Source organism: Dermacentor variabilis, chromosome 9 (assembly GCF_050947875.1).
Source record: "Dermacentor variabilis isolate Ectoservices chromosome 9, ASM5094787v1, whole genome shotgun sequence".
Lineage (NCBI taxonomy): Eukaryota > Metazoa > Arthropoda > Arachnida > Ixodida > Ixodidae > Dermacentor > Dermacentor variabilis.
In genome coordinates this window covers 92442116-92514204 of record NC_134576.1, presented here as the reverse complement: position 1 = coordinate 92514204, position 72089 = coordinate 92442116, and the positions used below count along the sequence as shown (strand labels likewise).

The following is a 72089-nucleotide window of genomic DNA, read 5'->3' as shown; positions in this document are numbered from 1 at the left end:
ACGCAAGTGAGGGCGATATGGAGAACAGGTTTCTAGGGGCGGTGGAGGCAATCGAAAATCATCTGGATGGCACTGGACTAGAATGCTCGCCGGAGAAATCGGAACTGCTGCTCGACCGCCCCAGGAGGCTCGGCAAACCGTCCAGAGCCGTAGCGGAACTACACAAAAGGGGAACCAGATTAACCACGAGAAAAGGCACGGAGATACCCATGGTCCAAAAGACGAGAGTGCTGGGTCTCTGGATCGAAGCCAGGGGAACAAACACGGAAACTATAACACGCCTGGAAAAGAAAGTCACGACGACCATTCGGCTAATATAGTCTCCAACAACAGGAGGGGCATTAAAGAAAAAAACGTCATACGGCTTGTTCAGGCCTTCGCGATCAGGCACCTCGCGTACGTGGCGGCGTTCGTCCACTGGAACAAGGCTGAAAAGGACAACATCGACGCGCTCATTAGAAAAGCGTACAGAACAGCACTGGGTCTCCCACAATACACAAGAAACGAAAAGTTACTACAACTCGGGGTACATAACACGCTGGAGGAAATTGCGGAAGCACAGAGGATAGCGCAACTCGAAAGACTTTCCGGAACCAAGGCGGGAAGGGAAATCATGGAAAAGATCGGCATGAACTACCACGGAATGAACGACCCCAAGACGCAGATTCACACAGACGTCCGAGCCGCAATAAACACAGAAAATATCCCGAGCAACATGCACCCCGTGCACAATGTCGAGAGCAGAAAATGCCGCACGAAAACGATTCTCAAAAACCACGGCGCACGGAAGGGGGTGCTCTTCGTAGACGCCGCCCAGTACCCCCGAAACCGGGACGACAATGGGGGTGTCGGCGCTGACAAAGGTAACTCCCTCTTCGCAATGGCGGTCGTATGCACGAAAGGAAAGACTGTGACTGCGGGCTTCGTAAGGACCCGATCGTCGGAGGCATAGGAAGAAACGGCAATCGCATTGGCTGTAATCAACGGTCGGCAACAATACAGAACAATAATCAGCGACTCCGAGATGGCTATTAGGAACTCCACAAAGGGCTGGGTTTCCACTGAGGCGGCCAAAATCCGGAACCGCAGGGCAGAAGACTTTAAGAACGGCAAAATTACACCCAAATACCTCAAATGGATCCCGGCACATATGGGAGATGTAACCATAAATGCACCTCCCAATCTCAACGAGAAGGCCCACCGAGCCGCACGAAAACTAACCCACCGCGGCATGGACAGTGACAGTGACGGACCAACACCCCACAACCCCCAGAGAAGGGGGAAGGACTGTGGCAGAGGCGATGGAGAATATGGAGGAGGCGACGACGACAAAGAAGCGATAAAAGACGACAGGGACAGACTGGTCACGTACCACGACATATTGACACACTACACGAAACACAGATAAGCATACCCACAACCCCACAAACAACTCGACAGGTCTCAAGAAACAGAGTAGAGAATGAATAAATTCAACACAATACCCAGACGCGAGCTGCAAGCTCTGCAAACACGAGCACGCAGACATGGCACACATCTTATGGAAGTGCACACAGATCAGATCAGTATATGTAGAAGACAAGATAGAACCGGACCTTCTCGCGGAGCGATGGCTAAGCGCTCTGACTAGCTCGGAACTACGCGACAAATTATGGGCTATCCAGCGGGTCCATGCAGCGGTGGAAAGGCTATGCCTCACCACACATAATGCCCTGGTGGCCTGAGCCCGGGCTGGTAACCTCGCAGGTCCCTTTCCCATTAAAGTTTTTTCCGTCCATCCGAGGAGGAGATAAACTTTATTAAAGAATAGGTCTTAGGCGGGGGTTGGGGTGACGTTCCACCCCCCCCCCCCCCCCGCGGTGGGCTCCTCTTCTAGGCCGGACGCCGGGTGACCGACCGACGATGTCGTTCGGCGACCTCTTCGGCCCGCTCCGTGACTGGGAGTCGAACCTCCAGGTCCAATCTGAGCAGCGCGGCCTCCCACTGCGATTGGGTAGAGAGCTGCAGAATGTTCGACGGCTTGTCTTGATTACATGAGTATAGGATGTGTGGTGTGTCTGCCTTATGGTGCCCACAGAGAAAACAGGCGGGGCTGAACTGCTCTGGGAACCATATGGAGTATATGTCCGGGTTAAAGAAAGTGTCTGTTTGGAGCTGCCGCCAACTGTGTTGTTGTGTTTTACTTAGAGATCTATGTGGTTCTGGGATGATTTGTCTTTTTTTCTTGAAGTGGGTAGTAATTTCTTTGTAGGTCGTCATTCGCTCCTTGGCCGACCTGAGCTCGAGGTAACGCACCTCCCGGTTAACTATGAATCCTCGGGCAAATTGGTGCTCCGCCTCAATTCCAGGATGACCTGAATGGGCGGGGACCCAGATCAATGTGATCTGGCTGGTATTGGAGATTTTTTGTAATATTTTGATGGCTGCTGAGTGGGCCTTTCCTTTGCAAAAATTTCGAATTGCGGTTTTAGAGTCGCTGATGTATTTGGCAGTGGTGGAGGTAATGGCTAAAGCTATGGTAGCTTCTTCGGCCTCCTCCGGAAATTTTGCTTTATCGATTGTCGCTGATGCGAGGGGAGAACCTCGATGATCGACAACTGCCAGAGAAAAGGCGTCTCTGTCCACATGTTCTGCCACGTCCACATGCGCCATGTCTTTCTGAACTGAAAATCTTTCGTGAAGTTTTCGTGCCCTGGCCATTCTTCTGTCTGTATCGTAGTGTGGATGCATGTTTTTGGGCAGAGGATGGACTATTAAGTGTTCGTGCACGGGTCTTGGAATTGGCAAGGTGTGTGCCCGAATCACTTCATATTGTATTCCTGCCTTCTTTAGGATGAAACGTCCCGTTTCAGTGCCTGATAGTCTTTAGTATTGTGCGGCGAGGTGTGCTTCCATCATTTCCGCTAAGGTGTTATGAATTCCTAACTGTAGTAGTTTTTCATTTGGGGTATGACGAGGGAGGTTTAGCGCAATATTGTAGGATCGTCGAATTAGAGAATCCACGTCGTGCCTTTCTCTGACTGTGAGGGTGACGTATGGTGTAGAGTAGATGACTCTGCTAAGAACGAAGGCCTGGATTAGTTTCCTGGTCTCGGCTTCTTTAACTCCTCGTCGCCTATTCGCGATGCGTCTGATGAGGAAGGAGATTTTGTTGACGGTGTTTCTCAGCTTCTTAATTAGTGTCGTTTTTTTTTGTTTGACTATATCAGCATTTCCAAGATTCTTACCCCCGTATTCTTAAACACGCCTTCACTTGAAGCTTCTCCTCGACTCAGCCAAGTCGAGGCGATGAGGCTTCCTTCACTCAAGGCGCCGTTGTGTTTCATGAACGCTACTTCACCTTTCCTCCGCCAAGGAACGCCTTGAAAATGTGCCCTCGACTTAAGTGAAGTGTGTCGACCGAGAAAAGCGTCTGATATCTAGACTATTCTTCAATGTGCTTATTAAATGTCCCATTATTTAAGGCAAATATGTGTTTCAGTTCATTCGTCTTCCTAATCAAACAATTTACACGGCGCAATGCACAACTTTATCTCGGCAACGCTGCCACTGTGAGCGCTCGACTGATAGAGCAAGCGGGAGCTGTGTTTGAGGTCTGGCAACAATTGCATCCCAACAGCTGAGAGCATGGCGCATGGCTGAGAACCAAGATAATTTGCGCCGGCATTTGTCCGCTGCTGTTTGTTTCCTAGAGTTTCGTTGGTGACTGACGTTGCGGTTGTTAAACGCGGTTATGGTGGCCGATTCTGTCCTTCTGCGTATAGTGACCGAGCCTGAATGACTTCTGAGGCCACAGATGGAACGGCCGATGGGCAGCTTTGTTTACCTTCAAGACCGAGTGGTGCTGCGAATTTGCTGAACGCAACAACAGGACAGAAAATATACGTGAGTGAGCCATTTTTTCATGGAAGCACAGTATGTCAATGAGGTTTTCTTGGACTTGCCGCGGCGCTGTCGATAAGCCGTTTCCGATGTGCACAAGCATGATTGACTCCAGTTGCTTATGCTGCGAGCATTAATTAGTACCTGAAACATAGTCGAGTCAGCATGAGCTTGTGCAAAACATATATATATATATATATATATATATATATATATATATATATATATATATATATATATATATATATATATTTGCTAATGGGAACTTGTGGCAGATTCGGCAAGACAATCTGTCGTTGCTTTCGCTTTTTTAACCGAAAATGTAGAAGGTACGGATGGGCGCCTGCATCCAACGATCATTCCAGTACCGCGTATGAAATCTTTCGGTAGAGGAGAAGCAGTTCTAGTATACATGTGGCAGAATGCGTATATGGTTGAGTGCGTCGCTCCGGCAGGTTAGGAGAAAAGAGCGTCTTTTGAGTCCTGTACTTTGTTTTAGAAGACGTGGTGGTCAGTCGGCTGGCTCAACTTGTAGCACATATGGTCAACGAACCAGCACTGGTGCCTGCATTTCCTGTGCTTCCTCACTTCACATATGCGCTACGCAATGTTTTAATCTTCCAAAAATTCATTTGTCAATACTTCATCACCGCCATTTGTTTTTTTCCTCTTAACTTCTTCAGTGTGCTATGTGGTAGCAGCTGATGCGCGTTCCATAAACTATGCTTTCAAGTTCACGCAATTTTGACATATTTTTAGTTGTGCTACGTCTTTTCATTTCCGTTGCTTAGGTATATTGAATTTGCTTAGCGCGCGAGCGCCCTGTCTACATGAGTTTTTTGGCATTCTGGTGCAGTATGTGGGCTTTTGAAGGACCAGCTCATGAAAAAATCAACGCCTCCTCTCCACAGTAAGGCTTCTGGCAGACCTGACAGCATCGATAGATATGGTGCCTGCCTGTTGAAATTGCAGCAGCTCGCTTCCCTGAAAGCTAGGCGCTGAAGAAACACTTGACTAACCTACCTGGTAATTAGTCTGTGCTTATTTTCATAAACTTCGTAAAGATATTCATGTTACGTGTCCCCACATTCACAATATGGCGAAATGGACACCGTGTTATCCAGAACCACAAAAATGAAACAGCCATGTCATAATGAAATCAAATTAATTTTTTATTCCCCTTCAGCTGTCATATAATTTTTGTTTTAAATAGCATGAATATGATGGGCGAAGTCATCAGTTGCCCGTGGTGCGTTGCAGCTGCGACAGAAGCTTTTTTCTGCCCACAATTTGTGATGCAACACTTTCGTAGCATTTGTAGCCAGCACTTCAGTATTTAGTGGGATGCTGAAGCTACTTTAGCATGAGCAAGTGTAGATTAAAAATATGCCATAGTTTTGATGGTTGATCTCAGCTTTTCTGAAATAACGGTAGTAATGCGCTCTATACTGTATTTTTCAGCATTGTCATTGTGACAGTCTGCATCACCACTTGGCCTATTTTGGGATCCCACAAGACACGCTGCTACCCTGGGTGTTGTACCTCGGCCAATAGCTGAAGTTCTGCAAGCCCCACTGAAGCCTGCAAGCCCCATTGAAGCCAACTGTCATCCGCATCCAATGGAAGAAACTCATTGTTCGGGCCGTCATAATTTATCTTAAGCTGAAGCTAGAAGCAGGGTAGAAACAGCATATATTCTACAAGAATTTACCACTGCATGCCGTCGGGTGGCTACACCCAACAGGCTACTGTCTTGAACAGAGATGGTGTTTTATCCTAGAATATCTTTGTCAGCAGTACTACTCCTTCTGTTTATATCCTTGGAAACAAACAAGCGAAGACTCCAAAGACAACATAGGAGAAATTACTTGTACTTACTAATTGCATTAAAGAAATGACAAATTAATGGCAATGAAAGTGGATGACAAAGCAACTTGCCATAGGCGTGCGATGCTATAACCAATTGAGCTACCGCGGCGCCGTTTTCTCATCCACTTTTTGTGTATTTATATTTTACTACTAGAACGAACTACTACTACTAGAACTAGATCATTCCCCACCTGCAGCAAGTTGTTTTTTCATCCACTTTCAATGCTATTAATTTATAATTTCTTTAATTAAATTAGTAAGTGTAAGTAATTTTCCCTATGTTGTCTATGGTGACTTTGCTTGTTGGCTTCTCATGATATGATTATTAAAAATCGCGCCCCTCGGTTAACCCCCTTTCTTAATTCTCCTTCATTACTGCTTCTGTTTGTAGGATAAGCGTTCACGCTTTATTGCATACTATCAAAGCAGAAAAAGCCGAGAATAATGTTAATTTATTGTTCTAGAAAAAAAAATTGGTGCTTGAATTGACCAGAAATTAATAAGGGGTACATACTGTTTTAATAAATATGACTGAAGAAAGGACATCTGGATGAAAAATACAATGACTTCAGCTACAACGTGCCTATGAAGGCAAATCCATGCAGTCAAACTGCTTTTAGTGGTGATGTTTGAGCTGGGCGGGGTGGGGGTAGGATGTCAGAAAACTGATAGATGTCTTAAGCAGAATATTTTGACGGTTATTATAGTGCTGCAGGACATTAACTGGACCTCTCCTCCACTTGCACACCAATGCAAGCGCAGTATACACAGCACAGTTGGAAGTGCAGTTGCTCTTCGTGCGTGTGTTGGCAACCGGGCTTCTGCATAAAAGAAAAGGTTGGTAATAAACATACAATGACTTTAAAAAAGGTCCATGAAAACTAGCTTAGGTATTGTATTCGTTGTGTTTAGTTTACATTTCGTAATAATACATTCGTTTAGGAATTTTGTGTTCTAGAGCGCGATTTTCTTTTTACATAAATAGCTCATACTGTTTTTATTTATTTTTATTTGCAAAGAAACATTCTTCAGCTGGTCTACCGCTTGCTCAGCAAGACCGACAACAGCGGTCTAACACTTACATAATTAACCCTATATAGAGCTGGGATGTTCGCAATAAAGGTGTGCGATATATATCTGTTACCACTTGCTAGCACTGTCTGTATTAGGAGCTGTGACTACAATGCTACACCTTTATTTATCGAAATAAAAAATAATGTGATGTACAAAAACTCTACTCTGTTGTATTGTTATTCTGTCGCTTTTATTCGAACAAAACATTACAATAACCTGTGTGTACGTGCAGGTATAATTCTGAATGCCATTTCATAGTTGGTGACTTCCTTGTTGAGCTCGGATCTTCAAAGGGATGAAAAGTAAACTAAACTGAATGGTTTGAAGCAAGGATTACGTAATTATTGCTTATGAATTTAAACTGCACCAACTGCACACGGCCAGCGCGAAATTACAGTACATTTCTTATGTTCCCTAGCGCAACTAGTCGCATCAGATTACAGAAAATTGCAAAAATTAAAGGGAGCGCACCTGCTTGTTTACAGACACGCTCGCTTTGCTGCGGTGTGCTTCGCCGTCCTTGGATTAGCGTAGGCAGTGATGATCTTCCCGAGTAAAAACAGCGCCGACGGGGCGACTGCCGGCGCTCGCGCAAGCAACACACGCACACAGGCAATACACTTACTAATAACGGGAATCTTCGTAGCTGTTTTCTTTTTACAAGTTCGAAGTCCGCCGCAGTTATGTATCGCGCCGTGCTTGAACTGATGTGGCTTTCTACGATGAGTCGCGAGAAACACGTGAATGCACTGACACCGATAGTAGTTTCGGAGCACTGGCAGTAAGAATACCCGTGCGCAGGTCATCAACTGGCTCTTGCACGGAGTAAGACGACAGTCACTGAACAAGCTCGCAGTCTTCTTGACAGGACGACCGATCTGTCTCGGCGCCGCAGTGGAACGATTTCGTTGCCGATGCGCTCAAGACGACTGCACCAGTTCCTAAAACGTAGCCCTTGAGAACGCGCAGCACGGTTAACCCAAGAAAAGCTACGGAGGCAACTGGCGTCCATCGGAAAAAGCTGACGAGGCGAGCGACAGATCGCAAGGCAGCCATGTTTACGCACTAACTTCACTCGAGGAGCGATTCAAGGTAGCTGCGAGGCTACCTTGAGATTCTGGAGTAAACCGCTCGAGCTTTGCTTCACTCAAGGCGCGTTTCAAGTGGAGGGCGATTTGTGAAATGAAAAACCGCCCTCAAGGAGCATTTCGAGTGGAGGGTCAAGTCGAGGTGCGTTTGTGAATACGGGGGTTAGTGTTTCCACTTCTGGGATGGCTGCCCCTTCCGCGTATATTTTGATCTCAGGCGCTTTATTTTTTCTTTGACGCTTTGGGTGGCGGAGCGTCACCACGTTCCCGTCCCGACTTGGGCGTCGCCTACCGTTTCGGCCCAAGGAGCTCCCCGCGTGCAATCTCCAACGGCTTACACCCCCTCAGGACCTCAATAAAGTTCTTGACTGACTGACGCTTTGGGTGTAGGATGAGGAGTTCAGATTTTGGGGGGAACACGCAAGTCCCGCGGCTTGTGCCTCCTCTACTACTACATCTGCCACTTGTTGTAGCGTATCTTGTATCGTGCCGATACTCCCCTTGGTTGTCCAAAGGGTGATATCGTCCGCGTACAAAGAGTGTTCTAGGTCTGGGATTTTGGCGAGTTTGTGTGCCATTTTGATGAGGGTTATGTTGAATAAGAAGGGGGAGAGAACCGATCCTTAAAAAAAATTATGGGATTTTACGTGCCAAAACCACTTTCTGATTATGAGGCACGCCGTAGTGGAGGACTCCGGAAATTTCGACCACCTGGGGTTCTTTAACGTGCACCTAAATCTAAGCACACGGGTGTTTTCGCATTTCGCCCCCATCGAAATGCGGCCGCCGTGGCCGGGATTTGATCCCGCGACCTCGTGCTCAGCAGCCTAACACCATAGCCACTGAGCAACCACGGCGGGTCGAGAACCGATCCTTGCGGCGTTGCTCTGTCTCCTAAAGTGAAGGTGTCGGATTTGATTGTGCCAATTTGAATTTTAGCCGTTCTATCGGAGAGAAAGTCCTTGATGTAGTTAAACGTTCTTTCGCCTACATTCAACGGTGAAAGAGAATCTAGGATTGCTTTGTGTTTGACGTTATCAAATGCTTTGGTTAAATCTAGAGCTAGGATTGCCCTTGTGCTCCTTTCTTGCTTCTGAGAAAAGACCTCGTTTGCTAGTCTGAGCATCGTATCCTGTGTTGATAAATGTGGTCTAAAGCCGACCATAGTGTTTGGATAAAAATTCTCTTTGTGCATGTGGGACTGCAGTCTGTCTAGTATGATGTGTTCTATCAGTTTTCCTATGCAAGAAGTAAGCGAAATAGGTATGAGGTTTTCCAGCGCGAGCTTTTTGCCCGGTTTTGGGATCAATTTAACGATGGCATGTTTACAAGACGCTGGGAGTTTTCCTTCCCTCCAACACCCGTTCGCAAAGTCCGTGAGGGCTGTGATGGAAGCGTCGTCTAGGTTTCTGAGTGTCTTATTGTTAATGCAGTCCTCTCCCGGAGCGGATGTCGTGCGTATCTTAAGGAGGGCTGCTCTTATTTCCGCCATTGTTATGTGAGCGTCCAGTATGGGGTTAGGTTGTCCTTTATAATCGGGTAGGGACTTCGTCTCTCGAGTTGTGCAGAAGTATTTCTGCTGTAGCGTGTTTATAATATCTTGATCCATGCCTGGGTCTATGTTTAAAATTTTGGTGATTTCTTTTTCAGTCGTAGCTTTGTTCGATTCCGGATCAAGGAGATGCCGCAGAAGATTCCACGTCTCTCTCGTGCCTAGATTGCCATTTAGATTTTCGCAGGTATGGTTCCACTGCTGTCTTGCGAGTTCTGCGGAGTGGTGTTGAATTGCTTCCGTGAGTGTGACTATCCTGTTTCTAAGCTTTTTGTTGTATTTTTGTTTAAGCCATATTTTTTCTAGGCTTTGCCTTGCCTTCCACATGTGTGTGAGGCGGCTGTCAATCGTATTTACGCCTAGGTCATGTACTACGTCTTTATAGGCCTTTCCCACATCTGATAGGAGGGTTTCTGTCCACTGTTCTATGTCTGCGATCGGTTCCTGATTTTGGTCGCGGATCGTCCTAAATTTGTCCCAGTCGGTGATTCTGTTTTTTCTGGGTTGGGGTTTGTGATTGCCAATGACGATTTTAGACGTTATGATATAATGGTCACTTCCCAGATTTTGTCTGGTGTTGCTCCAGCTTAAGTCTGGGAGATTTTTGCCTATCGTGAGGTCCGGGCACGTGTTCACGCTGTTGTCTATCCTGGTAGGTTGTATGGGGTCCGTGTATTGGGTTAGCCCTCTTTGCTGGATAAAATCCATTAGGGCCGTGCCTTTCCTGGATATTGTTGCGTGTCCCCATTGCACGTGTTGAGCGTTTAAGTCGCCCACAATTAGGATTGGATTTTGGCCTGCGATTTCTAAGGCTTTGAGTATAGCGGCTTTCGCTGGTCCAGCCTGTGCCCTAGGGTGGCTGTACGCGTTAAGTATGAACAGAGAAGAGGAGTTTCTTTCGCTAGGTAGAATTTCGATTAATATACAATCGAGCTCTACGCCTTCAATCTCGTGGTTACCCACGGTAGGGTTTCTATGTACCATCGTAGTGGTTAATGGATGTTCTGCGATGTGACAAGGCAGAACTGCCCGATACCCTGGCAGTTTTAGTCGAGACATTCTGGGTTCCTGGATCGCAATTACGTCAGGTTTTTCGGAATACGATTGAATGTGCAACTGCAGATGTGCTTTTTTGTTGCGCGTAGACCTGCAGTTCCACTGCCAAATTGTTATGGCTTTAGCATTAGCGATTTTGCTGGGATTGATCGATTGGCGCCCCTTGAGCTGACGTGGGAAGCCGATGTAAAATTTTCTGTAAAATGTATCCAGTACTCCGAACTTGTGATTTACATCTTGTATGTGTTGTTCGAGGCTTTGTGTTAGATTGTCAACTCGTTGTGTTAGGTTATGGAGTTTCTGGCTGTGCTCTTCCACTTTTTGTTTGAGTTTTGGGACTCTATTTTCCAGTGAGGGATTTCTTACGTCAGTTATTGCTCGTTTTTTGCGAGGTGTTTCTTCCTTGCTTACTACGCTTACTGGTTTTTTGACTGATGCGGCCACAGTATCTATTTCTGTGACCTCAGGCATTGGGAGTGGTTGTGGAAGAGGGTCCTTAAATTTGCCACAAGCCTGCCAAGACTGCCAGCCATTCCAAATAATTTTCAATCTGGTATTGTAAAATGTATTTGCCATTACTTTTCAAGATGCAGCTGTGATTTGCATTGCATTAAGGACGTAGCTTTAGTCTTGCAAGCAGTCAGTTGGTGCATGAGGCCAACTTTTTCTCAACCCTCCGATGTTACAATGTACCACCTCCTTTCTTTCATCTTCATTGAATATTTGCATACCAGCCATGAAGAACTGCTTGTTCGAAGAGAAATGCAGGCTGGTAGCTGCATTCGTAGCTAGCCTGTTCTTAACAATGCTCATGTGCCATTATCAATAGGATCTTTAAATTTACAAAGCGCATTTCCAAAAAGTATAATTAAGATGACGGGTGAGTGGGCATGTTGATAATAATCCATAACGAAGGTGGCAGCGCACGGTTGAAACACACAAGGACGAGATGGGACGAAGCGCTTCGTCCGTTTCGTTCTTCCCCTGTGTTTGAGCAGTGCACTGGCAACTTCATAGTAAAATAGAAGCAAAGCTTGGAATGCCCCCTCATAATTTCACATTGAATGTCTAGTCAGCATATGTTTTCAACAAGTGTGAACAGGGTATTTACCTTGCATATATACCGAAACTTTGCTAGTTGCCCCTCTGGCATTTATTCACTTACCAGAAATGTTTATCATGGAGTATAGCATGAATATAATTGTGACATTCATGCAATTGTAGCAGATTGCTGCAAAGGAAATTCATCCTGCAACACTGAACTGCGGAATTGTAACTTTGAAGTTCAGTATAAATACTGGAGATCTTGTAAATTTGTTTTATATAGGAGTATACTGCGCTCCACGGCCAGTGCATGGCTGTGATTAATGCTAATAGGAATCATTATATAATGGACTACATGTGTTGCTTTCCAGGAATAACCTCGAATGAAGCAACAAGTCTGCCCACATTTGGCCAGGGAGACAAAGGCACACCAGGTATTCTCACACATATACAGCTGCCTCATTACAAAATTAAGATTTACGTGCATATTTATTATTTTTTGTGTGTAACAAATTTAACTTTCTGTGATTCTAACCTATAGGTTAGAACCACAGATAACTGTAAAGCTTCTTAAGAGCCATGCATAGATGAATTCTCAAGCATTGTAGAAGTAAGATGAAGCAAAATATGTTAACCTCCATAATTCAATTTTATAATTGAACTGGTAAACCTTTGCTATTGGTAATTTTCTTTGCTCTGCTAGGCTCTTTGTCACTATCTGTTGCATATAAGATTTTTCAACTAGTGGAGCGGCTCTTGCGGCTCACTGCTCTCTTCTTTCACGCTGCAGGGACCCAGTTGTCAGAGACAAACTCGCCACAAGGCATGTCTGATAACCACTGTGTTGATGCAGGTATGTGCCAGATAAGGAAGGTCAAAGTTAAATAAATCATTAACCATTTACCACAAACTACTAATGAATTGAAATTGTGCTTTTCAGGTGAACAGATAGAGCAAGAACGGCCACAAAACACACCTCATCATTGTTGTGTAGAGAAGAGTACGCACCTTTTGAAAGAGATAAATGCAGTTTTCAGTAAAATGGTTTGCTTAAGATGTTCTTGAATCATACTAAGCTTTAATAGCGTTTGTTTACTATATTTTTCAGACTTCCAGCGGCATGAACTGCGACTGCTGAACACGCTTCGCTTCATGCTAGAACAACAAGCAGACACCCTGAACAAGTTGTGTGATATGCTACCTACTTCTTCAGTCACCGAATGCGCAGATCTCTTAAGCCATCCACTAAGCAGTCTTGAAGAACTACAAGAGCTTGACGACAAGCTCGATGCTGGAAAATTTTAGATCCTGGTAAGCTATGTTTCTTTTTTTTCATTGTTTTCTTGTTTCAGTTCATCGAACTCATAGATTATTTAAGATGTTGAAACACTGAACTTTTGCAATGTCAAGAATTCCATGGGTTTTCGTTCATTGCTTACTTCCTTTATGACTTAACACTCTTTTTCATATTCTAAAACATTCACATCGTCTAACAAGTTTCTTTGTTGAAAAGAATTTCTTCTCTTTTGTACACAGGTTCTTGAGTTGACACAGCTCGGCGGGAAAGATGCCTGCTGGGCAAGAAAAAGAATCTTGTCATACTGCATCACAGACGAGGTTGCGGCACAATTTTCCTGGATGGGTCGAAAAAGAAAACTGAGCTTCTCCGCCTTAAAGATTGCTAAAGCCATAGCAGGTGTGCTCTATAATACACCTTACTTTTGTGTTTTACGCAGAATTAGCCTTCCTCAGGAAAAACGAAAACACGCTCATTGTTCTAATTTTTGCCACATACATATACGAATGTCTGTTTTTTTTAATGCTGCCTGTTTATCTATTTTGTAAGCTTGCAGTGTCAGTTATCACCATTTCTATGGGTTGCATATTTCAACACTGCAAGGATGCTGCAATTTCAATGTGTACTTAAATTTTAATGTTGACTAAAAAAGCCTACATGGTAAAAAAAATGAACAATTTGGTAACACTCTAAAGGTCCAGGCTTAGCTTCAGAAGCTAAAAACTTAAAATATTATAGTTTGTTGGGTAAAAAGCAAAGGGCATAAATAGAGTGTAAGATCACCATGCAGCCCTTCACTGCAAGGCAGTGTGAGATGATTGAAATAGCAGTCTAAATAAAAAACGCAAAGCAATCATTAGACCGTTTTGGCTGGTGTTCTGCCTCATTATCATTTGAAAAAGCAAGTGCAACTGAAATGCCCAACTCTATTCAATATAACAAATTTATAATGTGTGGAAGGACTTTGAGTAGGCAGTAATTTCTCAATTTTTTCGTAGGTTCAGCAGACTGTGTACGACTCTTCAAATTTGTATTTTCACCAAGACACCTGTTATTATCGAGATGATTTAAGGAATCTTGTAAATTTCAGATGCTGCTCGCAAAGCGCCAAATGCAACTGCTGCTGACGTTGAGGCCTCTATCAAATCGTGGCTCCGGCATGCTCCCGAGCGCCTTGCCACCAGGTTTCAGAAGTCAAAGCAAAGACTACTTGAGCAGGCAGCAGGTAATGGAATTCACATTGTGGCATCATGTAAAATCCTGAACAGTGCACAAAAATGTATGTTGTGCCAGTATTCCTAATGTGCAAGTGTTCTAAGCAGTCGATATGGTGAAATCTGTGTTGAGCTTGTGACCGACTTTTATACTCTTTGTACAATCTGCCAGGCTCCTGTACACTGCACAAACTGGCTCGGAAGAAAGGCCCCAAAGTTTCTTACTTGTTTTACCCTCTGTTGCTGCCCTTGTTCTTAGTCGTGTAGAAATGTATGTTCCCACTTTGCAGCCGACTGAAACCATGATAATGAGATATTGCACAGTAGACGCCTATAACAATCCCATTTCACAAGTAGCTTCTGACAATCGTCTTTGTCATGGCATGTTTGCTGTTTCAGATACTGACTGAAACTGTCACCACGGCAGAGGGTCCAAGGCTTCCAGCTTCTGATTCCCTGGTCATTCTGTGGATATTGACGGCAGCAGATAGCCAATGGCAAAGACAAGGATCATGCACTGTTGGCAACCAGCTCAAACACAACTTCATGGTGGTATTTCTCAACCGATGTGCCACCTCCACACTTCAGTATAATACCTTTCATTTAAAAAATGTGAAGGGTGCGGTCACAATTCGTGTTTTGCAGGTAGCATCCACTTTAGGCATTTGAGGTTATGGGCAACATAGTGTTTCTTTTTATTTGATGAATAATTTTTTTAAAGATACAGCTGAACTAAAGGACATCGCAAGTTTGACTTTTGACTTGTGTCCACAGTATAATGTATGTGTGTTATCCACTGTTATTGCGATCCTCAAAGTCATGTGCAGTTTCTGTTGCACTGTTACCAAGTGCTTTGGAGACTGTTGCCGTCATACGAGATAGGTGAAAATGTCTAGTCAGCTGTAAAAGCTGTGCAGGTCTAGTTTCTACGTATTGCCCACTCCTCTGGAACACACGATAACTCTCCTTCAATTGTTGTTTTGTGTACCTGCCTTCAGGCAGCAACGCAAGCTTATGCTAGTGCCACTTTGGAAGCAGCTTGCATCCCTGGAAACGAAGGCAACTTTACATTGTTTACTTAAAAGCCAGTTAACTAACTGCCATGTATTAAATTGAATGATCCAGACCATAAAATGCTCTTTTTGCCTAATTTGAGCAAAGATGGGGAACCAATAAGTGCAAACTTTTAAATAGGAATTTAAGCTAAATATTGTTGCTCTTGCATGTATGTTTACCATTTGTAACAGTTTCTAGCACTTTGAGGCAGTATCTGTGTTATAAGTTTTGCTACCAAACTCTTGAATGCAGAGTTCTGTATTTCTAAGCAAGTAATTTCATACTCGAAAAGGTCACATTTTTTTTAAGCTACTGACAGAACTTTGTTCTGCAGTTGTGCACATAGTGAAGTACGTGGTTTTTTTGTTTGCACTGTTAACTGGATTCAATGTTCAGATATTCTGAAAGTAGTTCTATAAGTTAAATCCTCCTGCTGCAGCTGTATTGTAATATGCTAATATAGCCCTCAACTGCTTTGCAGAGCTTAAGATACTACAGTCACTCCCTAAGTGTAATTAGTAGCTGTATTGTGATAACTAAAGCACTTTACTGATAGTAAGCTCAACAGCTCTTACATGACTTGTTCTCTGTTGCAAATGATGTGAGACATTTTTATTCTTACCAATAGTAATGTTAAATTTCTTTATTCAACTTCTCCTACTATATAATGCAGTATTTCCCATCGTGAGTGCCAGTGGCTGCATTTTTTTAGGCAGTGTGTAGTTCTCTTTATTGGTTATGCTGAAACAAGGTGGCCTGTGTGCAATTATGTATATGTTTAATGCAATCTAGTCAGAATCTGTAAGCTAATGGTGTGCTTGGCCCACATGTCCCAGCTATACTTGGTTTTCTTGGTGTTTCTTAATTTAATGTCATAAAACTGAACTTTTAGATGTTTCATGCCCTCACTTTTTAGTAGGGTTGACAGAGTAGAGCCTCTGGTCTTTGTGTAGGAATTGAATGTCTTTAAATGTTTTCAGATGTATGTCTCATGCGCTCATAGTTTAGTTACCTTAGTGGTTTATTTTGATATGTAGAAGCCATGTCCATTTGTACGGATATTGTTGTGGTTGGTGAGAATAAGGGCTGTGACAGATTGATGGCATTATGTTTCTTTGAAGGAAAGTGCCCTTATGTATTGTTTCTGGTGGCAAGAGACAATTCTCTCATCATATCGTGCTTTGGAGTATATATATTTAGTGAAATCTAGTCAGAATCTGCAAGCTAATGATGGGCTTGGTCCACATGTCCCAGCTATGCTTATTTTTCTTGGTGGTTTTTAATTTGACATCATAAAACTGAACTTTTATTTACGTTTTATGCACTCACTTTGTAACTGGGTTGATGCAACAGAGCTCGTTGTGTTTATGTCGGAATTTATTGTCTTTAAAGGTTTTTAGATGTGTCTCATGCACTCATCTTTTATTAAGGTTGCTTTAGAGGTTTATTTGCATATGTAGAAGCTATTGAACGATAACCATGTCCATTTGTACGGATATTGTGCTTGACGAGAATAACGGCTGTGACAGATTTATGGCATTATGTTTCTGTGAATGAAAGGGCCTATATTTATAGATTATGGTGGCAAGAGACAAGCCTCATCATATCGTGCTTTGCAGTTGTATACTTTTAGTGCTTGGTGTTGTCTTTGTGTTAGGTTTACTAAAGTATAGTTTCCTAGAAAATGTGTAAAGATTTGAGCTGATCTGCTGATCACCCCCGACATTTCTGGATTTCGTCTGATGCACTAGAGCTGATGACACTACATCCACTTGCAGGCTATTTGTCTTAAGCATTGGAGATAGCCTTTGCAGTGTTTGTTCTCTGGATGCAGAAGCTCTTCTACTGTGATAACACAAGACCAAAGACCACTGTTTTTTGCTTGTTTTTGCTTTACTGTGAATAAAAATGAAAGCTGTAACATTGTCTTTTCCTAGCTGTGCACCAGTATGACGGGTCTCCTTCAGGATCAATGCCTTAATTCTTTGCGTGTTGTAGCATTTAATAAATATTGCAGTAAAACGCATATAAATGCTGCAACAACATTGAATATGGCACTGACCCAAGAGGTTGAAGACCACATCTGGTGCCAGCATGGTACGTCCAATCAAATTTTAAAAATCGATATCCCTCAGACATCCCATATTAGCAAAATATGTATCCAATGGATGTCCCGTGGACATCCTGAAAGAGCAAATAGCCTGCTGTAAATGTCCCTGGGACATCCACATATCCGGCTTTGACGTCCATGGGACATTCGCTAGATGGCCACCTTGGTTGCGCCTTAAGCTCCAACGGATGTCCATAGTACATCCAAATCCAGGACATCCAAATGTCCACTAATTGTTGTCCGCTGGATATCCAGTGGACATTCATGGCCCATTGGGCAGTGCATCTCGTCGCTGGCGTTTCATCCCTCCCACATCTGTATGGCGAAATGAGGAGTTTACTTCGCACTTGCGCTTAGGTGACGCTACCTATCCGTATCAATCACGCTGATCGCCAATCATTTTTATTCTTGTTTTCCGAACGCTAAATTGCGCAAGTCACGCTTTACAAAAATTCAAACAACGAAGCTTGAACATTTCTCCGATATTAGTAAGGACGAGATGCACCCTCCAGGGTTGTTTAGAGAGGTTCCATAAAGCGACTTCTTAGTTTTCAAGGCACGTGTAGACGGCTACCTGATAAATACATACCATGCTGACATTGCTCTGCTACCTCTGGTAAATAGTTATAAAATAAAAACATTACAGAGATGTTTTAGTGGATTTGTATTGGCATATTATAGTTTATTAAAACTCTTCACACAATTTCCGAGACCCTTCTTTTCACTTCATTTATCATTCACACGAGCTTTGGTTTTTTACGTTCCCTCCGAGCTCTATTGGCACTGTCATTCTCCTGGCTCTTATTTCGGCAAAAAAAATTCGTGTGACCAAATAGAAGTATACAATCTGTGCTGTAAGATCACAGCTATACTCTGGGCAACCAATGCAGTTACAAGGGCATCTAAAGCCCTCCAGGAAAGGTACCCAAAGGCTTCTTTTCTTTTTATGCTTGCACAATGGTCTGTTCTATGATTTTCATGCAGCTAACAGTTTCCCTGAAGGACAAACAAGGTTGCCAGTCACAAACTCGCGTTCAATCACAATCATTGCTTCAGGAGGTAGAGAGTCTTGTGAAGCCTCTGTATCCCTTTTGCACTTCATACACGAAGTCACGTTCGTCATTTCATGCGATTTTAAGTGATTGCCATTTCCGTGGGCAACGCCGGTACCAGTTTTCCGCGGGCAGATACTACGTAGCTCATGTCTTTGCGAACTACGACACTCTTCAATATTGTGTGTACCTCTCCCTCCATTCCTGCCTCGTAAAAAATAATCTGTGATCGCTGTCCATTTAGTCTTCAAGAGCTGCCTTCTCCCCTGTCGAGGCAACCGCAAAGATGCGCTCTTCTCCACCAACTCATTAATATTCAAACAGCTGATTTTCACGGGCTGCGGTTGCTCTTGTACGGTGCCCTCTGCAACGTCACTCTCGCCCCTGCGTTTGTTGCCGCACTTGCTCTCTTTTTCTGAGATTTTCTCCGTTTACGATTTGCGAATAAGTACTGCTGGAGAATGGGAAATATGGTATGAACTGCGTCACTCCTGAGAGACCATACTCCGTGCTCGGTTTCAATCACTTTTCCGTTGATTATAAGTTTATACAACTGCACAATGACCCCTTCTTGGATGTGGGTGTTGCACACTTCGGATGTTTCTCCCAGCACTTCGTCTGCGCGGGCTATAGCTCTCTCCCACTTTTCAAGGAGACGCGGATCGGTCGGCGGAGAGAAGTGCCTCTTCTCTGCGTTGCACTGGTACCCGCTGGTACATCCCGGCATGAAACACGTTGGTATTTGGTTGCCCAGTCCTAACCCATTGTAACGAAGATAAATCACACGCACTACCTACTTTCTGACTGTGAAACATAAAAAAAATCTGGAGTTCAAGAGCGGTAGCTCACGCTACCTCGCCGGTCCCAAGGGCAACATGAGCGCCCACACCGACCACACCATACTACACAGCGAAAGTTGCTGAAGCGCAACTTGCACACTACTCACGATAATGCACACACACTTAAAGGGCAAAATCAGGACCACTCGACAAGAAAACGCGATGCAAATGCTCACGGCTACTGCAGCGTCGGCAGCGTTGCTGTACGGCAGCGTGGTTAGCGTAGCGCAAACTTCGACCGCAGCGCCATCTCATTGCCTAGGCGCAAAACGCGCCCGCTTTCGGAGGAGCAGTTTCGAAACTAAAAAAGCTTTATAAGCGGTGCGCGCGGGCGGAGAGTTTTACAACTGAAGCTAGTCTAGTAACTTTGGTGACTCTCGTCACCTACGAGATCGCCCTTCACGTCCCATCTGCTTCCCAGTCCAGTGATATTGTGCACGTTACACAACTGAGGTAGTATCACCCTCCCAGTGATGACATTTAGACGCTCCGGGACGTCGCTTATGCCGCCGGGGGTTATGCTACACGCGTGTGGTATTTGATTGTTTGAACGAGGCGCGTGGGCGCCATCGCTCGAGAAAAAGCGGAGGAACAACGAACTGGGCTCGCGCTGTGAATCTAACCTGTCAGCGCTGCAACCGCTGTTGTAAATATAACCTGTAAATAGTTGCTCGTCTTACTGACTCGTCCTTCGCCTAACAATATTTTGCACAGACTTGAATGAAAGAAAACAAAACATTTTATTATCCGACACAACCACGTATGAGTAGAAGTGCTGGCGTGCTCACTAGGTGCCCTGAGCGCTGAACATTATGAATTTTATGGTTAAAATTATTCGTTAAAACATTTGCAGTCGCAGAAGGCACCACTTGTATATTTACCGGTGATGTCGAAGGGAGTGTGGATACGCCGATCGCGGCAGACTAAACAGTCATTATGCAAGTTTTATGGGCATGTATAAAATTTTATCAATCCACGTTGGAGAGCTCATTAGTTTGAGCGACGTGACGGTATACACACTGTAGTTCTTGTGTCAATGCAGTACTCAGTTATGTTCAAAGTCTTCTTTCGCCATCCTCTTGATGACCTTGTTCTTTGCAGCACGCGAAGTTATGGGTGGCTTGTCAGCTGTTCAAAACTTTTCTTGATGGTCATCAAAAGACCTTCAATAAGCGTTGCTCGTTCACTCTGGGCAGTTTTTATAGAAGTCGTCGTTTTATGTTTTGAAAACCATTGACTGCTGACGCTGTCCGAAATCAGTGTCTGATGTGGTCCTTTAATTCTTAATGATGCTAAATATTGCGCGCTTACTTAATAATTTGCTTTCATTTGTTATTTACAATAACTGTATATTGCGAAAGGGGGCAAGGAGAAATTTAATTACTTCGTGGCTGTTGTTTCAATTGCGATTTCTATTTATAATAAGGTTTTAGCATAATACCAATGACACGTGGTAAATAAATCCACAACAATATTTTATGAGTGCTCTATGCATGCGTACTAAAAAAATAAACTACGTAAAATTACCATATAACATAAAGGCGACTTTTTTATTAGACAGCCCCTATTGTAAATATGGATGAAGCACGTCTACATGTTAGTATGCTTGTGACCACTAAGTAAAGTTCTGTTACTCATTCGTCTTAAAAGGGACGTTAAGGGACATGAGTATTTGTTACAGAGATCGTTTGGATGGACTTGTTTGATTGTAAGTCGGTCGATTTTATCTGAGCACATAGTAGTTGAAAACAAGAATAACATAAATAATTGTAAGACGTGTGCCGGCGCTACATTTAATTTCGTTTGTCAGCTCGTCATGGTATAATATATTGTGGAAACCTATGGTGTTTAATTTCTCAATATAAAGAAGTAAATTGGAATGGTAAAGGAACTAGCGCAAACTTTGTCATATATTGTGCACTTCATAGCAAAAGTACAAGAAACTGTAATCGTACAAAAAAGTGCTTGATAAAGCGACTGTTTGGGCGCTAGATAATTAAAAGAAGCTTTACATTTCATTTTCATTTCAGTCTAGTTTAGCAGGACTCTTTGAGGAACTATCAGATATTGTCTGGGATGTCACTGGCCTTAGTGAGATTAGCACTGGTGAAGCTTATACAATGCTGATTAAGGGCCATGCCTTCTGCTATAGAGGTCTACCAGATGAGAAGCAATACGGAGTAGGATTCCTAATCCGCAAGGACATAGCCGGCAACATTGAAGAATTCTGCAGCATTAATGAGAGGGTAGCAGTAGTAACCAAGCCTAATAAGAGGTATAGAGTTAAAGTAGTACAAGTCTAGCTCGAATATTCAGTCACGATGATGAGGAAGTAGATCAGTTTTATGAAGACGTTGAATTAGCGATGAAAAAAGTAGAAACTCAGTATGTTGTACTAATGGGTATTGTCAATGTCAAAGAAGGGAAAAAGCAAGCTGGTGAACAAGCAATTGGCAACTACGGCGTTGATTCTAGGAACGCAAGAGGAGTAGTGCTGGCAGAATTCGCAGAAAGTAATAAGCTGCGAAGAATCAACACCTTTTTCAGGAAGCGTAGCAACAGAAAGTGGACCTGGAAAAGTTTTATTGGTGAAACAGGAAATGAAATTGATTTCATACTTTCTGCCAATGCCACCATAGTGCAGGAAGTAGAAGTGATAGGCAGGGTAAAATGCAGTGATCATGGATTAGTGAGGGCTAGGATTCACCTCAATTTGAAGAGAGAAAGAATAAAATTGGTCAACAATAAAAAGGTCAACCTAGAAGCAGTAAGGGCAAAAGCAGAGTAATTCAGGGCGGTACTTGCAAACAAATACGCAGCCTTAGGACAGAGAAATGAATATGACATAGAGGTAATGCATTAAACCGTAACTAGATTGGCTTCAGAGGCAGCAATTGAAGTGGGAGGCAAGGAATCAGCGGCAACCAGTAGGCAATCTCTCCCAATTAGCAAAGGACCTAATAAGAAACGACAAAGAATGAAAATTTCCAGCTCAAGAGATAGGATAGAATTTGCCGAACTGTCAAAACTGATTAACAGGGCAAAAATAAGGGATATACGAAATTATAACGTGAGAAAGACAGAAGCCGTAAAAAATGGACGTAGCCTGAGAACAGTGAGAAGGACACTTGGCATAGGAAAAAGCAAGATGTATGCATGGAAAGATAAGCACGGTGATATCATCAGCAATCTCGAAGGTATAGTAACAGCAGCAGAAGAATTCTATACTGGCATGCACAGTACCCAGAGGAGTCAGAATGCCTCCATTCAACGTAGTAATGAACAGGGTACAGAAACTCCTCCTATAACCAGCGATGAGGTCAGAAGGACCTTGCAAGACATGAAATGGAGAAGAGCGGCAGGAGAAGACGGAATACCAGTCGATTTATTCAAATATGGAGGAGACATAATGCCTGGTAAACTGGCGGCTCTCTATACAAAGTGTCTATTGACTGCAAGGGTCCCAGAAAACTGGAACAATGCGAACATCATACTACTTCACAAAAAGGGAGGCGTTAAAGAATTGAAAAATTATACACGCATTAGCTTACTCCCAGTATTATACAACATTTTCACCAAGATAACCTCCGACCGAATAAATCCCACACTGGACTTTAGCCAACCAAGGAAACAGGCTGGCTTCAGGAAGGGATACTCTGCAATGAATGACATCCATGTCATTAATCAGGTAATCGAGAAATCCGCAGAGTGCAATCAGCCTCTTTATATGACCTTCATAGATTAGGAAAAGGCATTTGATTAAGTAGCGATACCAGCAGTCATAGAAGCCTTACGTAATCCAGGAGTACAGACCGCTTACGTAAACATATTGGAAGATGTCTACAGAGACTCCACAGCTACCTTAATTCTGCACAAGTAGCAAGATGGCTATAAAGAAAGGGGTCAGACAAGGAGACACAATCTCTCGGATGCTTTTTACTGCGTGTTTGGAAAAAGCATTCAAATTATTAAACTGGGAAGGCTTAGGAGTAAGGATCGAGGGCGAATATCTCAGCAACCTTCGGTTTGCCGATGACATTGTTCTATTCAGCAATACTCCAGACGAGTTACAACAGATGATTGAGGCCCTTAACAGAGAGAGTGCTAGAGGGGGGTTAAAGATCAATATGCAGGAGACAAAGATAATGATAAATAGCCTCGCAAGCGAACAAGAGTTCAGGATCGCGAGTCAGCCTCTAGAGTCTGTGAAGGAGTATGTTTACCTGGGTCAATTGATCACAGGGAACCCTGATCATGAGAAGGAAATTTATAGAAGAATAAAAATGGGTTGGATCGCATACGGCAGACATTGTCAGCTCTTGACGAGAAGCTTACCATTATCATTGAAAAGAAAGGTGTACATAAAATCAGTGCACTTTACCGGTGCTGACATATGGGGCAGAGACTTGCAGACTGACAAACAAGCTTGAGAACAAGTTAAGGGCCGCGCAAAGTGCGATCGAACGAAGAATGCTAAACGTAACATTAGGAGACAGAAGGAGAACGGTTTGGAACAGAGAGCAACCGGGTATAGCCGATATTCTAATTGACATTATTAGAAAAAAATGGAGCTGGGCAGGTCATGTACTGAACAGATTTGATAACCGCTAGACCATTATGGTTATAGAATGAGTACCAGAATGGGTAGAAGACTAGATGGGGCGATGAAACTAGGAAATTTGCAGGCGCTATAGTTGGAATCGGTTGGCACATGACAGGGGTAATTGGAGATCACATGGAGAGGCCTTCGTCCTGCAGTGGACATGAAATGGCCTTACGATGATGATTTTATTTTCGCTAATATACATTTTTTATTTGAATGAAGAGCAATTGGTCAGGCCAGTCGGACTTATGCACCTTTTCTTACTGTAGCGTTAAGGACCTCAATGTTAGTGATTGTATTCAGTATAATTTTTAAATAGTTATATTTCTAATACTCTTTCTTTAATGGACACTGCCTTAACAAAGCTTTGTGGCAATGTTTACTCGTTTGTACACCAAAAAAAAGAATGAAAGCAAATGCATCACTATTTGCGACCAAAAATAAGAGAGCGAAGACGTCACAAATATTGATGACTCAAGTAGCGCAGTTCTGCAAATTAGACACGAACGAAGCAGGCAAGTACACTTTATTGAGGCAGTTTCCCGGAGACGCCTACGTCATTAGGCTGCGAAAATAGTTCTGCGTTTCTAGATGAGTCGGAAATGAACTGAGTCATGAGGTGATAAGCCTCATCTGGCTTGTCTACGGCACCGTAATGACTCATTCCGAGCAAAACGGCGTCGGCAAACTTTTTTGTTTTTTTAATGTATCCGGCAAAGCCGTAATAACCCGGGTAGGGTACCCAAGGATGGCGTAGAGCCGTGCGGTACGTTCCAGCGTCCGTCCAGTTCAGGCTGTAATAGTACTTTCGCTGGTTAACCGACGGGAATAGTGCATCCAATTGACCGGTGTAGAAGAGCACGTCAATTTTTCCTAACAAGGCTTCTGTGAGGTTTGTGATATCTCTTAACCAGTCGCCAGCGAAGATGCCCAATAGAGACGGGTTGTTATATTGGAAAGTCATGTTCTCTCCAGCATGTATCGCCTTCTTAAGATCTCGTGTCCCATTAATAGCTTGAAAACACGCTAGCATGTTTAACGGTCTTTCAGTGTACAGTGGGCTTGCGTGATCGTCGTACAAGGTGAGTTGTTGAAACAAGGTCGGATTTCTTTTAGTAAAGTCAGTAAATATCGTCTGGAAGAGATATCCCAATGTCAGAGTCGCATTCACTTTAAGGAGTTGCGTCATCTCTGCAAACCGGTATGAAAAATTTGTGCGTCCTTCTTCAGTAAGCATTGAAGTTTCATAAAGAAACGAACTGGAGTCTGCGGTTTGTAATATTGGGCCAAGAAATCCATTGCCACCAATAATCCCTTTGAGTTTGAGTTGTTTAGCTACTTCATCTCTGTCGCTTAGAAGTCTGTTGGCGATAGCAACAGAATACCGTGCTGAAAAAGAAAAAGCAAGTAATGTTACTCTTCAATTCAGCGAATTTTTTTCTTTTATCTTGATATGTACCAATCGCAGGGACACTATGAAAAATTAGGACAGTAATGTGTGCTTCTAACTTCAGATGCGCAACAACTTAGACTGCCGCAAGCTTGCTTGATGTAGAATATACCTATAAATGCCCAATGCACTAACGCATTACCCCACGTAAGCTAGAACCGCATGGTGCGATCTTTTGGCGCGATTGACGCGCGGCGGAGGGGCCCGGGCGTCGTTTAGAGAACGCGCCTGCGAAAATCGCGTAGCCACGTGATGCTGTAGGGAATTGAACGCGTCGAGTAGCGTTGCAGCGCCCACGTCCACCAATGACAGTGCAGCGCGAGTCCACGTCACGCTATACGTCACGCAATAGCTCCTTTAATGCCACCAGAGGGTGGGTTCCTCCGAGCATCTTGGCGCAGCACTCGGCGGAACACCAAGCAAACGCGGCTCGGCCGACGCGCACCCTTCGTGCTCATTCGCGTGCCGAAGCGTCAGCGGTGGCGCGGGCGTTCGTCGAGCGTCGCGTTTTCGCGAGCGAAATACGCGGTATGCAGTTCCAGCTTTAGATTACGATTCTTTGAGCCAGCAATGTGGTGTTGAGCAATAAAAACGCATACCATTGAGTGCGTGTCTGTCTATTTTTTGTCGACGTATATAGGATATAGAGAGGTATGGTGTCCTGTGGTCATCAAGGTATGTTGCTGCTGCTGGCGATGGCGTACTGCTCGCACACAGTAGTGACGGATGATTATCGGGCGAGAAAAATTCAACATGACACGACGCCATCATGTGAAAACGCAAAAAGTACGCGTCCATTGTCTGAAGAACTTGCGCCGCCGGTGATCGGACCGACGTCGTCCATCGCCGCCGCTGTCGGGCCGGGAAAAAATATCGCGCCGGACGTCGTCACCGAGGACGGTTGTTACGTTACGACGGGATCTGGTGAAACATCAAAAACCACGGACGTAGCCACACACGATAATGCTTGTGTTTCGGCCCTACCCGGCGAAAGTGCAATTATTACGGGTCTCGCATACGAAGGCGATGTTGTTCTAACGGCTACACCCTATGAAAATGTAATTACTCCAAAGGGGAAGTGGTAGTCCGGTGACGTCGAGCATGGGATTGTTCGTCGAGGCAGCCACCGCTGCGTCGGAAGAAAAATTTTCGGTCACAGACAAAGCCACGCAAGGCGGCGTGGGTGGAGGGACTGTACCCGGTGAGAAGGCAAAAACCCCGAGTCTAGCATCGGGAGACGAAGGGAGTGCAACACACACACACCTGTGTGTGTGTGTGTGCGCGCGTGTATGTGTATGTTCCGAGGAAATATAATGTGTTCCCAGCAATCGACTTCCGGGCAAGCCTTCGAGGCGGTTAATCACAGGTTTTTCTGGTGACATTACGGAGGAGTTTCATGGTTCGTTCACAGACAGATACACACACACAAATGCATATATACATATATATATATATATATATATATATATATATATATATTGTCACGTGGTCGTGACGTCAAAGCACTCAGTAGCAATACTGTGAAAGACAAAACTAGCTTTTATTGGGCGAACCTGTGCCCGCAAAACAGGCTACACTTAAAGCACAACGAGGGCGGCGAACACTATCGGCGATCGTCAAAAATCTGATCAGCGGGTCAAGCGCGTCGGCTTTTATACAGCAGTCGTCGAATGTTCCAGACTAATCGTTCGGACCCGCGTGCCTTCCGCAAAGTTCTACACCATTCGCGTCACGCGATCAAATCAGATAACACAAGGTTCGGCGACAACAGAAAGCCGGGTAGAAGCATCGATAACTTTCCAGAAACTTCGGATACATGCAGGCGCGTCCCGTGCTGTGCGATTACATTTGTTAGGCGGCGAACCGTGGTCGCCCGATAAAGATAAGTACACGTGTCAGTATATATATATATATATATATATATATATATATATATATATATATATATATATATATATATATATATATATATATATATATATATCTGTGTGTGTGTATGTGTGTAGCGGGGTTCTGCACCCGGCAAACTCCTGCTCTAGATAACTGGCTATCACTCTAGCGTACAGGCCTCAGCCTCTTTTTAGCCTTGCGAGCTGTCTAGAGTGCCATGTAACCACTAAGGTTATTATTATTATTATTATTATTATTATTATTATTATTATTATTATTATTATTATTATTATTATTATTATTATTATTATTATTATTTGGCAGTCGGTGGCGAAGCTGCCACCGAATACTCATCCCCATGTTTCTCTTGGCAGGTGCTGCTTTGGTCGCTGTGAAATAAGCTCGAGCAAGCTTCTGCGGCAGTGCAATCCTTCGTCCCAGGCATGGCCCGAGCGCTCAGCTGGAAAGCTTCGACATCGCACCAAGCCGTGGCGCGTAGATCTTTCATCAGACTATAAAAGACGCTCCTGAATCAACACTCCTCTGTAGTCAGTGGCGAAGCTGTCAGCGAATACTCATCGCCACGTTTGTCTTGGCAGGTGAGCCCTTTACTTTAAGAGCATAGTTGTTTGCCAGTGCTGCTTCCTGCTGTCTAGTTACGTTGAACCTTGTGCTGATACGATAAGTATATTTCGCTTTATTGTGTCGAGCATCATGCTGGTGATATAGGTATTTAGTGAACAATTTATTCAGCCTTGTCTGTTTTTTTGGGGACCATGCCTGACCGAACCAAATGTCAATCGTGCTTCGAGAAGCTGCCATGTGATGGCAGATTCCTGACGTGTTTGGATTGCAAGCTAGGCTATCACGTTGGCAAAAACTGTTCGGGTGTGGCTGAACATACTTTTGCATCAATGGGCGTGGCAAAAAGAGAGACCTGGAAATGTAAGAAATGCAGAACACCTGCAAGCGATAACAGCTTATTGACAGTCCATAATTCTGAAGGAACTGCAGTGGCTGGTGATCCTGCCTCTTTCGCAAAGGAATTAAATACTCTCAGATAATAACTAAGGGGTATTAAGGACATGATAGTTATTCTTCTGCTTCTCAGAGGAAAGCTGGACGATCTCCTAGCTCTGAAACCAAAAATAGATGAAGTGTTTTCAGTGAAAGAGACTGTAGTTGAACTGCAAAACTCTGTACAGTTTCTGCCATCAGCCTACGACACTGTTGTGATTCAGACAAAAGAGTCTGATTCGGGCTTGAAAAGCGTAAAAACCCAAGTGGTGTCGCTGGCGGAAACTGTGAATACCAATCCACTGACATTGTTCAGTTGTGGGCTGATATTAATGGCTGTGAGCAGTTTAACAGACTGTCGAACCTGGAGTTACACGGGCTTTCGTTTTCACCGGAAGAAAACTTGCGAACTGCTATCGCGGATCTTGTACAGAAGCTACAAATAATAGACTTTGAACCTTGTGGCATAGTTGCGATCCACTGTCTGCCTGCTAGAAAAGATAAAACGTCTATCGTGCTCATTAGATTTTCGTCCGTGTTTTTGCGGGACACTTGGCTGACGGCTCGTAGCAAGCTTCGTGTCTTCGCACAGACGAAAATACGTACCTGCTATGTATCTCAATGAAAACCTGACCCAACCTATTAAGGAACTTTTTGTGGAAAACTCGATTGACGGCAAAGAAAACAGCTATAACTTTGTCTGGGTAAGAAATGCAAAGACCGCAGACCAGGTTTCCGCAGAACTACTACGTCAAACACTTGACTTTGCTTCGTGCGTTGTCGACAAATTCGACGTCGCCCTGCCATCTGCTAGCCGCCTGGTTAGCTCAGATGGTAGAGCGGCTGCCCCGGAAAGGCGGTGGTCCCGGGTTCGAGCCCCGGACCAGGACGAATTTTTCTTTAACTCTGAGGCTTTCCTTTCGAGGAACCCGTATGGGTTTCCTTTGTAGCAATTGCTACGAACAGGTGGATGTCTGATTTTCTCTTTATTAATTACTTCTCTCCACCTTGCGGGTTTCCGCAGATTTACCACATCAAACACCTATATTCTGGTTTGTACGGCAACTAAAAATATCCGATTAATGGCTTCGAAATGTGACCCTCCCCATGGAGGACTTCGATGCTCTAACCATTACACCACGCACGCGCGCTTGAAAACGTCAAACAAACTCATGCAAGTTAGTGCAAACTAGCGCTAGATGATTGGCGTGCTAGGCTCGTGGCATTGCAGCAGTTTACTTGTCAACGTGAGTGCGCGCATTTCCTAGCTGATGATTGATTGAATAAATGTTTGAGAACAGATGGAGGGTGCAATCTAGCTGATAGTAAAAATTCATCCCTGATATTGATTCCGTGCCACTCGTCGCGCTGTGCAACTATGGCGCATTTCTGCAGACAAGCGCTTTATGTCTTGTTATTCAACACGTTTTAATGCCTAATAAAAGTACCGCTTATTCCGCGCGTCAGGCACGTCGTATAGCAACAATTTACTTATATAAGCAAATTGAGCTAGCGTTATGGAGCATGTTCCAGATGTACCGGTAAGGTATATTTGCGTTTTACGCGGTATAACAGAGGCGCTTTAGGGTATTTTAGAGCGCTGCTTTGAGGCGCCCGTTTCTGTAGTTCGCGTCAGCGTCGTCCCACGGCGTAGCCGAGCAAACGAGCTCTGCTAAGGATGAAAGAGCGCACGCGGAGCGCAGTGGGGGATGAAAGATGGCGATAGCGAAAAGAGCGCGAGGAGGAAAGCGGAGAAGGAGGGTGCAGCGGAACCATGGGACCGAAAACAGAGAAGGAAGGTATGGCGAAAGCGTGAGAAGAAAAGCCTTGTGCCGCTCAAGACGGGCTCTGCGGCGACGACCGCTACGAGATGTCGCCACTGTAACGCGCAGTCGTCTGTTCACAGGGCGAGCGCGTCCACCGATACCATATATGGAAATAAAGCACTCCATGAGCTGAGATCTGTCTGCGTTGGCTGCTATCAATCGCGCGCACACGTCACTAACGTGCTGCCTCTCGCGATGTCCCGATTGGCGAGGCAATCTCGCCACGATTCGCTCCGTTTCCAATATGCTGCTCGAGTCAGATTGCCCGCGCCAGCTAATATATCGCGAAGTGAAAACAAGTATCGAGCTGCGCTCAAATTTTGCATTAGGGAGTATCGTATCGTCAGTGAATTTTTTTATAAGTTACTGCTATGGGTGTTCCGATGACGTGAATCCTGCAGATTAACCTGTAGGCGTGAATGAACGTAAACGGTGCCGTGTGGAAGCCGAACTTATTTCATATTCCGTTAAAGAAGACGATAAAGCGAAGAGAATCTATGTCACTTCTGGAGACAGCGGCAGTAGGGAACAAGAGCCACGGGAATATCAACAGGGCTGAGTTGAACAGGTCCACGAAAAGCAGATGGAATATAGACAGGCCAATATAACTCTCCTATATATATATATATATATATATATATATATATATATATATATATATATATATATATATATATATATATATATATAATGCGTTCGTTTCATCAGTCTCAGTCAGTAAAGAATGAGACCGACGCTCAGAAATCTTGATTTCTGAACATTTTTAGTCGGCACTTTTATCCCTTTCTATGCTGTAAAGGACGATAAGTGCACGCGTCGCACCATTTCTACCAAGCCAATGTAACATGAGTCAAGCCGTGTTTTGACACCTATAGTTAAAAATCGCACCCAGTCTGTTGGATTGGTTAGGTTTAGATTGGTTACATGTCTTCATTCCATGTCAAACAATCTCTATTTCCACCGTTGCCCGTAGAATCACCACACTCCCCTTACCCGCTTTACAGTACAGATGGGACACACTCCGTCTTGTTCATATTCCTCACAGTAAAAATTATCATTGCTTTGACGTGGAACAAGGTGTAGCTAACACCATTGGAGCCGATTCTAAAATAGGTGTCAAAGGACGGATATACATAATACATAATTGGCTCATATATGCGTCCATATATAGCGCACGTTCAAAAAATGCATTTCGAAGTTTTTCTGGTGTTATATGCTATTTTTTATAATACCATGTGTCCCACAGAACTTGAGCCAAAATTAACAAAAAAATGTGCAAGCGCCACCTATCTGGATAGAACCAAGGTAATGATGTTTGCCGTCACTTGTAACAAATCAGACTACCCTTGGTATTTCACCTAATTACGAGAGTCGTCCGCAAAATAAGCTTCCCAAGGATCCGCAGTCGCGAGGAACGCTGTTACGCGGGATCCGGTGACGCTGGCGTGTAGCTCTGTTCCCCCTCTTCTAGTCCCCGTCCCAGCGAGCTGTCTGCGACGCTCAGTCTTGGCTGGGCAGCCATTAGAGATGGAGCTCCCACTCGCTTGGCCCGCCTGCAGCTGTGGTGCGAATTACGCTCTGTGATTCGTTTCTTGTGTGCAAAAAACACTGCGCCGGTGGAAATTCATTCCCAACTGTTCGAAGTCAGCGGAGAAAATTGTATGAGCGTACAACATGTACGCAAATGGTGCAGAGATTTGAAAGACGGACGTACAGACGTCCCTGACAAACAGCGTTCTGGACGGCCATCGGTATCGGAAGTAACCATTGTGAAAGTGAAAGAAACAATGCTGAAAGATCGAAGGGTGATGGTTCGGGAGCTTTGCGATATGATCCCTGATGTCAGCAGGACCTGCGCTGACACCATTTTGACAGCCCATTTAAGTTATGCCAATGTTTGTGCAAAGTGGGTCCCGAGAGTGCTTACGGAAGACCACAAACGGCGAAGTGTTGAAGCGGCCCGTGAATTCCTTCAGGCCTACGAAACCGATGGCGAGGAATTCTTCCACTCTATTGTCACTGAGGATGAGACCTGGATTCATTACAAGACACCGGAAACGAAACAGCAATGCCGTCAGTGGAAAAATCCAGAGTCGCCCAAGCCGCGGAAGCCGGCGAAGTGATGACGAGCGTCTTTTGGGACAGGAAGAAGTTATTGTTGTGCGAATTCATGCCTTCCGGTACAGCAATCAATGCGGACCGCTACTGTGAGACGTTGCAGAACCTTTTCCACGCGATTCAAAACAAAAGCACACTCATGCTCACGAAGGGAGCGCGTTTCCATCCAGACAAAGCTCGTCCGCAGATCACCCGGGTATCAAACAATCCCTTCAACAAATTCGAATGGGATACTGTCACACACCCGCCCTACAGCCCAGACAACCCATGTGACTACCATCTCTTCCCTGAATTCAATAAACATCTGGGTGGGACGAATTTCAGAACCGGAGAGGAGCTGAAATAAGAGGTTTTAGTCTATATTCACGGTGCGGCGGGAGAGTTCTACGATTCAGGCATAAAGAAGGTGATACGTACACCGCATACAAAAATGTACTGATCTCAACGGCGATTATGTGGAAAAATAGGGGGAAATCTAAGCTTTCCAAAAATGTATTGTTCAGTGCCAATAAACATGTCTTTCATTCTGAAAAATCATTGGGAACCTTATTTTACCGACAGCCCTCTTGCGTAGTTAGGCATTAATAAATATTGAACATAGTAAAAATAAATTCAAAGCAAAAGTGGCAAATAAAAATTATAGACCATCCTGAGAAATTCCTGATCCAGCTTTCCGCTGCGCTGTACGTGCTATAGAAAAGTCTGTTTTTTTTTGCAAGCCTGAATGAAAGCCCGCGAAACAAGAAAACGTCCCGCACAACTAGTCACGCGTTATCTAGACATGTGGTAAGTTCACTAGTAGTAACCGGGACAATGTCTAACTCGTGTTTAATAAAACACAGGATGCGTGTATTCCTCTTGGCTAAAGAAGTGAATGACTGTTTATATTTCCGAGGCTAACAATGTGCTACTTATATTGTAAAAAGTAGTGTTCTAATGAATGTGATTTTTCATTTACGCACTACGCCCTCCTACCTTAGTTGCTGACGAAACGCATTCCTAAGTCAACGCAGCGAACTTCATCAAGGACGTGCAGGAACAGTACTCGGATCAAAGGCGCTCGTACAAACCAGACTGTCCGTGCACACCTCCGTACCCCCTCTCTCTCTCACTTCTCTCTTCCCCTTCTCCCAGCGTAGGGTAGCCCAGCGGAACCTTGACTGGTTAACATCCCTGCCTTCCTTATATCCCTCTATCTCTCTCTTTTATGGTTTCAATGCATAAAATGGCGCTTTTTTAAAAATAAATAAGTAGAACAATAGAGCATGTTTAACCCTAAGATTCTCTGCGTGAATCTCGAAACGGGGCGATCCTTGTAATTCGTTTGTAGTGGATGTGCATTGCAAGCTCACCTGATACAATTCAGAAATTGTAACATGTGGCATAAATAATTAGCGAATTTTAGTTGGTCAGTTCAATATGCATTTCGATTTATCTTCGTGAGTAATGTCTACGATTTCGAGTAATCCAGCTCAAGGACAAAAATAACGATTTCCTCCACAGGCGAATTTTCAAAATTATGTATGGTCAGCACACCATATATAAAAAAGGAGTGATGCGCATAGCAAAATCATGCTATGCTAAAGGCAGGATACGTCATCAGAGAAGAAGTAGGGGTCATATAAGTAGGGGCCTCAGAGTAGGGTGATGCTATAAGCCACACGCAAAAGGTACACAAAAGGCGTACAATGTAATTTGTTTTTTTACTACACGAAGCTGCTTGGGGAAGCCATTTATAAAGCTTCCTTTCGCCTTCACTACATAGATATATGGATGCTGTTAGCTGCAACTGTGCCATGAAAATATACAAGAACAGTTTCTTGCTGACCGATTACTTTTAGAATGTAAGCGTAGTGCAACTCTGTACTCAGAAAGCCTAAGAACTGTGTCGCGAGAACGCGATGACTGGTGTCACCGCTGACGTCAAGTGCGCGTGCAAAACTTTCATATGTGCATTTGACGTATGCTGGGAAAATGAAACATATTTGGTTATTTTGAAACCATGAGGCATGAAAAGTATAAGTTACACACATACCTCCGTACGACTCTCCAGCGAGGTAAAAAGGTCTGTCTTTGTATTCCGAAAAGACCTTCAGAAATTGATCCAAAAATTCTATAACGTGGTCGACAATGTCTTCCAGTTTGCTCGGGTATGCAGTTTGTACTTTTGTGAAACTGAAACCAGCACCAACCGGTAGGTCAAGGTAGAGGACGCTCATGTTCTTTTGCAACGTGTTTAACCTTTTGTAAAACGGTTGACTTCCTCCGTAATTCAAAGCAAATCCAACGGGACCGTTCTCCAGAAGTAGACCAAATAATGCTGAAAGGCCTGGGCCACCTTGGGTCCATAGCAACAGTGGCGCAGAAGAGGCGCCTCCCTAGAACAAAGCCATAGCTTGTTAGAACCAGTTATAGCATTATTCGATATATGAGAGCTACATTTTCATGCGATTAACATTATTAAGGTTTTCCACACATCTTCCGGGAGATGTCTGTCTGTCTGTCTGTCTGTCTGTCTGTCTGTCTGTCTGTCTGTCTGTCTGTCTGTCTGTCTGTCTGTCTGTCTGTCTGTCTGTCTGTCTGTCTGTCTGTCTGTCTGTCTGTCTGTCTGTCTGTCTGTCTGTCTGTCTGTCTGTCTGTCTGTCTGTCTGTCTGTCTGTCTGTCTGTCTGTCTGTCTGTCTGTCTGTCTGTCTGTCTGTCTGTCTGTCTGTCTGTCTGTCTGTCTGTCTGTCTGTCTGTCTGTCTGTCTGTCTGTCTGTCTGTCTGTCTGTCTGTCTGTCTGTCTGTCTGTCTGTCTGTCTGTCTGTCTGTCTGTCTGTCTGTCTGTCTGTCTGTCTGTCTGTCTGTCTGTCTGTCTGTCTGTCTGTCTGTCTGTCTGTCTGTCTGTCTGTCTGTCTGTCTGTCTGTCTGTCTGTCTGTCTGTCTGTCTGTCTGTCTGTCTGTCTGTCTGTCTGTCTGTCTGTCTGTCTGTCTGTCTGTCTGTCTGTCTGTCTGTCTGTCTGTCTGTCTGTCTGTCTGTCTGTCTGTCTGTCTGTCTGTCTGTCTGTCTGTCTGTCTGTCTGTCTGTCTGTCTGTCTGTCTGTCTGTCTGTCTGTCTGTCTGTCTGTCTGTCTGTCTGTCTGTCTGTCTGTCTGTCTGTCTGTCTGTCTGTCTGTCTGTCTGTCTGTCTGTCTGTCTGTCTGTCTGTCTGTCTGTCTGTCTGTCTGTCTGTCTGTCTGTCTGTCTGTCTGTCTGTCTGTCTGTCTGTCTGTCTGTCTGTCTGTCTGTCTGTCTGTCTGTCTGTCTGTCTGTCTGTCTGTCTGTCTGTCTGTCTGTCTGTCTGTCTGTCTGTCTGTCTGTCTGTCTGTCTGTCTGTCTGTCTGTCTGTCTGTCTGTCTGTCTGTCTGTCTGTCTGTCTGTCTGTCTGTCTGTCTGTCTGTCTGTCTGTCTGTCTGTCTGTCTGTCTGTCTGTCTGTCTGTCTGTCTGTCTGTCTGTCTGTCTGTCTGTCTGTCTGTCTGTCTGTCTGTCTGTCTGTCTGTCTGTCTGTCTGTCTGTCTGTCTGTCTGTCTGTCTGTCTGTCTGTCTGTCTGTCTGTCTGTCTGTCTGTCTGTCTGTCTGTCTGTCTGTCTGTCTGTCTGTCTGTCTGTCTGTCTGTCTGTCTGTCTGTCTGTCTGTCTGTCTGTCTGTCTGTCTGTCTGTCTGTCTGTCTGTCTGTCTGTCTGTCTGTCTGTCTGTCTGTCTGTCTGTCTGTCTGTCTGTCTGTCTGTCTGTCTGTCTGTCTGTCTGTCTGTCTGTCTGTCTGTCTGTCTGTCTGTCTGTCTGTCTGTCTGTCTGTCTGTCTGTCTGTAACCGTTTTCTTCACCCCAACTTGGGTCATTTGGTAAGTGGCACTGGTTGTGCACTGCTGTTCAACGATCTTATTGAATGCCAACTTCGAGCATTGAGTCTGTGCCGCTCTTCAACGAACCTGATGTGACTGACCTTGGGCCACTGGGTACGTGCCACTAGGTATGTGTCACTTTTGCACGAATATCTCTTAGTTCAAGTTGATTAACTGAGCATATGCCACTGTGTATTGAGCAGAAGGAAAACTGCAACCAAAAATCACTTGAAAAGCCCGACGTTTCGGAGTCCGACCGGATCCTTCTTCAAGTGTGAGATTGCGCGAGGCGTAGCAGTGCTTACGTGCGTTTATGGCGCTTTGACAGGCGCGTAGACATTTGTCATAGGCCGCGAGACTAAACAATAAAGTGTGCGTCCCTGCTAAAGCGCAAAAACGGATGTAAACACTGCTACCCCTCACGCCATCTCACACCTGAAGAAGGAGCCGGTTGGGCTCTGAAATGTCGGGCTTTTCAATTGTTTTTTGGTTGCACTTTTCCTTCTCCTTAATTCAGTTCTATCCAAATAGGCTGGTATCTGCCATATATTTGCCTTTGATATGCCACAGTGTATGTGGCTCACTTCAATGACGTAAGTTAACCTGTTACACCCTGCTTGTGTTACTGGGTATTTGCTAGCGTTTATGTACCGCTCTTTAATGAACCTCTTTCATCCCAGGTTGGGTCATTGGGTATGTGAAAGTAGATATGTACCACAATTCAATTAGCCTCATCGGTGTCAATTTGAGTCAATAAAACTTAGTATGTGCCACTCAACTGAACCTCTCTACAATAAGTTGGGTTGCTTGGTATGCATCACTAGGTATGTGCCGCTTTTAAAGGGGCACTAAAGGCAAATAATAAATCAAAATAAAATGACAGATTAGTGCTCCAGAACGTCTAAGGTGTTAATATTATCGTGCAAAGAGCTTTAGTAATTGAGAAATTGAAATGAATGCAGGACACAATTAGAGACTCCTCCGGGGCATCAAGCACTTGCGTTATGATGAAGGCACCCACATTATAATTATTTCACCAGCACCACCACTCGTACTAAAGAGATCATTGTATAGTATTATAATACGAAAGTAAATGCCACTTCTCCAGCTCTATTTAATAAAACTAACTGATTGACGCTATCTTTGACAACGACGCGGGCGGTCGAACGATTTTCTTTTCGCTCGGCTCTACCCTGCTTGAGCTATCGCGCTTCAGTAGTTTCGTTATCGCATAGTTCTGAGCTAGTTTTGCTGGCTCGTGAAACTCACACATACTACAAGTAGCAGAGAATGTCACGTCTGTCTCATCTCGTGGGATCTCCAGACGGCTCACGCCACTTGACAAAGAGCAGCCGCAGTGGCGAGTCCAACATCCTGTCGTGCGCCGACTCCTTCATCATCGCGCATTTGCGTTTTGTGCAATGCACTATAGCACCTCTGTAGGGCACCGTTTTATTCACCGACGCAGTGAAGAGCAGTTATGGCAAATGCAACGTCCCCACTCCTCGCTCGGGGCGGGTGATTTAAACTGCGCCAAAGTTAAGCAAACCCTTCAGACGCGATTTTGTCGTAATGTATTTTCTTGTCGCGAAACAAGCACGGCGAGGTTTCTGTAATGGTATTTTAATAGCCTACGTCAACATAACGTTTGCCTTTAGTGTCCCTTTAAGTGAATCTCTTTGAATCCAGAGTCGAACTTGCGTAATTGAGTATATTCCTTTGTGCATGCTGCGTACTCCAGTAAAAAGTGTTGACCCATTTCACTGCACTTTTTTTACTGGATATGTGAGAGCACTTGTGTACCGCTCTTTAATGAACCTCTTTCACCACAGCTTGGGTCACGGAGTATGAGAAAGTAGGTGTGCACCACACTACAGTTATCTTCGTTGGTGTCAATTTGGGCCACTGCATATGTATAACTACGTTTGCGCTGCTCTTCAGTGAACCGTTTTACGACTACTTGGGTCACTGGGTGCGTGCTACAAGATATGTACCGCTCTTCAATGAACACCTTTTACGCAGACTTGGGTCTGTGTAGCTAGAGGTAAACGGATGTGTGCTGCTGTTCAACAAACCTATTTGACGTAAACTTGGGTCAGGGGGTATGAGCCAGTGGGTATGTGCAGCTCTTCAATAACAAAAAATTATTTAAATTTATCTGCTGATAGATGGAGTCAAATTCGCGTCATATAGATTCATACAATCTTGTTTGAAGATATACTCACACACGCTCCATACGGGCACTTTTGTGCGGCAGCGCTAGTTGGCGCAGCGTGTCCGATGAGGAGGACGAGAGACCAGCCTGGCTGCACACACGCCTCATACATGACGCTTTTCGCTAGTTGTAATAAGGTGTATCAATGCATCGCTTTAATGCTAGTCGCACTAACGCGGACATTTGTTGTGAGATGGGTTCTGCCGGTTTTTTTCTCGCAGTTCACTGGTTCTTACGGATAAGCAGGTTTCGATCAAGACGACATGTGCATAGTCCTTCCTAGGACACGTGTAATATTTGTGACATAAAAAGCCACGAGTGCGTTTTGCATAAACAGTGACGAGTTCCTAGGCAGATCTATAAGATTGGTAGTGAAAATTTGGGCTTCTTGGTTCATGACCGTCGGTTTGTATAGCGCAGAGGAAACGACCGCAAAAAGAACAAGACGACATGCAGTGCTCTGAGTGTCGTCATGTGCTTCTTTTTGTGATCATTCCCTCTGCGCTATACAACCAGATTATGTAAGACTGGGCTTAGGCGTTATAGTCCCAAGGTTTATTACTTACAGATGGTGTGTTCAGTACCTAAATTTCGCAAATGCTGTTTGTAAATCTGCAAACGAATAGGTACGCCCCATCATTTGTTTGTGTGGTTTTATATTTTACGCTGAATTTCTCCCGCTTTTCTTATCCAAGTTGGTTAGTTTGCACTCCTAAAGCTGAGTAGCTTTACACAAGCATTCCTGCACACTAATTCCGGTCCTCTTGAGTTCAAGTTGCACGACGACCGCATGGTTCTTGCTTGAAAAATACGTGCATCAACAGCGTGCTTGCGCGATATTTTCTATTGGAAGGTGCAGCGAAAACTTCTCTTCAAGAATCTTGCACAGCTCCTCCTTTGATTGCGCTCATGCCTGACTATGGTGGTCAGGGATACCATAAAGAATCAGGCTATTTCTACGCGAGCAATCCTCATATTCATATAAATGTGACCAAAGGGTGACATAATAATTTTTGATGGTATGCGAAATAACACAATGTATGTCATTATATTGCGCTAATTTTTATTCAATGCCTGTTATGTTAGTCAAGAACTGGGATAGTAATAGAATATTCAAAAACCTTCTGGTTAGCGTTGACTTCGTTAACAGAGGCTATTATTTGCGAGTGGCTTGACCTTATACTTTTAGTGAAGGTAGCTATCGCAGCTACTACGTTACCATGGCGGCAGAAATCTGGTCCCGAGGCCTATGATTATATTCAATGGTACCAGATCAAACAAAATGCTTGGCTGCATGCTTAAGTATCCTTGTTCACTCTCCTCTTACGTGTTGCGGTATCCTTGAAACTGCTTCTGTACGAGGAAGGACATTATCCGAGCAAAAGTGCAATGTGTCTTGTCAGTCGGGAGCCCCACTTACCCCCCCCCCCTATAGACTTAATCACTTTGCCTGAAACACTTCAGAACCTTGCGGCACGCATCATCCTTTCTAATTATTTGTGCCGGTTCCACGTAACGCAAGGGGAAAAATGAGAAGGCTCTATTTGGGATGCAGCCACAGACGGGACCATGAAACAGATCGTGCGTGCTGCTTAGGATGTATGGTCACTCGGGTACAGAAATGACGTAACTAAATAGACATATGCCGTTCATTCACGCATTACGAAGCTTCCATACTTAACTTATGGCACAGCCAGCTAGGGTCCTATGGTCTAATGTCTAATCTTGGAATCACGCTCGCTGCCTACAAGCATGGCACTGGTGGTAGAACCGGATGTTGATAATGGCAGATTTCAACCGCCCTAGTAGCCAAATCGTATACGCTAACTCACACTCTTCATCCTTAACACCCATGCTTTCAGGCGTACCTGAAGGTACCGTACTTGGTCCCCTCCTTTTCTTAATATACATCAATGACCTACCTTGTAATATTCCTTCTCATATCCGACTCTTCGCTGATGAGTGTGTGGTTTACCGAGCAGTTACTAACCCAAGCGACCATTTGGCGTTACAAAATGACCTATCGCGCATACAAAACTGGTGTACCACTTGGCTCATGTCATTAAATGTAGCTCAAACCGTGTTAATGTCTATTCATCGTCGTCGTAACTACGTTATCCCTAATTATAGCATCAATAACACGCAGATTGCAACAACGGATTCATTCAAATGTCTTGGTGTGTACATCTCGCGTGACTTAACTTGGACCTGTCATGTTAACCACATAATAAACTCTGCTAATCGTACTCTAGGTTATCTACGCCGTAACCTCTTCCTCGCTCCTCCCTCTATTAAACAACTTGCTTTTCTAACCTTTGTGCGGCCTAAGCTTGAGTATGCCGAAGCTATTTTTGACCCCCACCACAATAACCTTATTAAAGCCCTCGAGTCGGTTCAGAACCGCGCGACACGATTTATCCTGTCAACTTATTCATACAATACAAGCATCTCGGCACTAAAAGCCCGAATAAACCTACCCTCTCTAGCCTCACGCCGTAGAATAGCCCGTCTTAATCTTTTTCATGAATTCTTTCATTCCTTGCCTTTTCACAACCCGTACATAAAAAGAGCACATCGCATTGCCCGCACCAGTCACTCTAATACAGTATATCCCCCACAAGCCCATGCCATTACTTTTCAGCAATCATTTTTTCTGCGCACAACACGAGACTGGAATGGCCTGCCCGCCGAAGTTGCCACTATCATCGACCCACTTGCATTCAAGCGACTCATCGGAAATATCCCTTTGTAATTTGTAGTATCTCTTTGTCACTAACTCCCCACTCCCTCATGGAATGTCTCAACAGAGACCTTTGAGGAAATTAATAAATAAATAAATAAGTCTCAGCCCTTCAGGCACTGGGGCGCACACGTAGCCTGCTCTGACTGTTGTCCCACACTTGGGTCCTTGGTTTATTGGGTATGGTACGGATGCTCCAGGTTGATGCTCATACGATGGGCTCCCGTCTACCTTGGCTGCAGTCGAAGAGCCCCCTGATGGCGGCACTTGAGACTGCCCTGAGCCACTTGACCCCACCCGCACTTGTATATGGTTGTGACTCCTGCGCTTCAAAGTCTTCTACAATTTCAGTCTCTATAGGACGGACATGTTCCGCCGGGGTCAAGGAAGGAGAGCAAGGATTGACATTCGACGTTCTCTTGCTGCTTGAGTCACCTCCCGACATTTCTAGACTATACCTGTCGAACACATGGGCTCTGTAGACCAGGCACTGTCAACTTTCTACAAGCTACACATTTCTAAGAATTGTGACTATAACGAGCACAAGATTGAGTTTGATGTATATACTTACTATGGAAGAGCGAATTCTCACAAACGCGATCACTCCCACTTGGATCGGCAAACTAACGTGAACACCGTGCTTGAGGATAAACTTTGCTCCAATTGCTTCGCACTTGGCGAAGCAACGCTGGTAACTGCCAACACGATACATTGGTCATCAAGTAATGATTTTTTACAGCGAAGCTGTAAATGGCTAGTTTCCAGCGGATCAATTTTCATAGACCAAAAACCATGGACCAATCCCGAACATAGTACAATACCGGGCACACCCACGGCTGAGGTGAAGCAAGCTTCAAGCATTACACCAACTTGCAAAAATAATTCATTTTAAACAGCGCCAAAAAACACACGGCACCCGACAGCGCTGGTCAGCGCTGGCAGTCAGCGCTGGTCTTATGCTCTTCCTTGTCCGTGTGTTTTCTGGGGCTGTTTAAAATGAATTATCCGTACCAACTAGCTCGCACCCAAACCATTCTAAGTTGCAGAAATAAGTTTACTATCTTGGATCCATATACAACCTGTATCAGATATTAAGCTGATAAGAACAGATACTACCCTTTGACCCACATCTGCCATGTCTACGTTAGCACGACCCTCTCTTTGTCGGCGTTCCAAGCGCTTTCGCATCACGTTTCCTTCCGCTCTTCCGTGGTGGCGGTCCCGTCAAAATGTCACCCGTGTCTAGTTTCCTCCGGCTCCTCGTGTCGGCAGTGCCGTCGTCCACGCGAATATATATAAAGATCACGGTAAACGAGTGTGTACTCATATTCAATATTCTGTGTCACCTCAATGTCGTATGTTAAACAGCTCCACTGGTCATCCACCTTCACAGAGTGGAATGGCCCAAAATTCGTTTTCTCCTACAACAAAACAGAATAAGAGTGCGTGGATCGTAGTACATCTTTATGTTCAATGTGGCTTCAGGAAGAGACCCCTTATACATGCCGAAATGAAAGACGCAAAAAATGAATGTTATACTTCTCTGACCTATCTTCCTTACGCCTCCATCCAACCTATGCGCATTTCATAAATTTTACTACTCCGATGAAAATTTAAAGAAATTTATTTTCTTCATCACTCATTAAGTATCTTAGTGTGTACAGCATCATCACAAAGTTCTATTGTCGAACTGGCATAATAAACGCTACGACTGCTGCTTTGTTCTCAAGACCGATGTCAGTTTGTATCACCTGTCTACCTACGCCGTCTCCCTCCGGGCGCCTCCATGTTTTAGGTGGGCAGTTAAAAAACTAGTGTAAACAAATGTACCTACTCCGACACCTTTTTCAGGCGAAGCTTGTATTGGCTAACAAGTTTCAGTGGCGCTGTCATGGTCCCGCAAAAAAAAAACCAGTTGCTCCCGGGTTTGAAGAGTTGACAGCTGTGCGGCGCCGGAGCATGAGTCATTACTAAGAAATCCAGCCGCATAAACGCGCGCTCACGCCACGCGCGCAACCAATTGGAGCCGGTTAGCTACAGCCTGGGAGGGAAAGGGCAGGAAATGGTATCGCGCGCACTGTGCCGACTTCGTTTCCGTTCAGTTCAGTCTCGGAAAACGGGTTAGGCGGCCATGCGTTGTGCATTCCCTCGAGAAAAAGGCAGCCTTCGACAAACGGCGGCGAGAACTCGCCCGTGAAAGGGCCAGCCGTCGGCTCGTCGATCCAGCTGTTAGAGCTGCCCGAGCCCAGGCAGTCTGACAGCAACGAGAAAATACCGAGCTGAGGAAGCGGGAAGCCAAAGTAATCCGGCACCTTACCTATAGGTTATGTAACCGTGACGAAGGTCAGGTGCACGCTGGACCCCATTTTCCGGTAGGGGAAGGGTTAGTCATTGTTTGGTTCACACTCTCACTTTTTTTCTGTAATGCTTATGACCCGCTGAGAGTTTCAGTATAAATAAATATTACGTAAAAATTATACATAATACCCAGCATTGATGTTACGTTAAACTTCGCAAGAAAGGCAATGCGCCCGCTACCAAACCTTATACAAGTTAACTGCTTCAGGGGGCTAAATGTTATATATTTATGGAGTAAACGCTTTCTCCATGTGCACGGGAGTCAGGAAACCAGTGCAGTGCTTCCTTAATGGTTGCTTCGACTTCAACAGAACACGCGGGGAGTACTTTATGTTATAAGATACCTTGTTTCTCTGGAATTACTAATTGAATTAAAGAAATTATAAATAATGGCAATCAAAGTGGATGAAAAAGCACCTTGCCGCAGGTGGGGAATGATCCCACGTCTTCGCATTACGCGTGCGATGCTTTCGTACTCGTGCCGCCTGCGGCAGAAAGGATGATCCACATCCGCCGCCAAGGTTTCTAAGCGGTGGCGCTGGCTAACACTCCTAAGGTTAGCTCTAGCAGTAACACATAAATACCCAAGAAAGTGGATGGGGAAACGGCGCCGCGGTATCTGAATTGGCTAGAGCATCGCACGCGTACTGGGAAGACGTGGGATCGTTCCCCACCTGGAGTAAGTTGCTTTTTCATCCACCTTCATTGCCATTACAATTTCTTTAATTCAGTCAGTAAGTACAACTTCCCCTATGTTGTCCTTGGTGTCTTGTTGGTTGGATTCTCGTGATACGATTAATAATAATCGGGCCCTTCAGTTAACCCCCTTTCTTCTCATTCTTGTTTCTCTGGAGTCATATATGACTACTGAGCAAATTGGAACATGAAGCATGTTCGTTTGAGCGTATGATAAATGTAAGGTGTATCGATATGGGACACTGAATTCAATGACAGAATAAAAACATATATTAGAGGCAAATTGTGATTTTAGGAAATGAAACAGGTGGTGAGCTGAGGTAATTTTCTAGAATTTGTTTTTATCTTGATAACCACACACAGTTATACAGGAAAAAAATCCGGATGGGTACTTACCTCTGCTTCAGTGAGCATAAAAAAGAGATGGCTTTCTGTGGTATTGTCCACAGTGATGTAACCGGAATGAACATTGGCTTGTACACCAACTGTCTTAAAAAAGTCCACTTTGCTTATATTTCTTGCATCCTCATATTTACATTCATTAATATAGGGTGTGAGAAATACGGCATCCGTGTCTTCGGAACTGTACGTTGAAGAGCGGTATCGTTCATGTGGACCAAAGAAAGAGCTGATTAAAGATGACGCACAGCACACGCTGCTTCACTATACTCACAAGTACTAGATGATTAGAGATCTCATAAATATATGTGATTGGTGCACAGAAATAAACATCGTCAAAGTTGCTCACCTAGTTGGACGTCAAAAATGCATGCGCTTTCTTTAGCCCTTCGGTGAACCGTGTAATATAGCCATGAGTCGCGCTTTCAAAGTGACATTTGCAATGTCGCTTAAACAAAATAGAAAATGTAGCCAGGTAACAAATCTGACTCTGTGGCTACATTTCTTGAGAACTTGTATCCGTTAGTATGCAAATGGCGAATGCTCGGAGGGCTTCTGTAGTTTCTCTAATTTGTTTCTTGCCAGCACCGTGTCCCTTCTATAGCATGTATCTAAGTGTACGCAAAGATAAATAAAGGATATGCAAGATGAAGAACGATCGTTTTTTGCACAAGAGTGAAAGAAATTAGATAAAAAAGCAGCGGAACACATCTCACTATGGCTGTCGACGGTACCGCATTAGCGTGGAATCAATATAGCCACACGAAGTATTGCTACCGTCGAAACGAGTTATGTATGAGGTGCTTACTGCAGCGGGACTCCTCTATCGTTCTTGCCTAAGAACACTCGGTAGCATCAGGGGCCGCGAAGCCCGCATGTGGCCTCCGAAGCGCATTGTGCGCCGGCGCGTGCGAGTGCTGAGAAATGTGTCATGTGGCGACCGGGCTCCTCTGTTGCGCTTCTTTCTCGACACGCTGCGTCATCTAGTGGTACTGCTGAGAAGTCCACGTGTGGCCTTCTAGACAAGCAGCACGGGGCGCCGGTGGCTGCGAACGTACCTCTATCACACCGACCTGTGTAGGTACCGCTGTTCGAAGAAACTCTGATGCCGACTTGGAACACTCGCTATATGTCTCACGGTCTGCGCTGGTCTTCAATGAACCTCTGTGATGCCAACTTGGGTTACAGGGTATGTGTCAGTAGATTTGAGCCGCTCTTCTAAGACCATCATAGACGCCAACTTGGGCAAATAATTATGTGCCACTGGAAATGTGCTGCTCTACAAAGACCTCTTCCACTTCTATCCTACTTCCAATAAAAAATACGGAAGAACGCCAAACATTAACATCAAAACGAACGGGGGCCCGATGCCTATCGTAGACCATGTCAGTCTGAAGACTCTGGTTAGATGCGGAAGGCAGCAACCTCGATACCATCAATGCGCTAGAAAACAGCGCACAGCAAACACTACGGCTAATCAAACGGTTTGCCCATAGACACAACGGCATGAGGGAGGTCGGCCTGATACGTTTAGTGCAGGCCTTCGCCATCAGCCGCGTCGTCTATATGGTACCGTACCTAACGTTTGGCTTGGCAGAAAAAAAAACTTGATGGAATGCATCACCAGACGAGCGTTCAAACGGGCAATTGGCTTCCTAGTCACAATATCCAACGACAAAATCTTTTAGAGTTGTGGGTACAGAACACCCTTGACGAACTAATCGAGACGCACACCACAGTCCAATACAAAAGACTCGCATAGAGCTTCACAGGGTGACACATTCTACGGAAACTCAACATTCACTACGAAGCGCATCATGGCACGAAATTCAGCATTTGACGAGGAGGAACAGCAGATGTCCTCCACTTCCAAAGAACATTCACCCGGAGCACCACAAGGACCGAGGAGAGGCAAGGGGGCGGCACATTGAGTACCAATGCCATGACGCAGAGGGCGTGGCCTGCGAAGACGTCGTGGAATATAGAGGAGGCAAAGGGGTGTCCGTCGTAGCGGTGGACGTGGGCGGCGAACCATTCGCGAGCGGAACCGTGAAAACGGTCAACCCCGAAGTTGCGGAGGAATCAGCCATAGCATTAGTAGTTGCCTCCACGAAAGCTGGAATTTTCATAAGCGACTGAAAGATCGCAGCTTAAAATTTCGCAACAGGACGCATTTCGCCACAGGCGCTCATTCTAAATAGTAACAGCGACCATCATGGCTTGACGACCCATATTATTTGGGCGCCCGCACACTCTTCTATCCAAAGCAACGAAGGTGCTCACAGCGTAGCTCGAGGACTTACTCACCGAGCTAGTGAGCCGGCCCAGCCGGGAGCGAGAGGAGACCGCATAGTTACGTAGAAAGAAATCATCGATTACTATCGGCTGGGAAGGGTCTGGTACCCACCATCTCATCTCAAGAAAACGAAGAAACAGGCGGTGGGCTGGCGTCGCCTGCAAAGAAACATATATCCTAACCCTGTGGCCTGCAGTAGTTTCTGTCTAGGGCAATACAATGATCAATGTTACGTAAGGGTACGGCGGATCTGCCACATATTCTAGGGGCATGCTCGGAGGCCGCTCCTTTCGAGGGCCGCCAAATTGAAAGCCGGCCGCAGTGAGCCGTAGTGCTCCTCATCTAAGACCAGCGAGACCAGATGTGGGCCGTCCAGCTAGCCCAGATCTCGGGGAGCTAGCCCTGGGGATCTCGGCCATCAGCTAGGTGGAGGGAAACTGCGTCCGGCCCCGTGATTGCTGGCGTCAGTAAAAGTTGACTCTCTCCCTCTTCAATTTCTTCGATGCAGAGCGGAATCGTACCCACATCAAGAATTACTCAAGGACAGCAACCCGATGCTTCAGCAGGCTGCGCCACAAATACACTGGCTATGAGCGCCTTTTCAACGAATGCCTTTCACGCCAATGCTTCAGCGAGCTGCGCCATGAATGCACTGGACATGTGCCTCTCTTCAATGAGCGTTTGGCTACCGTGGCTCACTATGTGCCGCTGAGTTTGCAGTAGGCAAGGGATAAATTTTCAGCGTTTCCAGAAACCTTACGCCACGCTTCTTTTCTCGGAGGCCAGGCGCAGAGTTCTCGGGAGCGCCACTGAATGGCACATCGTTTTCTATGACGAACAACCTTTCAGAGGTGAGCGCAGTTCTTTCGTTAGAACAGCTACTACTGCACAAGTAGATTAAAACACAGCCTAATGGCACGCCAGATGGATAACTGTTTTCGAAACAAAACCGTATTTCAATGGAATGCAAATGGCGTTCGACCTAAGAGTGCAGATTTCAGGAAACTTCTTTTGCGATGCCGTAGCTGCCTAAAGCGTATGAAAGGGATTGCTCTGTGCCTATGTGTATCGTTGCGGTACGGTTGGATAAGAAGGTACATATGTAGTCATATGTCTTTCCGCCAACTCTGTGCTGTCCCCTTTTCCTTTTAATCTTTCTATGATGCCGATGGCGCAAGCATTGCGGTCTATTCCCGATCTCAAGTTTTCACTCTACGCCGATGACATCACTCTTTGGACGACTGGCGGTTCCGATGGAGAGATTCAAGACACTCTACAGGCCGCAGCAGACGCCGTCATGGCTCATGCCGGGGCTATGAATCTCACATGCTCCCCTCAAAAATCCGAGCTGCTACTTCTGCCATCCCACCGGGGGGCCGGAAAACACATGTCTAGTATAGAGGTCATCTTAAACCACATCCCTGTTGCTAGAGTGGACAGGCTCCGGGTGCTCGGTTCACACATTCAAAGCAACCGGCTCAACACATATACCCTACATACACTCCACACCACAGTCGATCACACCCTGCGCCTTCTAGGGCGAGTCTCCAATAAACATGGCGGACTAAAGGATGCCGAACTTCTCCGCTTGATTCAGGCCTTCGTTATCAGTAAGATTACATTCGCAACACCATATCTACATTTCCTTAAATCAGAATCAGATAAGATCGACACCCTTTTACGCAAAATATATAAATTCGCTCTGGGAGTCCCCATACGTACCTCCACTGATAGGTTAATGCTTACTGGAACTTTCAACACACTTACTGAACTCACAGAAGCCCACCTCACATCCCAATATAGCAGACTTTCTAACACCGCAACAGGTCGACACATTCTACAAACTCTTTCTATCACTCCGGAACCCATCATCAAGACTAAATACACCATTCCACATCGCATACACGAGAACCTCTGCATCCCCCACTTCCTAAAAACATGCACCCTGTGCATAACAAACAGCGCAGGAGGCAGCGAGCAAAGGCTCCAAAAACAATTCTCCACCTCTAAAGACGTGCTCTATGTTGATGCCGCCGAATATGGGAACAGAAATCATTACGCAATATCAGTCATTAACTCTCACGGCCAGGTCGCTGCGGCCGCCTCCATTCCTGGCTCTTCCTCGGAGGAGGCGGAGGAAGCGGCTATAGCCCTGGCCCTCACAATTCCAAATTCATCAGTTATCGTTAGCGACTCCAAAGCAGCCATACATAACTTCGGAGCAGGTAGGGTCTCTATGCCAGCCCTTTCTCTCCTCTTGGCCCATCCTTTCCATCAAACTGTGGCATTAATCTGGATTCCCGCGCATGCGGGCCTTGCCGGAAACGAGGCGGCTCATGCCAGTGCCCGAGGATTTACTGTCCGGGCTCTGGCATCAGATGTGTCGGACCTCGCCACGGAGGAGGCGCCGTTTACAGCGCGGGATCGACTTATTACTTACCACGACATCTGCACACACTACCGCTTAACGTTTCCGCCACTCATGGGCAAATCCCCGCGTAGGTGTGAAGTTCTGTGGCGACAGCTGCAGACTCGCACCTTTCCGTCCCCTTACCTCCTCCACCGCATTCATCCCGCCATTTACCTTTCTCCCTCTTGTAAATTCTGTGTCTCTCCCAAAGCAGACTTAAACCACATCATGTGGGGGTGCCCTAAGCACCCCCTTTCCTCAAGCAATTAATATCTAGTGAGGAGCAGTGGGAGGCTGCCTTGCGCAGCTCCAGGCCTGATCTTCAGGAGGCCATCCTGGAGTGGGCTGAGAGGATAAAGGAGGCCTACTTCAAGTAGTTCCTCCCCCACCTTCTATTCCATTGCCCCCTTCCCTTTAAAGAGGGATAAATAAAGTTTTACATCATGATCATCATCTTTTGCGATACAGGTTCCCCGTTGTTTTCTTTAACGAATCCGTTGTAGATCGCGATTTTCACCTCTAGAACTATGTCATCTACTCATCTTCACGAGCACCGAGCCCTAGCAGAACTATTTCATGCGTCAGACGCGATCTACCTTCCGGTCTTCTCTTCTCCTCGGATTCTGATGTGCCTCAATTCGTTGCCCTTAAAATTCAGATCAAAAAGCTGCTACTGACCAATGTTTGCGTTTATATGCAACCAGCATCGTGAATTACGGAGTCAACTTTCATGCAATTATTTTAAAGGATTCAAGGACCAATGCTATTCTCCGGCGACTTCTATGCTGATAACGTTACTTGAGGAAGTAGCGACACTGATTCTAGAGGCAGGTCTTTAGTAAAGGCTATAGACACACGCGGCATTGTGCTAAATGATGGATCGATTACATTTTTGAGAAGCTACAATTACGCTAGTCGACTTGATCTTACTATCGCCACCTCTGACCTTACGTCTTGTGTAACATGGGGCTCAGATTACTAGACACAGGGTAGCCACCACTACCCAATTCTCATAGCGCATCCCCTTATGCACCCGGCATGATCTTCTAGAGTCTCTAAACTTATCAACTGGCAACTATTTCGAGAACATATCTCCCCGGTACTAAACCATGTAGATGACTTGGACACATTCATGGCATTGGCCCTTACTAATTATTACAGAGCTACGTGATACACAAGTGGTCCGGAAGGTAATTACAATGTCCACGCAGACTATGAACTACTCCTAGTGGTTAGACGGAGAGTAGAGCGTTGGTTTTGTCGTTCCGGACGGCTTCAAGATTATCAAGGGATTCAAGCTGCACACCAAAAGTCTAAATGGGGCATGCACAAACTTGGACATCAACGGTGGCGTGACTTCTGCACGTCACTTACCCCCTTTAGTCCATCACCGAAAATGTGGAGTTTAGTAAACGCCTTTCGCCATCTGATATCACAATGTAGCCCTTTCAAAAGCCTTGCTACAGCTCACGGCTCATCTGAACACCAAATTGCCAACGCTATCTGCGCAGCACTAGTAAATTTCGAACAGCCTGTCTCAGTTCAATATCAGTCTACCTTGTTAATGCAGCAACAAATTGAAGATGCTTGGAATTTGCCTCATGTGCAGTTCGATATTCTGTTGTATATACATGAATTGCCGCATGCTTTTTCGTAGACATTCCAAACAGCGACTGGTCTTGAGAACATATCGTATGGCACCTTCAAAAACCTTGGGCTAACAGGCACGTCCACTCTCCTACACGTATTCAACATAATGTGGAAGAAAGTACATGTTCCTGTGACTTGGAGGATTGCTAAGGTGGTCGCCTAGCTAATACCTGGCAAAGCGCCCCTGTCTCTAGACTCCTTCCCTCCTGTGAGTTTATCCAGCTGTGTTTCAAATGTGATGGAAAAGATGATCGATATTGGACTGCAATCGGGGAGAGAATCGAGCAATTGTCAACCAGATCAAATGGCTGGTTTTAGGAAACGTAGATTTACAATGGACTGCATCTTTGACTTGTTAACGTTTTTTCAACACGAGATTAGCTGTGGGAACATTGCTGTTGCTGTGATTATTGATGTTAAGAAGGCCCTTGACTCTGTCAGCCACCTTCATGTCCTGCTTCGACTCTCAACGCTCGGAGTGCATGGCCGGGTTCTGAAATGAATAGCTAACTTTTTGAAATACAGAAAAATATATACTAATACAAATGATGGGACAAAGTGATGCATACTTCATAAAGAAAAGAGTTCCTCAAGAAAGTGGATGAAGTCCACTTCTCTTCAATGCAGCAATAGCAGGCTTACCATTAGTACTTCCGTCAGACGTAACTATATCTATGTATGCTGATGACATTTGCACATGGTCATGGCATGAGACTGTAGAGGTTGTGAAGTATCGTCTGCAGGAAGCTTTAAGTGCAATAAATTACTCAGAAAGCGGGGCATGCAGATATACCATACCACATCAGCAGTTTTCTCCTTCACGAAAAAGAAATGAATTTCAGTCTTCCAACAGACGGCCATGAGATCGAGCTAGTTCAGAAACATCGTTTTCTCCGCATGATTTTAGACCACTAGCTTCGATTGAATCAACATTGACTGCCCTGGAGGATCAAATTAGTTGTGTCATAAATGTTCTCTGCAGCATCGCAGGTACAATGCGGGGTGGAACAACTGCATCTCTGCTTCACGTTCGCTCAGAACTTGTGCGTCAGAGAATTGCTTACTCCGCCCCTGTATTGCACAAATTATCTTCGAGATCCTTTCACCGTCTATAGCTGCTGCAGGCTTGGAGTTTACGAGTGTGTCTAGGAGTCCCGCAAGCAGGATCTAGTCGCCTGACTATTTTAGAAGTGCAGGAACGACATCTCACCGTAATTCGCAGCCTGGAAACATGCCGACATCTCTTCAGAATATTTACCCAGCATTCTCCGCTCTCACTTCTCTCTCTGACAGAGAACTGTCCGGGTGCACAGATACACGCCATGTTCAAAAGCATTTTTGACACTCATACCTCTGCTACTCATCATGACTTGTACAGACACCGAAAATAGTCGTAGCAACGTCAATCGATGGTCTTCAAAATAAAAGCGACGCTTCCGCATAAGCAGGGAAACAATTAGCCTTACATCAGCTATTTGACAATTAGCAGGAATCTATTCGCTTGCACATGAACGGTTCTGTAATCAAAGAAAGTGTGACGCAGCTTATGTTATATGCTCATGGAAATTAGAGGACTGTGTGCTGCGGATTTCTGACCCTCTGAAGACGTTTCTTTTCTTTTCCCACTACATATCTTTCTTATATATTGTTATTTTTGCTATGAGAAAAGGAGTAGCCGTCAGCATTATAGGGTGTCAACATCTCTTTCTTTTATTTTCGTTTCAATAAACAGAAAATTATTGTCATCTTCGCTGCTCATTTTTATACGCGAGTTATGTAAACGTTTATATAAACGACACATGAAAAGGACGTTTATTTTTGGTGTCTTATATTTCATGAAAAAATAATATGTTGAAATAAAAACATACGGCTTGCTACAAATAGCGCGAAGAGGCTTTTTTTGTTTTGCAGAACGTACAATCTGTTGATATTAGTTTAAGAAGTCCTACCACAGAAAATACAAGAACAGTTCCAACGGCTAAGAAAAAGCTAATTACATATGAAGTATTTAATAGAATGAACTAGGCAATTGAAGGAATAAAGCATTTCAGTTATTTTTGAAAGCTTACTGTACGAAAATGTATGTGACTATACCAGGCTATAGTACGATCCAAAAATACACCAACAGACTGCACTGAACGCAGAAATTAAATGTTAGAGTCCTTTAATAATAAATCTACTTCGAAAATTATTTGCGTATTTTTAGTGCGAAATTATACTGCTTTAGTCTTTTCGGAATTAACTATCGAACAGCTATCATCTCGCCTTGTATGCAGTTTATTAGAAATCGCATTAGATATTTCAAGGAACCTTGCGGAGCAGCTAAATAAAAAAAATGAAGTGTGTTTGCATAGACCACTTAGTGCACATTGCCGTCAATCTTTACTAGATCGCGAAAGTAACAAAAGGAAGAGGCTATAAAATACTGCCCTGGGTTGCACCTGCATGGATCGACGGAGCCTAAGACTTCAATGTATTTATTTGTACGAACAACGAACTGTTCGCCATGACTAAAATATCATCTAACCATGTGAACTGCAACAGGGCATGCTCCGTATTGCTTTGCCGAACCGAGCAAGAGCTTATTTGTTTCAGAATCGAATGGGTGGGGGGAGAGGGGCGAGCTTTTTAGCAATCGACAAATGCACCCAATAAGAGCAAACCTTGATCGAAGTTTTCAGAACATGTTTTTGATCAAGCATAACAAGCTGGCCCGACATAGTATCGCAAAAAGGGAACTGATGCTTAGTTATGAAATTGTTCTTGCGCTGAAAGTCGCATATTCTGCAGTATCTGTTTTTTCATACCTTCTGGGAGTATTGAAATAATAGACTGAGGATTATAATTCGATAGTCCAGTCTTATTACTTTTGAAGTAGGGCAAATGCATTCGCCATTTGCATTCTATTCAGGAACACTCCTCTAGAAATACAGCTATTGTGAATACGGGTAGTACTTGATCAATTTTCTCTATTACAAATTTCACTGGCATGATTTTAATGTTATCGGCATTGACGGCGTTGCTCTTACTTAGTACGCAAAACAACAAAATCACATCTGGTTCGGTTGTTGGAAACACAAGATTTGAGCCCACACAGTTCATTGTAGTTAACCGGCAAGCGTAGCCACTTACACTGTGTCAAATTGACTAGTAATGTAATTATTAAAGCACTCTATCGATCTCTCGACAGGTATCTTTACACAGTCAGAAATTATCCGCATCACTGCTGCTGGTTTAGGTTCATGATTCAGCAATGAATTTAGCCAATGCCGTATAACTGCGAGTCGGCCTAGTTGGAACAAATTCATCTTAAAACTTTTTGTGCGCAAACAAACAGGGACGAAGAATAGGAGCAACACAAGGAGGAGCACTTTCTAACAGCTGGTTTTATTTTTGCAGAACCACCTGCTTAAATACCCACAGATATGCGCTATCTAGTCAACAGAGCACGCCTATAGCGTATATAATACCCACAGATCTGCGCGATCAAGTCAAGAGAGCATGTTGGTACAGGTATTTTTATCACACGTGTTATATGTACTATAGACGCGCTCTCTTGACTTGATCGCGCAGATCTATGGGTATTATATGCGCTATAGGCGTGCTCTGTTGACTAGATCACGCAGATCTGTGAGTATTTAAGCAGGTGGTTCTTCAAAAATAAAACCAGTTGTTAGAAAGCGCTCGTCCTTGTGTCGCTCCTATTCTCTTCCCTGTTTGTTCGCGCACAAAAAGTTTTACAATGCCGTATCTTATTGCTATCATTAATTCACAAACAGAAAAGTTCATACGGCCCATAAAACTACAAACGTTCCTGTAGTGTCTAATTCTTTACTGTCACTGTCAATGCTTCGCCTTTTGGCAACAACTGCGAAAAATTTGCTCCGCTCATTTACTCCACGGACTCGAGGTAGTCTTCCGACTATTCGCTTTAAAATTGTGCCGGTCCCTCGTACTGTGGGAGTCGGCCTAATCGTAGCTGTGGTGTGCCGGCAAGGCGAACCGGTGCATATACACAAGAGTCGCGCAACGGAGTTCAACGACGAAAGCGTTCCGCAACTGACAGCCCAAGCGGAGCAGATTCCCAAGACATCACCACCATCGACCATAGCACTTGAACCTTAACACTTCATAAAGCCCTGCGCAACAGCACTTGGTGATAGTGCTCTCAATAAGTAAGTGTTCGGCGATAAACGCTCCCAAAACTCGGTTGGGCGAAAGCGCATGTCCTTATCACCAACTCCTTTGTATCGGCGAAGTAAGCCCTGCAGGTGACCAATAACAACAAAAAACAGAATGGTATTCGATTTGGAAACCGAGAAGGCACAATGCTCAAAGATCTGGACATTCTACTGCATAACATAAAGTAGCAAAGAAAGTTTGGCATGCGTTTATTCTACTTAGAACACCTTAAACATGTACGCATTTCTACATAGTGCGCCTTCGCTCAGTTTCTGCTGACTTGTTGTCAGGGGCGAGTATTCAACGTCCTGCTCTTGTCTTTCTGTTACGATTAAGCTGAGGCGCGTGTGCACATACTCGCGCCTCCCAATATAGCCTACAAAACATTGGCATTTCATGTGCGTTCTCTCCTCAACGATAATGGTCCCTTTTCCCTCAAGCCTCGTTTCTCGCAAGAGATCACCCGCAGACCTTACTGTTTCCCCACTATGAGTTTACTTGTATGTGATTTCAAGAATATAAACAACGCCCTCCAACAGAATTTTTTGACCGTGTAAAGGAAGCTAATAACACTACTGATAGTGCTGAGGACATTCAGTGGCACTTCATTAGCGAATCTGCAGCGAACTTGCTGCAATGTTATAGCAATGTTGCGGGCCTTTGGTGAAATTGTACGTGGCCTACTGAAATTTTTCTCTTGTTTAGATTCTGCTCTTCATCCAGAGCTTCCTGCTGAGCATGCCTTTCTATTCTCGAAAACCTGTGAACACTATTTGAAAACTACACAACACGATGAAGCGCGTTTCAGCGCTGAAGCTGTACTCCGTACTATTACTGTTTTGGCCAGGGATGATTGTCACGCCATTACGTACAAATGAACGTGTTTGTTTGAAATGTGCCTAATAATAATGTAGTAATTTAAGAGTTGTCTACGACTACTGAGTGAGTTGCAGTAAAGTGTATCACAAAGAAATAGTGCAAAGTATGAAACAAGCAACATTGACCAACAATGGCGGCGAGGTACTGATAGTAATTCCCTTACTTCTTACGTAGGCCAATTTTTGTATGTGAAATGCGCTGCGGCTTAACTATGGTTTACCTTATTAGGATTTATTAGCATAGCCAAAAACTTGAATGCAGTACGATTTCTTAACCACCACGCAGTGCAACGTAAACTTGAATCTTTGAAGTTATTCCAGCGACATTATAAACAATACAGAGTATGCGACGAAAGCAACTGTGAGGGAGAAAAATATACCACGCGCTGGAATCAAGCCTAGAGGGCTCACGTTCACCTCAACATGGCGCTTTGATAATTGTATGCCGAAACGGCTCACCCACAGACAAAGCAAATGTTTCGGGAAAAAAACTAGTAACAGCGCAAACAATGGGGCATGCAGACTGAGGTAGACGAAGCGCTGCAGTCTGCACGTCCCGTTGCTTGGGATGTTACACGTTATATTGAGACATGTACCAACCCGCCCAAGTTAGAACTTCATGAAAGGTGTCTGCTCATCAGATGCATTATTTGTCCTATACAAACTGCAACTTTGAAATTGCTGTCTGAATGGGCCGAAACAAGCTATTTGAAGTGTGCTGAAAGACGTACGAGGGACGCGGTAGTTCTCTCGTAAGAAAAGCTTCTCCGAGGAAACATTTCTTTACAATAAAATAATAAAAAAGTAAAGCGATTTCCACGGAATGAAAGCTGTCAAAACAGCAAGGCTAGTGGTCGTTTTCTAAAGTTTGCACTCGTGTTTAGAGCGATTTTTATGAAAGTCTTTTTCCTTGTTGTGAGCGTTTTGCTAGATTCGAACTTTGGTTTCGGGTTGCGCAAACTCATCAGTTGCGTGACGTTGTGATCAAGCCACAGCCTATCACACACCTTGCATCTGTGGCCGTACTCAGGGTCAAGGAATTATCTCCTGAACCGTCCACTGGCACCCTCCGTGGGAGGAATCTCTCTGCGTCTACGTTTCTGCTTGGCCTCCTGTTCTCGAAGTTGGTGGTTAGCTTGCCTCTGCTCGCATTTGGCTTGGGTGGCCTTCTCCTGGAAGGGGTGAGGGGGTTGGATTAGCTCCACCGGTACATGGCTTGCGCTTCCCGTTCTCGATCCCCTCGGTGGTACCAGCTTCCCTCCGCTGGCGCTGTCTTGAAGCTCAGGATTTAAGCGACGTCGGTGCTACCGCTCCCGCCGAGTAGAATCCATGGGGCGAAAGGGCGCGCAGGCGAAACACCTGCTCCAATACCATTCATCTCCACCCTCCCCCGGCACGCGCTCTGGCCCCTGCCTACCTACGTAACACTGGACAACGGACGGCAAAGGCTCGACTTAGGACAGCTCTGCTGTTAAAAAAGAAGCTATTACTGTTCGAAGAAGCAAGCAGAGGTCTTTTGTTTATTCGACATGGTGTCCTGACCAGTATTCGGACCCTTCTCAGTATGGCCACAGGAACAACAGGATGACGTAATGGTCACAAAGGAAGAACTGCAAGCAGGAGCGGAGCCGACAGGGAACCAGCAGTGATGAGGCTTTATAATGCTCCAAGAGAACCGAACGGGGAATTACACGGAGGGAGGATGTTCTCTACTGCAAAGCAGAGTTACAAGCCGGCGTATATTCACCTACATACTATCCAGCAGGGAGTGTAGCCATACTACCCAGCAGGGAGCAGCGGGCGCAGAGCAAAAGAATCACTAGAAGATTGTTGTCGGAAGATTAGAAAAAATAGGATATATTGCCTTTCTAAATGTGGCAAAACTACCCGTAATTAGCAAACATTATCAAGGAATCACGCAACGCGTGAAACTCAGTTATCTCAGCATGTATGTGATGAAGTGATTATGGACATAGTAGCAGCAAACACTGGATGTAGTGCGAATTAAGACGGCCCGATCTGCCGATACCGGATATAGTGCACACAATCGCTGCATATAATGCAGATTATTTCTGTCCATGTCATCTCATGGTCGACGCCCCGTCGTTGCCAATCGCGCATCCTCACCTCATGGTGGTCACGCCATTCCTGTCATGCCATCGTCGCCACTCCAGTGACGGCATCCCATGGTGGTCACACCTTCGTCGCCAGCTACGGCAGTCACACCATCGTCACCCCTCTAGCATGCTGGTCACGTCGCCGTAGTCATACCGCTGATGCTACTGCATTATTGTCATTCCATAGTGGTTATGCCTTCGTCGTTATGCCGTCGTTGACACACCGTCGGTTCCACACCAACATCGCCATCCGGTGGTCGTCACACCGTCGTCGTCCTATCATTGTCGTCACTCCAGCGCCATCACCCCATGGTCGTCAGGAAGTCGTTACTGTGACGTTATGGTCATTCAGTCGTGATTATTTTGTCCTGGAGATCGTAGTGCCGCATTTCCTTGTCATGCCGACATCGCCATTTCGTCGTCGTCATTGCGTCATTATATTGTCATGCTATCGCGGTCGTTCCACCGATGTCATTTCTTCTTGGTCATGCGTGCTATATGTATGATTGAGGGCAACAAGCAGGCGGTTTTCACGGGAAACGTCAATCTGGCTCTCGTTGTCCCAATTGCAAATGGTTGCTCAGCAGCAACAGCATTCTTCAGAAACACCAATGAAAGCTTTTTCTTAAACCAACTCTCACAGCGCATGCGAAAGGTACACGAGCGTGAGATGAAACATAGATATATTCGTTAAGATAGTGGTTTCGTAGCTGCTTTGATTGATATGCCGATATCATCAGGAACACGTGGGTGAAAATCACAGTGGTTAAATGCGTTTCATGTTTACCTTAGAACATATTGGAGGCAAGCTGCAAGAACCATACATCTCCATCCTGTTAACTCGTGCATACTGCTTCCTTTTGGCAGCGGAACGATTCGCGTGTCGTACTTATTCTATGCAGTAGCGACCTAGGGTGCCCCACCTCTTGAACTGCAATGGTTCCTGCAAGAGAAAAAAAACATTTATGAGAGCTGTAATTTCACTTTGCGTTTTGTGGTTTCATAATACATAGTGCATGCGGCGTCAGTAGGCTAGTTTCCCAAGATGGGAAGTATGCTACATGAGTAACAAATATATATCCCGTTGAAGCGCGAGCTGATAACATTTCTTATTAATTTGGACTTGCTGGTTGGCGTTAAGGAGAAGAGATACGTGCAAATTGGTGGCGCATAGGTAATACTACGACCGCATTCACAGCTTAACAACATGACAGCAAGCGTTGGCTATGCGAACATGTGCTGGCAAGTCATTCTTTGACCTCTTTTTCCTTCAAGATATGAATCGATTCCTTTTTTTATTAGGTAAAACAAATCGATTGGACTCACAAGTAATTAATGACATGCGTATTCAAAACATTCCATCTGTAGTTACGAACGGAATAGAACATCCATTCATGTATTTTTCTGGCTTGGCTACTGCACTGTAAAAATACATCTTCTGTTCACATATCTCGAAGGCACTGCTAGTATTTCACCAGATACATACTGTCAAATATAGCGCACGTTGGAATAGCCATAGGTATTTAAAAAACAGCTAGTTACTCTCTGTATTGTGTGCGTTTGTTCCCAGAAGTACATGCAAGCCTCAAAACCCAACAGTGATGAGCCTAATCGTCCGTTGAGGAATTGAATTTCTCATATCAAGTCCATATGCCATCTATAAACGTCTCACCGTACATCGTAGGGCATTGGCTGGCGCTCGTGCGTGTCTCAGAAGGCGCAACATCACAATTCTTTTTAGCTATAGGATGGACGACTACGTTACAGAAACTTCAAACATATTTAGGCGCGTCTTGTTGATTCGACTGATTTATTCTGTCTAATGTTCTTAAGCATCTCTGGGCCTATAGGAGACGCGTAGTGGAGGGCTTTGAAATAAATTTTGACCACTTCAGGTTCTCTAACGTGAGTACAAACATAGGAATACGGGCGCCTTTGCATTTCTCATCGATCGAAATGTGGCCACCGTGGCCAGGAAAGGTACCCGCGACCGCGTGTTCATCGACGGAATGCCATAGCCACTAAACTACCGTGGTGGATTCGGGCTGTCTTGTGCAGAGCTATAACTTGATAACAGTAACAGTGCGGTAAAAACCGTCCCCATCAAAATTTAAATAGCCGAGGCATGACAATACAATGGCACAAGAATATACAAAATGGTAGTACAAGCAAATGTAAAGATAAAGAATATAAAGAATATAACCAATAAAGAATATAAGCAAATAAAGAACCTGTAAAAACTAATTGCAGATCAATCAATTGATTCTACATTTATTCAACCAACAATCAGTAATTTAGTCCATCATCAAATCATAGACAAGTTAAGTCCAAATAAAAAGTTATAAAGTGGGAAAAAACACTTTGTTTTCATTTTATTCATACCTTTCATTCCACCCTCACCTTCCAGAGCAATAAAAAAGAAACAAAAATTAAAACAGTTATTCGAAGCTTTGCTCAAAGCTGGACGCAGTGACAGCGATAACAAGGTTTAATATAGAACAGCAGACAAGAAATACTACTTGAGTTCGCACCCCATATCAACTTGATTTGAACCCACAAATCTCTATTTCTGCATCTAACTCCATCTGTAAGGCATATCGGCCATTCACAATATCTGCTGTAGTCTAGCGTACGCGTTGATATACCTTAATTCTTCGGACTATTAGGTCCGCCACCCATGATACCCAGAAAAAAATTCGGAGGACGCTTAAGCTTCGTCTTTAAGAATGGAACGCAATAGCATTCAAAGATCCCTGATTGCTTCTCACGCTTCCTGGAAACTGCAGCTTATGTAACTGTAATGTTTCCCGGGAAACGCTCGCGGCGAACACTATGAACGAAGGTAGGCTTTCTGGTCGAAACGCGGCCTCTTGCATGGGCCGCGATGCGGTTTACAATGCGGCTGAGGCGAGAGCCATCTGGAAGTCTTTCAAGGAAGCGGGCGTGCCGCTCCGCGGACTTGAGATATTTACGCGCCGGCGTGCGCAAATGGCGGACGCCGTCCCCGGTCTTTGCAGTGTAAAAACGCTGGAAAATGGGTTGTTCGTTTGAGCTTTCACGTCACAGAATTATGTTTTCTCGTATATTCAAATCACAATCCGAGAGCTATCATGTCTGTAGGTTGTATGTGAATCGTAGTTTACGATTTTTCCACGATTTTTCCACGATTTTTCCTCTTGCGACGAAGTGGGCCGGCGCTCTGCGCAGCTCCAACCTAAAGTCGCAAGAATGGGCTGTCTAGCAGGCGCGAGAGGCCGCGACGAGGCAAGGCCTTGAAATCCCCTCGTGGGAGACCTGAGCCCGGGTCGTTAAACTTTGCCGGATTTAAAATAAAGTTGCTTCCATCCATCCATCCTCAGACCCAAGCCAAATGACGAACGAACTCAATGCCCTGCGGAATTACTGGCACACCACAAGACAAATCGCTTTTGGCGCACTTTATAGATACTAGATCGGCAAAATTTAAAAAAATATATTTTTTCCGCCATGTCTTCCAGCCATACCCACAGTTTCACACTCGACTGAAGCCTCGCGCGGTTGCTGCGCCTCCAGTTTGGCAGAGTGTCAATTTGTTAGCCTACCAAAGCTTCAACTACACAGCGTACTAAAGCCTTGAGACAGTCCAAGTGTTACATAAGGCATCTCTTCTCTTTGGTCACAAAACAAACAAACAAACAAACAAACCCTTTTACGTTGGTCTTATCTCGTGCACTATGGAGGAGCGCCCCTACAAAGCCACTTGTGGCGCTCCTCATTACGGCAGCGTTGTGAGACGCCTGTCAGGCGTCTCACAACGCTGCCGGGGCACTGTTTCTTCGCAGTTGCCATGGGCGCTGTGTTGCGCCAAAGTGACGTACCTGCTTGTGGTTAAAACACCGACCGAGCAGTTCAAACGCGAAGCTAAACTTTGCTATAGCTGTCAGTGCTTCGCGCTTCGACCAATAGTGTCATTTTCCTTGTTAATGCGTGAGCATTAAGGGCGTCGAATTGGAAAAAAATGTGTATGTATGGGAAGCGTGGAAAGCTGGTCATGAGGTAGAGGTAGAAAAGGGACGCTAGAGCTTAGAAGAGCGTGTATGTATGTATGTATGTATGTATGTATGTATGTATGTATGTATGTATGTATGTATGTATGTATGTATGTATGTATGTATGTATGTATGTATGTATGTATGTATGTATGTATGTATGTATGTATGTATGTATGTATGTATGTATGAACTTTTCTCACAAAATACAATACAGATTATGCCACATTTTCTGAGAACCAAAATACATGATAAGAATTGTGCAATGTGATCAAATCTGCTGCTTTATCAACTTTCATTACGGCCAAGAACTGAGCTGGCAAAACAACTGAGCAGCAAAACTGAGCTGGCACACAAGTTCCGACTTACAGTGGACACAAGAAACCGTAATTAGTCACAAACCACGAAATCGTATGCTCGCATGTGTGGCGAATCAGGACGTAGCCGATCACCCCTATCGATTACTAGCTAAGCACTTTAAGACACAAAGAAATAAGAATAATTAAAGGCCCATCCTAAAAATGAATCTGTATAACTATTGTTCTTCTACTAAATAAACGCAGGTTCACGTTGAAAGAAGCACCAAAGACGTTGATCTCGGAGGAAATTAGTGTATATACCGCAAGAAGTATCTTTCTTCTCAGAAAATGCAATATATTCTATATCGAATTTTCTGAGGGAAGTGTGCATATACCTATATATTACATAAAATTTACACATATGTTATGATATCTGAATTCCAGCCTGGCTGCTTTCGAGGTCATAATATATTTGCAGCTTGAAAGAGCTTCAAGCGTTTTCTGTTTTTCTTTTTGGTTCCCTGGCTGCCTGCCTATTTGAGCACGAAAAAATATCCATCCTCATTGATGTGTCTGTGCTCCTGCTGGAATCATGTTTCCGTCAGCTAGCTAACCTTCTCAATAAACCCATCGTTGACTCTACGTACGAGTTGATAGCATAATTAGCGTCTTTCTTTCTAGCTCAGGCGTCAATCAGTTTAGAAACATGCAATGCGCTCACAACTTGATTTATAGTACAACACACATTAGGAACAATCCCGGTAGTTCTTCATACGTTAGGTCAAATATTATGGTTTATCTTTCATATAGAATGCAGTTGGAGCAAACGCACCTACGTTCTGCGTAGCAAAACAACAAACCACTGCAAGGAATAGTTGTATAAAAGGTTATCTCCAAACCATAAATAAAAAGAACGGGGCCGGGAGGTTTTTATAAAACACACTGATCTCTTGCAGTATAATGGGGGAAAAGAATTGAATGTTTATTCTGTAAGTAAGACAACACGTGCCATGTGCTCTCAGCAACAGCACTTCGTTTTAGTCTTTATGGTTGTACGTTCTACTGCAGACGTCGAATACTTTTGATGGATCTTTTATTGGAGTCTTAGGAGGTCGACATTAAAATATAGCCATGTAAAATTCCATTTGCTGAGCCTAAGCGAGCTCTGACAGCGAAATACAATAAAACCCGTAAACATTGTTCTACTTATAGCTGACATCATGACATCACTGCGGAAAGCGAAGATGAATGTCAACTAGACTTAAAGTAGAAAATTATACATTCCCATGAAGGATACCTAATTTACGCATGTTCTTGCATTTCTCTTAGTAAATTTTCGCACATTTGGAAGCGAAATTTCATTTCTACATTCTTCAGCTTTGTCCACCCTATCCCCAATAAAACGTAGGATCAACAAGTTTAGAAGACAAGATCAACAATAATATGACGAGATGAGAATAGAACAAATTGTTTCCTGTGCCGGCGCTCGACCTCGTAAAGTCAAACACAATAACTGGAGCTCTAACTCAGCTGCCACTTGCGCAATAAAAAACTTATGCGTAGCTCTGGTATCGCAAACACCAGAGACCAGCGCAGCGGGTGAAAGGCCAGTACAGTAGTGCAAAACCGCACACTTAGTCTATTTTTATGGCCTTCCCCAGCTCCGCTGGTTCCTGGTGTTAGCGATAGCAGAGCAACGCATAATTTCTTTTCCACTGCGAGAAAGAGGGCCGCCAAAGCGAGTGCTTGGGTTCTTATCGGAGAGCAATAACGTCCCAGCACTTTTGTCTCCGCCGCGCCGCAGCTTCTACCCCGCTAGGCTCCACCCACTCTCGCCGCGTCGCTATGCTGCGCGATGCCATATTTATACTCTGCTGTCACTCTCTCTGCCCAGCTAGGTGAAACTGCGGACGTCAAGAGAAACTCAGCGAGCTTCTGACAGCTCTATTGTGAAAATATGGATGATGCTTAAGGTTCGTTTTTAAGAGTGGAACACGATAGCATTCAAAGATCCCAGACTGCTTGTCACGCTTCCTGGAAACTATAGCGTATGTAACCGTAACGTTTACCGGGAAACGCTCGCGGCAAGCGGTATACAGGAAGGCGGGCTCTCTGGTAGAAACGCGGCCTCTTGCATGGGCGGCGATGCGGCGGAGACGAGCGCCATCTGGAAGTCTTTCAATGAAGCGGGCGCGACGCTCCGTGCACTCCGAGACATGTAAGCGCCGGCGTGCGCAAATGGCGGGCGCCATCTCCGGTTTACAGCTGGAAAATGGGTTGGTTTGAGTTTTCGCGTAGCAGAATTGTGTTTTATCGTATATCCAAATCACAATCCCAGAGCTATCCTGTCTGTAGGTTGTGTGTAAATCGCAGTTTATGATTTTTTGACGTATTTTAGCTTGAGAAATTCAATTAGTTCAGTCGATTCCTTGCGTCATATGGAATACCTGGGTGTGCGGGGTTCGAAAATATTTTTCCCGGAACGACATGCGACGCCGGACGCCGGTTATTATGCGACACTGACTTCTTAACGTTCTCGCGTTAATACACAATTATCTATCAATAAGATGAACACAGCAGCGCTGCGTTTGTGTCCCCTTACTGTGTGTACTGTGTGGCTACGATGTCCCATTTTTGTTAAAAACAAAAAAAGAAAAACAGCACACACAGGGCGTGCTCGCAAGGGGACTTCCAAAGTTGAGAGTGCACGGCTACGTCTCCTACTTAAGTCTTCATGAGCAGCTACGGTCACACTGGTGGCTACTGTCCTACTACAATGTAAACAAGTCTTGCAGTTGTTCACTTGCGTTTTATTAGTAAGAGGGCGGGCGGATACTTACGTTTTATCAGGGCAGTGCAGATTTACCGAAGATGACATGTTAGTAGCTATGAGTCGTTTCGACACGCCTCTGCAGTGCATTGGCAATGCTTCCGCAGCCACTCTCAGCTAGGGTGTCATGAAAGTGACAGCCGCAGATTTAAGTGTTCCCTTTATCAGTGGACCGCACAGTACGTGTGCCATATTTGACAGGATGTCACGCCGTAGTTGACATGCGCAAGAGGTCCAAATAAGAAGTTATGCAGATCCCGCGCACTGTGGGAATCGATGTAAGCGAAGCTTTACGTGCTGAATGCTCTGACTGGCAACAATTAGCGGTGATGTTGACGGCTAAAGCTTAATTTCTTCAACCTTTAGGCTAATACAACAGTGGTGAGTTGATCTTAATCTTTACCTTGCGTGCACCACTGCTGTTTGTCTGCGTAGTACACAGAACACACAGGGAGAGGTCTTTGCTTGAGCTGTCGTTGTGCGCCATATTTTATAACCTCTGTGAGGGCTGAGCGTTGTCATTTCCCCAAATGGCACATCGCATTGTGGCCGAAGTATTAAACTGGAATTGTATTATGGGGCTGTACGAGTCAAAACGACCCTCACATCATGAGGCAAGCCGTCATGGCGGACTCCGGATAAATTTTGACACCGTGCTGTTCTTTAACGCGTCGCAAAATCTAAGTACACGTGCGTATTCTATTTCGCCCACGTCGAAATGCGGCTGCCACGATTGGGATCCAATCCTCGACCTTTAGCAATACCATAGCCGCAAAGCTAACGCGGCGGGCACAGAAGTGTTGATTTGGTAGCAGCTGCAGCAGCAGCAGCAGCAGCAGCAGCAGCAGCAGCAGCAGCAGGGAGAAAGTCGAAGGAAGCGGCAAAGAAAGCTTCGCTTTAAAAAGATTTTACGTCGTTCTTTAAGGGTTGTTTAAGGTACGAGTATCACCGACCAACTATCCGCAATTACAACCTTGGCTATAGTTCAGTTTCTTTCTAATTATTATTGTTGATGTGTTGGTTTTTATTATTTGTACCATTCTCACTTACAAATTTTACTCCACAAAACATATGCCATTGGTTTCACGGTAAGCAACACGACTTTCCAAAACTAATTGCAATACGCTTATGACTTATTAATGTTCATGTTAATGCGGAACATCGTGATGAGGATAATATTTTACAAGCCAAGGGACTATAGCAAGCAGAGTCGCCTCCGTCCAAAGCGATTTGTTGTCGTCTGATAATAAAGGTGTTTTCTGTCATGCTTAGCATGTCTCATTATCAAACACTAACTTTCAGCAGCACTTTAAGTAAATCCTTTAAAGAGCCAATGTGCCCTTTTTAGAGATAAGGAAATATCCTGATTATTTCGAAATAAGGTGCAGCCACATGATAAAATGCTTGTAACAAATTTGAAGCTTAAACACTAAAGATAGTGGAAGTATACCTTCATCACCACGTTTATGGCGGGAAATGTTAACCCGCACTGGTATACACAATTCTAGACGGTCACATAATAGCGTTCTACATTTGCCTACCTCTTAACGCCAAGAGGCTCCTGAAGGGACCCACAGCGCTTCAGAACAGTTTGAAGTGTGCGCGAATATAACTGATTACTATGTCTTTTATATCCGTATGGTCCCGAAGAAGAAAACGTCAAGCAAGGAATCAAATGGCACCATGGTTGAACTTTAGTGTGTGTTAAAGTTCTTGAGTTCAATTATCCAGCTGCGTTGTCTTCAAGGCTTCATACGTTAGTCTCGAGGCCTGACGCGTTCCAAGAAACTAGACAACCATTTTACTTGTTTAAGTTTTCACGAAAGTCGGTGTTGAAACAAAGAGGTTCTGAAAGTTTGGTGTCCATTTTTTTGTATATTGATGCGGGCTTTCAAATAATTGACGAAACACATCAAGCAGCTAGAAGCTCGTGGCCAAAAAATGCATTATGCTTCGCAGACACGTTGTTGTGCTATTGCGTCCCCATTAACGAGCTTTCGTTGTGTGGCAAAAAACAAATAAATATGTTTCCACTAAAGTATTTCTTCATATTCTCCAGGCAATAATTAGGCCATTCTCGGTAATTACGACAGCCACGACCATGGCTGCTTGCTGCGCTTGTTCGCAAGAAGCACTCTGGGCGAGTGATAATCTGCAAAACAATCAAGAGATCCGACGTATGGGGCACTGTGTTGAAAGATATCTTCTATAGTTTTCTTTTTGTCCTGAACTTAAAACCTCTCTCTAGTGAAATCTTTTTTTTAAAAATTCGGCAAAGACGTTTAAGACTGCTTACGTGTGGGAATGCGAAGGCATTGTACGCTATGTAGACCTCGTAACGTCATGAACATGCTCATTTCATACACTCATAATTTGGCACCACGTCCTCCTCATTGTCTGCGCCGTCACGTGTCCAATGGCGCACGCAAAACATAAACCTTTAGTCATACAGAACCGTGCAGCTGCCGGGACGTTGGAGAAACGTACTCGTCTCGCACGCCGGAGGCCCGGATTCGATTCCCACCCAGAGCGAAATGTACCACATTTTCTTTGATGTAATTTAATTTGTTTACAGGAACCTCCCTGAAAAATTTATCGTCAATCTGCGCATTTTTTCACGTGCTTTTACTCTTTGCGACCTCGGCCATTTTCGTACCATCTTTCGGTCACGCAGACTACGACGGATCTTCGCTCAATGGGCCATATAATGCTTTCATATTAAAACGAAATCACAACGTCTTAGCAGCGACATAAAATATGCACGCGTAGTTTTTTATTTTTTGCAAATAGGCGCGTTAACGTGTCTTTAAAACTTGAAACCTCTAAGTTCCCTCTGATACTACAACTTGCCCTTCTAAAAATTCAGTGCAAATGTAAATACCGTTCATTCACTTCAGCAGCATGAAGTATAGTGAACGGTGCAGCTGTTGTGTGCTTAACTGAGATTTAGAAGACGTACGCGCGCTGAGTCCTAAGAATAATTGTAATTGTAGTAGTATACTGTTTAAAGAAAGCAATGACAAGTTTTAGATTTTCTTTTTTTTTTGTGAGAATATGTTGTGGGCGTCCAACAGGGCTTTGACCCGTCAAGATACTTGCAGCAGCGAGACATTCTTGAAATACGGGTCATTTTCATAGAAAACACGTCGAATGCGGGAGATGGAAATTCAAGACGATGAACAAAATGAGAACAAGGTAAAACCACGCGCCTAAGTGTCGACACGTACACTTGTCTTTCGCAAGGCGACATGTGCTTTCCTCAACATAGTATATACAGGGTGCGGCAGGTATTTGAGGACACACATTTCGTGACCCCATCCTCTACGTACTTAATAGCTGCAAATGCTTTTTGCTGCAGGCCACTATGGCAGAACTTCAGCTAACTCCGAAAACGAAGAGGCATACAGTTATCGTGTTCTTGGCTGCAGGACACCTTGATTTAGAGATCGCAACATTCTTGAAGGTTGCCCGATAAGTTCGGAAAGAATCGGAGGCTGCCAAGGGTGATGTGGACGCTGTTTCACAGAGGAAACCAGAATTTATTAGTCACCAGACACCATTCGTTAGGAAACCAGAATTCATTAGTCGCGTCCAAGGTACCATTGATGAAGGAGGTGGAGGTTGACGAGGCCACTGTCAGACGTGTGGTTTATGAGGGCCTTCGCTACAAGTCTTATGCAATGCGTACATGACAGTTCTTGTCAGAGAAAACCGAGGAGAACCACTTGACCAGAGCTAAGTGTCTCGTGACCAAACTGAAACAACCAAGGGAGCCTGGAATGCTGGGGTTCTTTTCCGATGAAAAAGACTTCGTCCAGGACTAGACGCAAAACCGGAAAAATTATCGGTGGCTGTGCAAAGGCCCCGATGATGTGCCAAGTGTTATGCGCGCAAAATTTCCAGCATCAGTGATGACCCTGGGTGTCGTGAGCAGTGAAGGAGGCGTGATGTCTCCACAATTTTTTTCTCCAAAGTGCCAGAGTTAACGCTGCTTGAACATTGAACATTGAACAGGTATTGAACATGGTTGTGAAGCCCTGGACTACTGCTGTAGCACCTGAGACTCTGTATGTTTTCCAGCAAGAATCTGCACCATCTCAGACAGCCCGTACCACACAAGAATAAATGGGCGGAAGCCTCCCCGGCCACGTTACTCCAAACATGTGGCTTCCCATCTCCCCAGATCTCCATCCAATGGACTACTACGTATGGGGCGTAGTTGAGAGGAAGTTCAGTAGGCACCCACACAACAGTCTTGAAGTTCTAATTGGAGCTATTATTGATGCATTGGCGAATGTTCCAAAGACACACTTCATCACAGCCTGCGGTCGCTTTCGGTGGCGTATGGAGTCTGTGATTGCTGCTGTCGGCGGTTTCATTAAATGATAACATTCATTACATGCATTGCAAACTGTACACAACGTTAAGTAGACATAATTTCTGTATCCATCATGTGTGTCTGTTTACGTGCTGAAGTTACCTTATTGTGAAATACCTGCCGCACCTGGTATAAGTAAAGTTCTTCTAAAAGGGAGAGAGGGCAAGGTGGGTGGTCGAGGCAACGACCAAGGGTGTCTTAGCGGCGGGGGTGCAGACTCTAAAAGAAGGATGTGCTACTGAACGTCGTGTAATTCATGCCATTTTCATGTCATACGTAGTATAATACTGAATTTCTAATTTTTTCTATAGTTGGCATAACCATTTCTGCCATGATCTGAGGGAAAACTTGCAGGAGTTGAAAAGATACTGATTGGCTAGTTGGTGACCCATGATACTGAAGCAGCACACTTACATCTGACACATACACATAAACATAGAAAGAACATACACTGGCGCTGGACTGCGTTGAGTTTGACATCCCTGTCACGCCAACTCATACAGACAATCGGTTCACAACGAAATCCAACAAAAATTATTTGAATAATTCCTGTAACAGCGACGTTTCTTACAAGAAAAAATTTTTATTTTTTATTCACAATACTTTAAGACCTTTGCGAGCTGTTACAGGATGGGAAAGAAAAAGATGCCGAAGAATATGCTCGCTGCTACAGGAAGCACAATTCCGGCTTTCTCTCAAGTCTCAGCTGAACTGGTGTCCTGAAAGAAATGCGTATCAAGTCTATTAAATTCAACAATGTTTTTTTCGGGGGGAAAGTGTACTAAAGCGGGCTATAGGGCTATGGTGGGCTATAGGAAGTGTCACAAACAGAGGTAAGCAAACGGCGACATTGAAATCAGTCAGAATTCTTTCTCAACCGACCCGACACATGGCGTAAGGGATTCTCGTATGACTCGTACTTTCTCTTGGTGGCTGCGTATGTCGGAAGGTACGAGAGGCATTGTTTAGAAGGTCTCATGTAGATTATCAATATTTATGAAAGTTTTGCTTCAGCTATGTGTGCAAATTATGTTGACAGACGAAGTGTATTTGTTAACAAAACATGGCTAATCTTTATGATCACACACTTCCGCAGTCCCAATTTTCAACATTTTTATTCTTTCAGTTCCACGTATGCAATTTCTCTACAGTCTACCGTGGTAGATGAAGCCGTGTGGGTGACTCACGCTCAATTAATCCACAGTACAGAAATGTTTGAACCCGAAGAACAGCTTGAGTATAGCTGAACCACATGATGGTCAATGAAAGGGTAACTTTTATAAACGTAGAGTTACTAGAGCTGATGCCTGCAAGAACAGAACTGGCCTGCATATAGCAGCAGAACCTTTTCCCATAAACTTGAAATATTTCGTGAAAGTCGCCCTTGGCAAAACAGACAGGTAGATTGCACACATCGTACACCTTTGAATGATGCTTCAATGGCATGATAGAGAGCACTTATTGAAGGGCATCTTCGGCAAGATCCACTTAAAGATCATCAATGCCGTATAGAAGCTACGTAGGAACGTTGCACAAAACAGCATGCCAATAATACCATGCAGATACCACGTTCTGCCAGAATCAGTGTAAGCGACTTTTCGTCATCTCGCAAGACAAAGCTGTGCATCGCAGTAAGGAACGCGCAGTGGATTTTGGTGACCAACTTGTACTCTGACGGTGATCAGCCACGATGATGTATATTGCAGTGCTAAGCGGACTTGTGTGCGTGGGTAATATTCTCGAGCGATAGCTTTGTGTAATACTATCGCCTTCACGAGATTTTGCGTGTCTCGGCAAGGGACGAGTCGAAAGTCGGCTGAATGTATTCCCGGCACGGTGAACAAATAAAGGGCTCCGAATAGAAGCCGAAGCACTATCGGCTGCAAACACCGACGCGCAAATGATGCCGAGTTTCGCAAAACCGCCCGAAAATATCGTCCCAACGCTGCTATCATTCTTCGTGTTTCTTGTGTTCAACTTAACCACGTAGGCCCTTGCTTGGAGCATCACATATATATAGGGAAACTGGACCAGGCCGCCGTCACATGTGCTTCGCTCCTCGAAGAGGCAAGGGGGATGTCGAGGCAGCTCCGGAACAACACTTTACAATGTGATTATCACGGTTTAAGTCGTGGATCCGGGACCTCAAAAAAGTGTAGCGTATTGCTAACGCATTTCTCTCGCATTTACCACTTAATCGCGTCTGAATTTTGGCATGTGGGTCATAAGCTGTTAGGTGTTAGAGTTGCGAAATGCACAGATGAAATACAGTTTCTCAGTGATTTAGCAGTGAACTGGTAGCCACAGATGCTAAAGAGTACTGCGGCTAACAATTTTGATGGAGAGCGCAACGCGCAGCCCCTGGCAGTGACGCAAGAACACGTTAAACAATATGTATGGTTGCGGTATCTGCGTAGCCAAAATTCTATAGTCAACGCGCATGACAAACAAAATGAATTCTTGGGCTTCGTTTTTCATGGCGTGTCAACGGCTCAATTAAGAAGAAAACACAACCGTAGACAAAAAGGCGCGTTGTGATTGCCTTGCTATCTCCTTGTGCGGTCATTCTGGCGTTGGTGCGAGAAAAAACACGCTTATATTTATTTTTTATACGTAAACAGGCCCAGAGTTCCAATGCGTTTGCTTGGGAAGAATGCTTGTCATTGACAAAGGCCAGTAGGCCTGTAGGAGCAGTTCATCACTTCTCACGTTGAT

At 44.6% G+C, this 72089-nt stretch overlaps 1 protein-coding gene and 1 pseudogene across 1 annotated transcript; both read right to left on the bottom strand.

The window, feature by feature from the left end:
- Positions 1-24247: 24247 nt before the first annotated feature.
- Positions 24248-66593, bottom strand: LOC142558094 (venom serine carboxypeptidase-like). Its single transcript, XM_075670253.1, has 5 exons — positions 66538-66593; positions 58627-58782; positions 44304-44490; positions 34073-34415; positions 24248-25125 (listed from the first exon to the last, which is right to left on the bottom strand). Exons 2-5 carry the CDS (start codon positions 58686-58688, stop codon positions 24263-24265), a joined length of 1455 nt encoding a protein of 484 aa, XP_075526368.1. The 5' UTR covers positions 58689-58782; positions 66538-66593; the 3' UTR covers positions 24248-24262.
- LOC142558645 (U2 spliceosomal RNA) lies at positions 41825-41990 on the bottom strand (annotated as a pseudogene).
- Positions 66594-72089: the final 5496 nt, after the last annotated feature.

What these genes read in the sequence shown, in the direction of transcription:
- LOC142558094 (XM_075670253.1), bottom strand. Translation starts at nt 58,688, where the DNA reads ATGCACGAGTTAACAGGATGGAGATGTATGGTTCTTGCAGCTTGCCTC. An exon ending in TGCCTCCAATATGTTCTAAG is followed by an intron (nt 44,491 to 58,626) that starts GTAAACATGAAA and finishes TTCAACGTACAG; the next exon opens with TTCCGAAGACACGGATGCCG. An exon ending in CGCTGGAGAGTCGTACGGAG is followed by an intron (nt 25,126 to 34,072) that starts GTATGTGTGTAA and finishes TTTCTTTTTCAG; the next exon opens with CACGGTATTCTGTTGCTATC.